The sequence below is a fragment of the Erythrolamprus reginae genome, chromosome 12 (genome assembly GCF_031021105.1).
Source record: "Erythrolamprus reginae isolate rEryReg1 chromosome 12, rEryReg1.hap1, whole genome shotgun sequence".
Classification (NCBI taxonomy): Eukaryota; Metazoa; Chordata; class Lepidosauria; order Squamata; family Dipsadidae; genus Erythrolamprus; species Erythrolamprus reginae.
The window spans coordinates 7,363,684-7,435,772 of NC_091961.1; the positions used below are offsets into that span (position 1 = coordinate 7,363,684).

General features: G+C 42.6%; 1 protein-coding gene across 1 annotated transcript; it reads right to left on the bottom strand.

Annotated features, from left to right (window-relative positions):
• Positions 1–12,319: 12,319 nt before the first annotated feature.
• Positions 12,320–51,099, bottom strand: STC1 (stanniocalcin 1). The gene is made up of 4 exons (XM_070765053.1): positions 50,728–51,099; positions 43,475–43,617; positions 23,851–24,062; positions 12,320–13,314 (listed from the first exon to the last, which is right to left on the bottom strand). The coding sequence occupies exons 1-4, from the start codon at positions 50,852–50,854 to the stop codon at positions 13,044–13,046; spliced, it is 753 nt and encodes a 250-aa protein (XP_070621154.1). The 5' UTR covers positions 50,855–51,099; the 3' UTR covers positions 12,320–13,043.
• Between the last annotated feature and the right edge of the window lie 20,990 nt (positions 51,100–72,089).

Genomic DNA, 72,089 nt, shown 5'->3' on the forward strand with positions numbered 1-72,089 from the left:
AACAATTAGTAGTGTAGAACCACATAAAAGACATGGATGGACCATAAATTATAATGAAGTAGATAAGGAAGCACTGGTTCGTTTTACCCAGTTTTGCCCACCCCAATTTCTCAACTGTCTGGTGCCGTCCAGATGCAAAATTTCTCCAAATTTCTAGTAGACCAAGCACATTCAAGAGGGTCTTTGTGGAAAAGCTCTTTCATCATGTCTGAGCAAGGTTGTCCAAAGTTTCAAACAAGATCCTTTTCTAGTTCTATTTGAAGAGGTGAAAGATTGAATTTGGAAACTGTACATTTCTATTTCTATTTATTAGATTTGTATGCCGCCCCTCTCTGTAGACTCGGGGCGGCTCACAGCAATAATAAACAATATATAACAAATCTAATAATTTAAAAGAAACACTAAAAACCCCATTATTAAAAGCAAACATACATACAAGCATACCATACATAACTATATAGGCCCGGGGGAGATGTTTCAATTCCTCCATGCCTGATGGCAAAGGTGGGTTTTAAGGAGTTTACGAAAGGCGAGGAGGGTGGGGGCAGTTCTAATCTCTGGAGGGAGCTGGTTCCAGAGGGTTGGGGCCGCCGCAGAGAAGGCTCTTCCCCTGGGTCCCACCAAACGACATTGTTTAGTTGATGGGACCCGGAGAAGGCCAACTCTGTGGGACCTAATCGGTCGCTAGGATTCGTGCGGCAGAAGGCGGTCCTGGAGATATTCTGGCCCGATGCCATGAAGGGCTTTATAGGTCATAACCAACACTTTGAATTGTGACCGGAAACTGATCGGCAACCAATGCAGACTGCGGAGTGTTGGTGTAACATGGGCATACCTAGGGAAGCCCATGATTGCTTGACTTTTGAGCTATGTCCCACTGAGCTAAGACCCTATTATTGAAATAGTCACCTCTGAAAATCTGGACTTTGGGAAAAGGTGTTTTGTTTGTTTAAATGGTTACCTTTTTTGTTCTTCTGTCCTAGGTAAAACCCCTCTCACCTGTGATTACTGTATTTAAATTCAGTTTGCTATCTTTGTTGTTTGTTCCCCTCTCTTCTCTTTCTTATTTCACATTCACGATGGCGCATTATATGCCCACTTGTTTAGAATGTTTTTATTGTTAGGAAAGGAGCCCTTTTCTTTGCATAGTTACTTTGGTGTTGTACCAGAAAGGAAATGTATATTTGTGGGTTTGCTTCTGATTAAAAACCTGTTTCGTAGAAACAGAGAAACAGAGAAGATTGACGGCAGAAAAAGACCTCATGGTCCATCTAGTCTGCCCTTATACTATTTCTTCTATTCTATTCTATTCTATTCTGAGCTCCTTATCTCATGTTATCCCATGATATTCCTGGAGGCGTCTGTAATATGGTAAATGATTTAGCTTTTCTAGATAAATGGTCAAAGCAATGGAAACTGCAGTTTAATGTTTCCAAATGTAAAATAATGCATTTGGGGAAAAGGAATCCTCAATCTGAGTATTTGTATTGGCAGTTCTGTGTTAGCAAAAACTTCAGAAGAAAAGGATTTAGGGGTAGTGATTTCTGACAGTCTCAAAATGGGTGAACAGTGCAGTCAGGCGGTAGGGAAAGCAAGTAGGATGCTTGGCTGCATAGCTAGAGGTATAACAAGCAGGAAGAGGGGGGTTATGATCCCGCTATATAGAGTGCTGGTGAGACCACATTTGGAGTACTGTGTTCAGTTCTGGAGACCTCACCTACAAAAAGATATTGACAAAATTGAACGGGTCCAAAGACGGGCTACAAGAATGGTGGAAGGTCTGAAGCATAAAACGTATCAGGAAAGACTTCATGAACTCAATCTGTATAGTCTGGAGGACAGAAGGAAAAGGGAGAACATGATCGAAACATTTAAATATGTTAAAGGGTTAAATAAGGTCCAGGAGGGAAGTGTTTTTAATAGGAAAGTGAACACAAGAACAAGGGGACACAATCTGAAGTTAGTTGGGGGAAAGATCAAAAACAACCTGAGAAAATATTATTTTACTGAAAGAGTAGTGGATCCTTGGAACAAACTTCCAGTAGACGTGGTGGGTAAATCCACAGTAACTGAATTTAAACATGCCTGGGATAAACATATATCCATTGTAAGATAAAATACAGGAAATAGTATAAGGGCAGACTAGATGGACCAGGAGGTCTTTTTATGCCGTCAGACTTCTATGTTTCTATTGTATTCTACTGTATTCTATTCTATTCTATTCTATTCTACTCTATTCTGCTCTGCTCTGCTCTGGTCTACTCTACTCTACTCTATTCTATTCTAGAAGAGCTCCTGATCTCATGTCACCGTTTTCTCTAACTCGGTTATCAACGAGACTCAGTGCCAAGTTTAATACTCTTTTTTTCAGTGAAAAAGTTCTCAAGATTTGTAATGGTTTCATAATGTCTCAAAGGATGTCCCACGGTTAGACTTTTCATTTGTTTTGGATGGTGGGTGGTTTCTAGCCACTGACCACACCTACCGTCCAAATACAGGCTCAGAATAAATCTGTGCATGTCTTTTGGGTGAGAAAAAGGAAGTCAAAGGAACAGCCAGGACAAAGAGAGAGGAAACAGCAGCTGTAGAGAGACAGATGCCTTTCCAGGTGTTGGAATGGATTCCAGAACAGGGGTCTCCATCCTTGCCAACTTTAAGATTTGTGGACTTAACAACTCCCTGGATGAGGAACTCTGAGAGCTGAAGTCCCACAAGTTGCCAAAGTTGGAGACCCATGTTCTAGAGTAGGACCTCCTGGCCTCTCTGGAAATTGCAGGAATCTTAAATGATACCTGTATTTTTTGGAGTATGTGCCCGTGCCTGGAGGCTGTTGGGGCCTGGATGGGGGTCAACAGACTCAAACTCAACCCGGATAAGATGGAGTGGCTGTGGGTTCTGCCTCCCAAGGACAACTCCATCTGTCCGTCCATTACCCTTGGGGGGGGAATTATTGACCCCCTCAGTGGGGGTCCACAACTTGGGCATCCTCCTCGATCCACAGCTCACATTAGAGAACCATCTTTCAGCTGTGGCGAGGGGGAGGTTTGCCCAGGTTCACCTGGTGCACCAGTTGCGGCCCTATCTGGACCGGGACTCACTGCTCAGTCACTCATGCCCTCATCACCTCGAGATTCGACTACTGTAATGCTCTCTACATGGGGCTACCTTTGAAAAGTGTTCAGAAACTTCAGATCATGCAGAATGCAGCTGCGAGAGCAATCATGGGCTTTCCTAGATATGCCCATGTTACACCAACACTCCGCAGTCTGCATTGGTTGCCGATCAGTTTCCGGTCAAAATTCAAAGTGTTGGTTATCACCTATAAAGCCCTTCATGGCATTGGGCCAGAATATCTCCTGGACCGCCTTCTGCCGCACGAATCCCAGCGACCGATTATGTCCCACAGAGTTGGCCTTCTCCGGGTCCCGTCAACTAAACAATGTCGTTCGGCGGGGCCCAGGGGAAGAGCCTTCTCTGTGGTGGCCCCGACCCTCTGGAACCAGATTCCCCCAGAGATTAGAACTGCCCCCACCCTCCTTGCCTTTCATAAACTCCTAAAAACCCACCTTTGCTGTCAGACATGGGGGAATTGAAACATCTCCCCCGGGCCTATACAGTTTATGTGTGGTATGTTTGTGTGTATGTTTGCTTTTAATAATGGGGTTTTTAGTGTTTCTCTTAAATTATTAGATTTGTTATATATTGTTTATTATTGCTGTGAGCCGCCCCGAGTTTACGGAGAGGGGTGGCATACAAATCTAATAAATAAATAAATAAAATAAATAAAGATGCACCTTTTTCCTCCCTAAAAGAGGATGAAAATTTGGGTGCATTACCACACCCTGGGTGTGGCGTATACAGGATGCCCTGCATTTTCTTTCAACATCTTTCTGGGGTGACAATTCAGTTTCATTATCCAAATTTATCCTTTTATCCATCTTTTCAAATTGAAACAACTGATGGGACAAAGTAAGAAGATATATGAGGAGTAGAATCCGAGACCAAGCTACAAGAAATAAATTGGAATCCCTCTATAATTTGTAATTGCTCTTGGCTTATAGTGGTTTATATAAGGAACACCCCCGATATAGTGGTGGGGTATGTGTGTGTATACTGCACGAGTCAAAAAGAGGGCGGGTAAAATATTTACTGACCCCTCGCATCCTGGACACAAATTGTTTCAACTCCTGCCCTCAAAACGTCGCTACAGAGCACTGCACACCAAGACAACTAGACACAAGAACAGTTTTTTCCCGAACGCCATCACTCTACTAAACAAATAATTCCCTCAAAAGTGTCAGACTTTCTACTAAATCTGCACTTCTATTCTACTAGTTTTTCTCATCATTCCTATCACCCATTTCCTCCCATGTTGACTGTATGACTGTAACTTGTTGCGTATATCCTAAGATTTTTATTAATATTGCTTCTTCATGGCTTATTTGACCCCTATGACAATCATTAAGTGTTGTATCACATGATTCTTGACAAATGTATATTTTATTTTATGTACGTTGAGAGCATATGCACCAAGACAAATTCCTTGTGTGTCCAATCACACTTGGCCAATAAAAATTCTATTCTATTCTATTCTATTCTATTCTATGCTATTCTATATAGGACCTAGAGCAGTTTTCTTTACCTTTTAAATATCTTTTGTGGTTACAGACCCCCAAGACTTAAGATTTAAATAACATTTCTTCAAAACTTTGTGTTGTGTAGCATACTTGTGTACCCCCAGAGGTCCGCAGACCCCAAGTTGAGAACCCAGAGTAGAGAGATCACTTCTCAAGTGAATTTTTAGCTGTCATCCAATGATTCAAACCCTGCACGTCAGCTTCAACCGATCAAATGGAAAGGATATATACAGCAGCAGAAAATAACTCTAGTTCCCAACAATTCAAAAGAGACATTTTGTTCTTTTGCAATTTTTCAAAGGACAATCAGTGCTGCAGTTTAGGAAAAGGATTATTATAATTTTTTTTTTAGTAAAAAAAGAAGGCAGACACTTAACATGGGGCCAGATTTTTTTTTTTATTCGCTCTCACAAGGAATCCACCACAGGCTTTATCACGTTATGCATTTTTTTTTCTTACTTATAAAAATAAGCAGAGAAAATAACTTGCATCTTTTTCTCAAGGCTGCAATAACTTTTTAAATAATCTTTATAAGAACAATGGTGGCTATTTTCTTTCTTTAAAAAACAAATTGCAATTTAATAAATAAATAATGACATATACCAGATATGCGCACTGTTTATTCCAGCATTTGGCCAAAAAGGAAAAAAAAATTAAATTATAAATACATACTTTATATATATATGTATCTGTATAGAAATGGCACAAAATATCTAAAGTGCGGGAAAAAAATCACAATTAAATCATGCATTTTTTCTTTATTATTTTTAAGATAAGCCACAGCCCTCAATTTCAAGTGGGATCCATCGGTATTATAAGGCCAGATGTTTTTAAGAAGGGGTACACTTTGATCTAGCATCACACTGAGTTGCAATCACTCTATTGCACAGACCGAGGGCACACAGAATTCTGCTATTCATCTACCTTAAGCTTAGAAAAATTGCTTAGATTTATACCAGTTACTTACTTTAGGCTTTTGACAGATATTAAAAGGAGAGCATGAAAACTCCTCTTCCATTCAAAGGGGAAATTAAGCTTCCTCGTCATATTTGGATGAGGAGGAAGGAGGATTTGGCTGTTTCTTTAATAGTGTGCAAAACTTTTCATATTTGGACCATCTAGAACAGTGATGGCGCACCTGTTGCAGGTGGAGCCATATTGAAGGGCATGCGAGGCGTTGCCCTAGGTCAACTCCAGCATGCATGTGCTGGCCAGATGATTTCAGGCCTTGGGAAGGTCCGTTTTGTCCGCCAGAGGCTTCAGGGAAGCGAAAAACCACCAAACGGGTGAACCGGAAGTTCAGAAAAACAGACTTCCTGTTTGCCCGTTGTGCTGTTTGTCGCACTTTGGAGTTTCAGGAAACTTCCCTGAAACCTCTGGAGTGTAAAAATCAGCTCAACAGCCAAGCTGGAAGTCTGTTTTTTGCAATCACTCTATTGCACGGACTGAGGGCACACGGAGTTCTGCTATTCATCCACCTTAAGCTTAGAAAAATTGCTTAGATTTATACCAGTTACTTACTTTAGGCTTTTGACAGGTATTAAATGGAGAGCATGCAAGCTCCTCTTCCATTCAAAGTCATATTTGGATGAGGAGGAAGGAGGATTTGGCTGTTTCTTTAATAATGTGCAAAACATTTCATATTTGGACCATCTGGAACAGAGATGGCAAGCTGGAAGTCTGTTTTTTGAACTTCTGGTTTGCCCATTTTTTCGTCCCAGGCTTCAGTGAGACGTCTATGCGCAGGGGCAGTCTGGGGGGGTGCGCATGCATAGGGGTAGGGAATAAGGGTAAGCATATGCGCACGCTAGTGTATGCACATATCCCTTTGGACAGGCGAACTAAAAATGTTTGCCATCGCTGATCTAGAAACTGAAACGCTCTCTTCTCAACTTGGAAACACCTTCCCAAAAGCAAAATGGGCTGTTTCGAACACTTCCGAAGTGCAAAACCTCTGAAATGCTTGAAAAGACCTATTTTGAACCGGAGCCCATTAATTTAGAGTTCAGAATGGTTCAAATGACAACATTTTTGCACACTCTCCCTTTAAAAAATAAAACCTCTCTCCTTCCTTTACAGATATATATATATTTCCCCAATAGCAACTTTGTTCCTTACGAATGGCTAGTTCTGTTTATACAAGTCACGTTCAAGGCATGAAGAAGGGTTATAATCAAGAAAAAGGGGAAGAGGAGGAAAGGAAGGCAGGAATATCCGGAGGATGGGTAGACAACCTGTTACTCTCCATGGTTTTTTTAGATGTTAAGCACACAAGATACAGGTCTTCGGTCCCAGACCAGCATGGTTGGAGAGGTAATTCAGTAGAATCTGGAGAGCTACATTTTATTATACTTTAGACCACAAGCTATAAACTCCCTACAATCCCTGGCCACATTTCGATGAGATGAAGATCTACAACAGGGGTCTTCAAACTTGGCAACTTTAAGACTTGAGGAGTTGAAGTCCACAAGTCTTAAAGTTGCTAAGTTTGAAGACCTCTACAACATCTTCAGAGCTCTAAGGAGATTGAGGTGGGGATGAATTTTGCATTCCTTAAGACAATTTTATGGATTAGTCCCCAAGGCCCATTCAGTTTGGCTATCTTAGGGATGTACACTTGTTTCATGAACAAGTTTAGGTCTGGTCTATAGTACAACGGCATCCATAGGAAGAGATCAAGAGAAGCAAGATGGTGGGTAGGGCCTTTCATTGAGATACCACATCTACTATCTGGCCTCTTTTGACCCCTTTGTTGTTACAGTGGTCATTATTCGGTGCACAAGTTGCTTGTGAGGGTACCCTATTCTACTACAAAATTAAATATCCATTTCAGTGCAGTGAAAATTACTTTTGTGAATCAACCCATGGGATTTAAGGAATTACTATATCTGTCAATGTAAAGCAACATCCTCTTGTGCAGGGATCTCTAAAGTTGTCAACTTTTAAGAGTTGTGGACTTCAACTCCCAGAATTCCCCAACCAGCATCAAAGTCCACAAAGTCTTAAGGTTTGGAGATCTCTGCTCTCATGCGATATCATCTATTTGCCAAATAGATTTTCTTTCTTCCATATGCATTCTCTCCCCACCCCGTCTAAACTTCCAACATGTCATTAATACTCAAGCAATTTAACGTGGAATATCAACGCTCCACACTCACAAATCAAGAAACACGCTTCACTCCCCAATCAACCTTCGTTTTAAAGCATCGTTGAAAAGACACAATCTTGAAAACAAGCAAAGGAGAATCGAATTTACCCGAAAAGTGTTAAGTTTCTATTCCACAGCATCACAGCTAGACTGAGCTTGACTGCATAATATGGAATATAAAAATCTTGCTTCAGGAAATTCTTTCCTTCTTCCTTTGCTGCTTATAATTCTATATCCACATTATTTTTTCTCAAGCTACAAGGATTTAAATGAAGACAGCAAAGGCTGAAGTACTGCCTCGGGGTGAGAAATGTATTTTTAGCAGCAAGTTAATGCTTAAAGGCGTTGTGGTAAACTTTCTATTGCTTTTTAAATAGTTTTTCCATGAGAAGCATATTTTCAGTATATGTTCATTGTGATTAGTGATGGGCAAACCCAACGGTGTTCAGGTTTGGAAAGTTCGGACAAACTTTACGCAAAATTCAGCCGAACCCGAACCGAACCCAAACTTGAACCCGAATGGGGAATCCCTCCCATGAAGAGATTTCAGGGGCGGAGCTTTGACGTCACCGGCAGGTTGCTAAGGACGCCAAGGTGATCAGTTCCTGGATTCCATGGAATCCAGGAAGTGATCACCTTGGCGTCCTTAGCAACCTGCCTGTGACGTCAAAGCTACGAACGCCGAACACGACCCCGAACTTTGCCCAAAGTTTGAAAAAATTTCGGATTCGTGTTCGGTTCGCCCATCACTAATTGTGATTATTCACTTCTCGACAGCAAGGTAATGGTCACCTGTGGTTGCCACTTCCCTTACTGGAGAGGTTTGTGTGTGGGGGGGGTATCCACAGAAAGGGCAGAAAAGGCAAGAGACAGAGGTGGATACGTCATTGATGCCACCACCTTTTGACACTTTTGCCACGATGGATGACCGTGCAAATTTGGAATGTACATGGATCAAGTCTCTGTGGAACCTGACGGCAGTCAAAAAGATTTCTCGTTAGCAAATGAACTTTACACACGATGGGCAAGGTTTATTCCGACTTGGAAAGTGCAATAGGTAAAGTGCCCGTTTAAATCCTTCCAGCAAAGTTTCGAAGCCAGTGCATTAGGAAAAAGCTAATTTTTTCAGGGGAGCAGCAAAGCCTAGGTGGAAACAGCCCTCTTTTAAATTCAAGCTGCTCCTAAAATAGCTCTTCTCAAACTGGAGAATCAGAGAAGCGCCCGACAGAATATATATCTCATCTTCATAAATGACTTGCAAATAGAAAACTAGGGAATCAGAAAGTGTGGTAGCGTAATGTTCTTCCTGATGTGCTAGCTTTCTAGATGTGCTCCCAGCTTCCCAGCAGAAGGGATATATTCCAGGAACAATTTCTCCAAGATTAATTTTGGCATAGTCAAGCATATTGCCAAAATCCCACAAAACCCTCCAATAAAAATTATCTACCTTCCGTGGGCTCTGCCAGCTTGGATTTTTTTTTTTTTTTGCAATGCTTCAGAAATCTGGGTGCTTTTGCCCATCAAAACATGCAAGAAAAGAGAAGAGCTATCTCAGGAGAATTCATCAAACCTACTTTGCCAACCTCTCCTCTTAAACTAGAAGCTGACCCTGAGTTTTACGATTCATCTGAAAGGCTGTTTGAGTGGGACATTAACTTTGACAGTTCAAAGGGTGCAAATCAATGGGTTCTTTACAACAAACTAAGTTAGCTGAATTTGGTCCCTTCCTTTGAGATTTATCCACCATCCTGACCATGAATCTGGAGGGGACTTGGGTTGAACTACTTAGCCTTGCTCCAACCCAATGCATTGAGAGTTAAGGCAAGCCCTCACTCGATCGTTAAGCTATGTGTAGGCACGTCATGTAGAGTCCAGTTTTGTGAAGTTAATTTTTTTAAAGCAGCGCCCAAGAATCTCGCTTTAATGTCGGCAGGGGTTAAAAAAAGGCATCTGACAATAAACCAAAGTAATTTTCTTGCCTAACCCTTTTTCTTGATTCAACTGGCATTCCTAAGCAGAATAATTTAACAGTATAGTGCCTTTAAAATTGAGTCATACTTTTGAACTGATGCTCTCCAACAGAGGGGGCGTTCTACAAATAAAGTTGTCCCGAAATCAATGCAAAATTATCAAATGGAACTATGAGTCGCAAAGCTATTTGATATCATAAAAAAAAAAATATCACTGGAGCTTTTGTCTCACACGATTTGTTCAGTTTCTATCAGAGAGTAAGGCTCAAGGCTCTATTCTTAAGACAGTGGTCACCAGATTCCTTTAAAGTGACCCAAGAAAAGTAATAGTTTGTTATGTTAGATGGTTTCATCTGTTCTTTGAGAGACCATGCAAGAGGTATTAGCATCCCAAGAAATTATAGATGTGTCTTAAGACTTTCTGTCCATTATCATGCAAGGGTCCTTCTAGTGAAGACCTTCTTCTTCAAACTATAAGAGGCTACTCTTAAAATAAAAGAACTGCCCTTCCGGACAAATAACATAAGACTTTCTTCTAACAAGGTAGCATGTCCACTAGGATGTAACCAAACCTTTTCCTACACAGATCAATTTCTGCGTGCAAACACTTGGTTTTGAGCAAGCTACATTCTATCACAAAGTCCTCAACTTACAGCCTCAACAAGTGCAATCCAAGACAATTTCACCATCCTGGTGAGAACCAGGCCAAGGTTCTAGGGTGTCTTCTCCCATCCGGCATTCTTATGATGTGTTGGAATATGTCTACAATCGTTCTATAGCAGGGGACTGCAACCTTGGCAATTTTATGACTTGCACATGTGCTACTCAATTGTAAACTATACTCCTCAGTAAGACCTCAGTATTTACAGCCCCTACTTGACAAAATCATACACTGGGACTGTAATAAACAATTATCATATTTTCTTCAGGGTACAAATATATATGTAGTTTCTAGAACCACTAAGTTTTTAGTCAGGGCTGTTCAGATGAGAATACGTTTTATAGAACATATTGGGGTGGCATGCAAAGGAGATGAACTTACTTAAGAATATTTTATATCAGTATCTTAGATTTGTTTAATATAATCCTTTGCACGAGTTATATTCTCATGTTTTACTACTCAATTTTAGCTTATTATACTGCATTTTAACTTATTATTTATTCAAATTCCCTCTATTTTAGCCAATTTTATTGTATTTTAACCAATCACAGTTTTATGACGACCGATGTGGTCCTTTTTCTCGCTTTGATATGGTCGATTGACTAATCAAATAAAGTTGATATAGATACTTAGGTGACATGACTTGTGGACTTCAACTCCCAGAATTCCTCAGCCAGCATGCACTGGCTGAGGAATGCTGGGAGTTGAAGTCCACAATTCATAAAGGTGCCAAGGTTGCAGACCTCTATTCTATAGCAAGCATGCTACTGGAGAGTAATGACCCATAGATAAACCCAGGGGTGCCAAAACTTGTGGCCCACAGGCCAGATGTGTCATGTTGGCCGCGCCCCCACCTGGTTTAGTGGTGGAAAAGGTCACATACATCACACGAAGCCGCCATAACACTGAGTTTGAACACCCCTGGATTAACACATCAGGAGAACCATGAGATGAGGAAGACAGACCTTGAACATAATTTTTCATGCTGCCAATGACAATTCTAGGGTTGAGCTCTTGCCGAATGTTAAAATGGAAAGTGGTGGTGGGCAGAGGTGGGCTCCCACCAGTTCTAACTGGATCCTTCAGAACTATTAGTAACTCGGTGATGGCGTCACCGAGCCAGTTCTCTGTGGACACCGCCATCTTGGATTTTGCTCCTGCGCATGAGCAGAAACTAATTTTTGATTGCTGCAGGTGCAAATCTGAGCAAACCAGCAGCAAAAGGATCCAGAACCCGCCCCTGGTCCACAGGAAGTGAATGCAAAGACATCAGCACATTTCATACACGTTGTTGAAGTATCAAGGTGGAAGTTACTTTACAGTGTCATCTTACCCCATCTGCTTACAACCTCTAGAGCAGTGTTTCCCAACCTTGGCATCTTGAAGATATCTGGACTTCAACTCCCAGAATTCCCCAGCCAGCATTTGCTGGCTGGGGAATTCTGGGAGTTGAAGTCCAAATATCTTCAAGTTGCCAAGGTTGGGAAACACTGCTCTAGACATTGTAGGGTAGTATAAGGAGAGAAAAAAAAAGATAAATAGCTAATCTTTGGCAAAGTGCCTATTTGTTAAGGAAGACCTGAAGGGGAGGACCTAGCTGTTAAGGAAAGTTCAAGACTTAGTTGTTTGTTGGTTCAGTTCTCAGGCTACCAATAATGTTTCTTCACTTAATTGGAAAGGCTCGGACAACATTCCAAGTGATCCAAGATGAACTGCTCATTTGCCGTAAGATCCTCTTTTATGATCAGAGTTTCAAGAGGTCAATGTTGATTAAAAGCAGCCATCTCGGAAACTCTCCAAAGTGAGAAAATAAAACCGTGCAGCACTGAGATAGGACACTGATATTTGCCTATGAAGCAGTACCCTTCATATCAATGGTCCCATGAGACCTACAGAAAACATATTTGTTTTAAATTTCTTCGTTTGTCTTGTCTTCCACTTAGGATAAAGCAGAACTACAGTATATCTACGTTTTCTGACTGCCAAGTCGCTTTGAGCTACAATACAAGGACAGTTTGGTGTTTGCTCTTACAATCACTTTCGAGAAAAGCTTATATTCATTCGATCTGTTGGGGCAGATCAAGGGATCCACCCTTCCATGAGGAAATGGAGCTTTTATACAGTCCTATGTTCATACAATTTGTCTGAAGGGTGAAGCGGGACCCAGGGATGAGAAGTTAAATACACTCTAGAGCTGATGACCAATCTATACTTCCATAAAAAAACACGGAGAGCCAGTTATTCCTGACTGTACCACTCCAGAATATATTAGGATTAATGGCAGAGGAGAAGTAGTAGATGCTTTCTATTTGTTCCCAATTAAAGGAGGTCCTCGTGAAATATTTTAGACTGTTGAAAGAACTATTTAAGCAAGAGTACATTTGCAATATTAAGCTTTAAACAGGCAGTTTCCTCCATCTCAACCCTTAAGTGGTACAATCCCAGGAAAACAATGCCATCTCCTTTTTTAAATTTCTTTGTTTGAATGAATGAATGAATGAATGTATAGAGTGGTTCAATGTCCTTAGAGGTCAGTTACAGTACATTTCTGGTGTATTGTGAATGCAAAAGAAAAATAAAAGAGCAATTTCTTAGTTTGGTACAACTGGGATTCTCTACTCATTCAGTTACACACTCTCTGAAGAGTCACGCTTCACGTGAGCTGGTGAAGTCTCCTCGCCCCGGAGATTCCTCAAATAGATTTTTAACTTTTGAGGCTCCGCGATGCGTCTCCGGTTGAAGTCTGCTCTCGGGTGAATCTGTCCGCAGCGATCTGTCTGCAGGAGATGGAACAGGCTGGCCATGTTTGGTCCAATTTTGGCCATCAAACTGTCTTTAATGGTCCCGACGGTCTCTTCCCCACATTCCAGCAAACTTCTCACAAGTTTGCTGTAATACCTGCATAAAGACAATATCAGTTAGTATGCCGTAAAGATTGTCCCAGGCTCAACAGAGTTCATAGCATTCAGAAGACAAATCACAGTGATACCTCTACTTACGAACTTAATTCGTTCCGTGACCAGGTTATTAAGTAGAAAGGGGTGTAAGAAGAAGCAATTTTTCCCATAGGAATCAATGTAAAAACAAATAATGTGCGCGATTGGGGAAACCACAGGGAGGGTGAAGGCCCTGTTTCCTCCCAGGAGATTCCTAGAGAGGCCCCACGGAGGCTTCTCCCTGCCTTTTCTGGCCCTGTTTCCTCCCAGGAGATTCCTAGAGAGGCCCCACGGAGGCTTCTCCCTGCCTTTTCCGGCCCCGTTTCCTCCCAGGAGATTCCTAGAGAGGCCCCACAGAGGCTTCTCCCTGCCTTTTCCGGTTACAGTTTCGGAGGCTCACGTTTGTAAGTGGAAAATGGTTCTTGAGAAGAGGTAAAAAAATCTTGAACGCCTGGTTCTTATCTAGAAAAGTTCGTAAGTAGAGGCCTTTGTAGGTCGAGGTACCACTGTATTCGTAATGTCAGTGGAGATTCTCAATCATCGAGGTCCTGGTTGTCATAGAGGTGCTTTTTCAAAAAGGCAACTGGACTTTGTTTTCTTTTCCTTTGAAGGAAAAGAATCTTGCATGAGAAGTGAAACATTTCAAAGGGAAACAAAAACCATCACGAAAATCCAGTTGTCAAAATAGAATAGAATAGAATAGAATTTTATTGGCCAAGTGTGATTGGACACACAAGGAATTTGTCTTGGTGCATATGCTCTCAACGTACATAAAATAAAAGAATCATGTGGTACAACACTTAATGGTTGTCATAGGGGTCAAATAAGCAATTAAGAAGCAATATTAATAAAAATCTTAGGATATGGAGGAGTTACAGCAAAGGGAAAAGGAAGGGAAGAGGGGAGTTAGAAGAAAGAAAAGAGAGAGAGAGAGGAAGAGGAAAGGGAAGAGACGAGAAGAGAGTAAGGAGAAGGAAGAAAGGTCTGTATGAGATAGAGAGGGAGGAAGGTAAAAAAGCAACCTTGAACTAATAAAGCAATAAGATAGAATATATTTGTAAAGATTTTGTTTTTGGTTCTGCAACCTAACAAGCCCGACACAGACTTAAGAGGATAATAGAACTGCAGGAAAAACAATTGCTGCCAACCTGCCTTCCATTGAGGACTTGTATACTGCATGAGTCAAAAAGAGGGCCGTGAAAATATTTACTGAGCCTTCGCATCCTGGACATAAACTGTTTCAACCAAAACAAGAAAACCCAGTTGCCTTTGGTAAGAAATCACCTTCGGGCCTTCTAATGGGACCTGCACGTTGGTTCATTAAAAAGCACAAATATATCACACCCTCCCTGCCAGAGGTGGGCCACTAAGGTGGATCGGTGACGTGTGTTCCCCCACTGTGGCTCTGAGTGCTAGCGGAGTCCAGCGCAATTATGCTACTGTACCTGGGCAGGTAGCGAAATTATAATAATAATAATAATTTATTAGATTTGTATGCCGCCCCTCTCCGAAGACTCGGGGCAGCTCACAACAACAATAATAACAATGTTACAATAGAATGTTACAATAGAAACATTAGATTTGTTTCTATTGTAACAAATAGCTATTAAAAAACAGCTAAAAAACCCATAATTTAAAAACCATGCAACACACACATACCATACATAAAATGTAAATTCCTGGGGAATGTTTCTCTGTTCCCCCATGCCTGGCGATACAGGTGGGTCTTAAGTAATTTGCGAAAGACAAGGAGGGTGGGGGCAGTTCTAATCTCTGGGGGAAGTTGATTTCAGAGGGCTGGGGCCGCTACAGAGAAGGCTCTTCCCCTGGGGCCCGCCAAATTGTGCGCGGACACACAGGTGTGCCACCTGCCCAGGTGCAGTAGCATACTCCACTAGCGCTCAGAGCCACAGGGGCAAGCACACATCACTGTTCCACCTTAGCAGTCCACCTCTGCTCCCTGCCAACTTATCAGGTCAAGTCCATGTGTCTGACCAGAATGCAGCATCTCCTGAACTAACTAACCAATGGCATCTTTTAAAAAGCCCTTCCCAACTTGAAAGCAGCTGCGCAGCCCTTTCTGTGACAAAGGAAGTGTTTTAATCAAGTGGAGGCCCTTTTCCTACCCAGCAACTGTCTGAAGTCACATTAGAGTGACATAGCAACACGAGGAAGGCTAAATCTCAGGCATTGTTCCCATAGATTTGCCTCCGAGGCCTCGGGAAGTCAGCTCCTCCAATGATCCAGACACTGGCGTCTTAAAAATCTGAAATATTTTTCCAGCCCTATAATAACCGCTCCAGACATGCAAGTCATATTTTCATATACGGAGGGGGAAATTTTCACAAGCAGGGGCTAAGAACCTGTTTTTAGTGTGCCACATGTCAATTTTTGATGGGGAAAGCGAAAGGAGGCAAGTTTAAATCCCATTGGATTATGGGTCCTCTTTGCTGTTTCGCTCAGGGACTAGCGAAAGGAGCACCTTTATTAAATTGGTCAAAGTCAAGAATGCTTTCTGTGTCATTTTAACCTAAGGGCAACAAAAGACTTCCAGACTCTGCTCATCCGGAGTCAATTAACTCGAAATGGCAAATAGCGTTTAAGAGATGGAGCTAAAGCTTAGGAAATTGCTTGGCCTCCACTGCAAAATCTTCCTCTTTCAATTCCTCTGAAGTACAGGAAGGAAAGGCAGGAGAGACCCAGTATGTTGTCATCATTATGGGGGACCTACACTTCAAATCCATTCTTGGCCAGGAAAGTACGCCGAGTGCCATAGGCAGATAAAATGGAATTGAAATCTTGGGAGAAAAGGAGATCCGAATTTAGATCATAGCCATAGGCAAATTCTCTGAGCATTCAAGAGGGCTAAACAAATGCGAAAAATATAAAGGACTGATCATAATAATATAATACAGTGATACCTTGTCTTACAAGCTAAATTGGTTCCAGGACGAGGTTCTTAAGGTGAAAAGTTTGAAGACGAAACAATGTTTCCCATAGGAATCAATGGAAAATCGATTAATGTGTGCAAGCCCAAAATTCACCCCTTTTGCCAGCCAAAGTGCCCGTTATTGCACTGCTGGGATTCCCCTGAGGCTCCCCTCCATGGGAAACCCCACCTCCGGACTTCTGTGTTTTTGCGATGCTGCAGGGGAATCCCAGCATGAGAATCCCAGCATTGCAAAAACGAGCGCTTCACTGACAACGGAAGTCCGGAGGTGAAGCTTCCCAGCAAAGGGAGCATCAGTGAAATTGCAGCATCACAAAAACACCGAAGTCCTCGAAACCCCACCTCTGGACTTCTGTGTTTTTGCGATGCTGTGATTTCACTGAGGCTCAGTTAATGCTCTCATTAGTGAGACGTCAGAGTCAAAGGAGGATCCACTTGTGGATTGCCGTATGCACAGGCTTGTGACAAGAAAGGAGCAGCTGCGCAGACGTCTATGCAGATAAGGGAAAACACCTGTGTCAGAGGCAATTATGTTAATGTGTTTGGGGATAAATTACAGGCATTGGGGAATGTGCATGTGGGCATTTATCCATTGGAGAAAGACCATTGCTACTGTTTGGATTGTTCCAGGACTTCTATTGACTTTTGTACACTTCACAGTTAAATAACTCTTGTGGACTCATTGAACGGGGTGGCTGTGAAGATTCACAGCTGCCTTATATTGATTGTTTTGTATTTTGCTGCATTCCAGGACTGTTATCTGGGTGAGAGAAATTTGGCTCTTTTTTAGAGTGTGTGCTCACACAACTGTTTGGATAAACTACTTTCATTTTTTCTCTGACGGTGTATGTGTGTTTGAATATGCATTCTTAACTCACTGGAGGCTTTTAGTAAAGGTCCTGGCATAACAAATATATATGAGAAACCCACATCATATATGTTGTGGTTAGCTCTGGCCCAGCTCCTGCCCCAAGGACTGTGGATGTGGGGGAGACATCCACATGCTGCAGGCCTGTTTTGCCCCCGGTGGAATCTGCTGATGAAGGCTCCTCTGACTAAGAAGACATGAGTTACAGGGAGGAGGAGATTGCGGCAGACATCTCAGAAGGAGATCAATTATCTAGCTCCTCCTTGGATTCAGAACAAGAGTTAATGATACAGCCACACATGCGGAGAGCGATGCATAGGCAGCAACAACTGAGAGATTATTATCAAAGAAAATGAGGCCACCTGTGGTTGGGTGGGGCTGTGGTAATTAGTCAGGCTGCTATAAATAGCAGCCTGTGGGTTTGGCCATTGTGGAGGATTATCTGATCGTTGTGTTTCGTGACTGCTTTACTGACTTTGACCTTTTGTGTGCTGATTTTCCCCCGCTTTGAAACTAAACCAGAGCAAAGTGTGTTTCACTTTGTGAAAGAAGAAGGACTGTGAATTGCCTCACAGCTGCAAGCTAAGTATCACAGAACTGATAAGGGACTTGTACAAATTACCAGTTTGTTTGGAGACGAGTGCTCTTTGCTATCCCAAAAGAGGGCTTGGTTTAAGTGAATTTTCATTATAAAGAACATTGGTTTGAATTTTCAAACGTGTGTGTGTCTGCAATTTGTACCTGTGAATTTTTGGGAGGATTCTACCAGAGAGCCCGACAGAACACATATATATATATGAGAAACCCACTATTGGAATCGGTTCTATTCCATCTATAGTTCTGAATCATTCACTTCCAGTTGCACCCTCTCAAAATGCTGTCAGCTCCAGTAATCTTCCCAAAGGAGACATGAAAGAGCACGGAGAATCCAGGATATGATTTTCCCTTCCCTCCGGGGTTGAGCGGAAAATCTTTTACTTCACTGCGGATTTACCCAATTCGAACTTCCTGAATAGTCTGACCTCATAGAATCTGAACATTTCCTATATCTAGCCTACGTTTCTGGGTCATTAAAGGAACTTAGTCTTGGCTGTAGTATGATTTAAATTCAGAAAAGCCGCCATCCAGATCAAGTGTGAAGATTATCTTTTGATTTTGCTTTTTTTTTGTTTTTAAATAAAACTGCCCTGAGAACGGCAGAATTTCAGGATAAAATTCACTATACGAAGCAAATATCGGTTTCCGGTCACAATTCGAAGTGTTGGTTATGACCTATAAAGCCCTTCAAGGCATTGGACCAGAATACCTCCGGGACCGCCTTCTACCGCACGAATCCCAGCGGCCGATAAGGTCCCACAGAGTTGGCCTTCTCCGGGTCCCGTAGAACAAACAATGTTGTTTGGCGCGCCCCAGGGAAAGAGCCTTCTCTGTGGCGGCCCCAGCCCTCTGGAATCAACTCCCCCCGGAGATTAGAACGGCCCCCACCCTCCTTGTCTTTCGCAAGTTACTCAAGACCCACCTATATCGCCAGGCATGGGGGAATTAAGACATCTCCCCCAGGCTTTCTTATATTTTATGTTTGGTATGTATGTGTTGTATGGTTTTTAAATTGTTGGGGTTTTTTAATGTAATTTTATTATTAGATTTGTTCCATTGGTATACTGTTTTTATTATTGTTGTGAGCCGCCCCGAGTCTTCGGAGAGGGGTGGCATACAAATCTAATAAATTGAATTGAATTGAAATATGTTAAATGGCTAAATAAGGTTCAGGAGGGAAGTGTTTTTAATAGGAAAGTGGACACAAGAACAAGGGGGCACAATCTGAGGCTAATTGGGGGAAAGATCAGAAGCAACGTGAGAAAATATTATTTTACTGAAAGAGTAGTAGATGCTTAGAACAAACGTCCAGCAGACGTGGTTGGTAAATCCACAGTAACTGAAATTAAACATGCCTGGGATAAACATATATCCATCCCTCCACTCGAAACAGAATATCCTACGAAAATAGACTAACAATCCTGGGTCTTGAAAGCCTAGAACTACGGCGCCTAAAACACGATTTGAGTATTACCCACAAGATCATATGCTGCAACGTCCTACCAGCCAATGACTACTTCAGCTTCAACCGCAATAACACAAGAGCACGCAACAGATTCAAACTTAATACGAACCGCGCCAAACTTGACTGTAAAAAATATGATTTCAAACAATCGAGTTATCGAAGCGTGGAACTCATTACCAGACTCAATTGTGTCAACCCCTAACCCCCAATACTTCTCCCTTAGACTCTCCACGATTGACCTCTCCAGGTTCCTAAGAGGCCAGTAAGGGGCGTACATAAGTGCACTGGAGTGCCTTTCGTCCCCTGTCCAACTATCTTTCCTTTCCTTCACCTATCTTATATATTCTCTTCCTTTCATATAACCTCTCCTCTAAGTTCACTTTCACCCTCTTTTATATTATCACATGTCTATTTTTCTTCCTATGTATTTGTATATTGGACAAATAAAATCCTAAGATAAAATACAGGAAATAGTATGAGGGCAGACTAGATGGATCATGGGGTCTTTTTCTGCCGTAAATCTTCTATGTTTCTATGTTTCTTAAACCTTCCTTCCTGTATCACAAATGTCACTTCAGGGTAAAACACAGGAAGATGTGCTGACTTTTTAATGACATCCTGCTCGACTCTATCACCAACTTAGCCATTCTTAGTTTCTTTAAAGGGGGTGTGGGAAGTGTCAACTTACTGACTAGGAAATCCTGTTGGGTTTATTTCTAGCTGTAGTATTAGCCTTTTATTTCAGTCACTCAACCCCCCCTGCCATAAATAAACAAATAAACCCCAAACCCCACACGTTTTAAGAACACCCTGTGACTCCGTGATGGCCGTTCTTTCGATAATGTTTTCAGGAAAAATAGAACAAGTCAAATGTTTCATTTGCAAATCAGTTTCATTAATTGAATTCATCCTTTTATCCATCGAAGAGATGTAATATTAGAAACATAGAAACATAGAAGTCTGACGGCAGAAAAAGACCTCATGGTCTATCTAGTCTGCCCTTATACTATTTTCTGTATTTTATCTTAGGATGGATATATGTTTATCCCAGGCATGTTTAAATTCAGTTACTGTGGATTTACCAACCACGTCTGCTGGAGGTTTGTTCCAAGGATCTACTACTCTTTCAGTGAAATAATATTTTCTCACGTTGCTTTTGATCTTTCCCCCAACTAACTTCAGATTGTGTCCCCTTGTTCTTGTGTTCACTTTCCTATTAAAAACACTTCCCTCCTGGACCTTATTTAACTCTTTAATGTATTTAAATGTTTTGATCATGTCCCCCCTTTTCCTTCTGTCCTCCAGACTATACAGATTGAGTTCATTAAGTCTTTCCTGATACGTTTTATGCTTAAGACCTTCCACCATTCTTGTAGCCCGTCTTTGGACCCGTTCAATTTTGTCAATATCTTTTTGTAGGTGAGGTCTCCAGAACTGAATACAGTACAGTGGTCCCTCGATTTTCACGGGTTCGAACTTCACGAAACGGCTATACCACGGTTTTTCAAAAATATTAATTAAAAAATACTTTGCTGTTTTTTTCCCTATACCACGTTTTTCCCCGCCCGATGACATCATCTGTCATCGCCAAACTTTCATCCGCCTTTAATAAATATTTTTTAATAAACTTTAATAAATAAACATGGTGAGTAATGATCTAAATGGTTGTTAAGGGAATGGGAAATGGTAATTTAGGGATTTAAAGTGTTAAGGGAAGGCTTGTGATACTGTTCATAGCCAAAAATAGTGTATTTACTTCCGCATCTCTACTTCGCGGAAATTCGACTTTCGCGGGCGGTCTCGGAAGGCATCCTCCACGAAAATCAAGGGAACACTGTATTCCAAATGTGGTCTCACCAGCGCTCTATATAGCGGGATCCTAATCTCCCTCTTCCTGCTTGTTATACCTCTAGCTATGTAGCCAAGCATCCTACTCGCTTTCCCTACCGCCTGACTGCCCTGTTCACCCATTTTGAGACTGTAAGAAATCACTACCCCTAAATCCTTCTCTTCTGAAGTTTTTGCTAACACAGAACTGCCAATACAATACTCAGATATTGAGGTACAATGAGCTCCCCCAACCTGCCACACTGTAGACCAGTGATGGCGAACCTATGACACGCGTGTCAGCACTGACACGCGTAGCCATTTTCAGTGACACGCGGCCACCGGAGAAACTGACTAGACGGAGCCAGAGAACGGGAGTGAGAACAGGCGAGAGAGGCAGGCAAAAGCTGCGTCTTCTTCGGGGCGGGAACCTTTTCTACCTGGAACCTTGTTGCTTCTCCTGCACTACCGGGCGGAAACGGTGACTTGGCAGTATAGGCGGCGCACAAGCAGTGAAGAGGGTGGGTAATAAGGGGCGGAGCTGCCGGGGCAGGACAAGACTATGGCGGAGACCATTGTAAGTTCGGCTCATTGAGGGGACGAAGCCTGGAAGGGGGGCTCCTTACTCTCTTCTCTCAGCCCGCCCCGGGGGGGGGTTCCTCCCTCCTGTCTTTTGTCATTGTGAGGCGGGGGGAGTGGGGTAAGGAAGGCTCCGTGCTCAGGTCTATCCCTTGGCTTCCCCCCCCCGGCGCCTACTCGGCTGGGGGCTGACAGCTCTGCCTTTGAAGGTGATGGGAGGCACCAGCCCGTGGTGGGGTTTGTTTTCCTGTACCGTCTCCCTTGCCAGGTTTGTGGAAGAGCAGGGGGATTGCGGGGACACCCTCCCCCCCCACTGAACGAGGAGGGGGGGCTGCTGCAACTGAAGAGAAGGGGCCCTCCCACCTTCATTGAAATATCAGAGCTTTAAAGCCAGTTTCGTAATATTTCCCCCCCCCCTCCAAAACAAAAAAGTGTAACTGGGCAAGATGGACCAGAAATGGAAGAATTTTTCAAAAGCAAAATTCCTCTCATGATACATAGAACAAGAATCTCTATCTAAAGGGTTTTTTTTTGTATTTTTAAATTTAATTTAATTTAATATGCCACACAACTCCCGGAGGACTCTTGAAATATCGGGCTACTTTTCCTATAATCCCAAAATGATATGTTCATAGGAGTTGTAGTCTAATACATTTAGAAGGCAACAAAAACTTGAAAAAGCTGACAAAGTTTCTGTGACTTCGAATTTCTTTTCTTTTCGCACCCTAATTATTTTGGATCTAGGTTCAATATCAACATTACTTGCAATAAATTAAGATAGAAGCATCCATAGGATATATGACTTCCTGCCCATGTTCCCTTAATTATTATATTACTTTGTGTGCCAGACAGAGTAAATCATGTGTGTGTCCTGGTGGATCACTTGTTTGGGGTTTTGAAAGTAGGAAACTATTCAGTAAATAAGTGAAGCTTTGACTGTGTTAGAAATATCACAAAATTATGGGGTTTTTTCTCAAGGTGACACACCACCCGAGTTATGCTCGGTTTTTTGGCGAATTTTGACACACCAAGCTCAAAAGGTTGTCCATCACTGCTGTAGACGTTGCTTAACCTCACTAATAGTAGCTGTGGCTATCCTCAGAGCTTCCCATGGGTTGTTTCATTAAGTGAAAGAGGAATAACACTTGGCAAGTACAGAGCTCTGCCTTCTCTTTGACCGCCAAGTGACAAGAGAAACTAGTCACGAAAAGCAGTTTATATACACTGTTGAAAAACCTAAAGGGAACACTTAAAAAACAGAATATAACTTCAAGTAAATCAAACTTCTGTGAAATCAAACTGTCCACTTAGGAAGCAACACTGATTGACAGTCAATTTCACATGCTGTTGTGCAAATGGAATAGTTGTGCAAATGAAATATTCAATGAGAATATTTCATTCATTCAGATCTAGGTTGTGTTATTTGAGTGTTCCCTTTATTTTTTTGAGCAGTGTATTTAAGTACACTAGAATAAATAAACACATTATATATTAACTTGTAGAGATGATCTGCCTTTCACACAAGGAACTCCAGTTTGCTCTAATGGTTAAGACCCCAAGCTAGAAAGGAGGAGACCATGGGTTCAAGTCCTACCTTAGTCATGAAAAGCCAGCTGGGTGATTTGAGCCAATCCCTCTCTCTCAGCCCAACCCACCTCACAGGGTGGTTGTTGTTGTTGTGAAACTATGAAGTGTGTTGGATATGTTTGCCACTGTGAGTTATTTGTAAAAAAGCTAAAAATAAAGGTGGGTTACAAACCAACTAACAAATAAAATCTATGGTACTGGTACATGGTGGACCACATCCACTTCGAAATTATGGAAATAAGATTAAATAACTTTGATGAAAATAAATTGGAGAAGCTGATGGCACGATGGAATAAGGTGAAAAATTATATCTTAAGTAGAATTTATGACGACAACGTGAAAAATAAATTCCAATCACTTTTTGTAGGTAAAGAAATGTAAACCGGAGCTAAGGAAGAAATTGAAACGTATTGCAAATAATTTAACCCCCTAAATGGTGGTGGGGTTTATTGGTGTTGGGCACTTTTTCTTAAAAAAAATTTTTTTTTGTTTATTTGTTGCAATAAAAATTTAATAAAAATATATTTAAAAAAAAACAAAAACCAACAAATAAAGTCTTCTTGGCCAGGGACTTGAACATTCCTCAGTCAATTTAACTGTTCATTTAAAGGAGAATCAAACCTACCTGTTTGAGAATTGGTTTGGGAGTTGGACCACTTCCGTGATGGCTTCTGGATTCCTTTTTGCAACGCCGCAGATGTCCAGCTTGCTATAACATTCTTCCTGCACTTCAGAAATCATACGCTGGAATGTAGAACATCGGCGAATGGCCAGAAAGACCTTGGAGGTGACGCCATTGGCAATGCATTTCAGACTCTCCTTTACAAAGGCCTTCCCCTGCAGCAAGGAAGACAGGAGCATGTAAGGAACTAGGCTAAAACCCATGGGGCAGCAACTGCGTTGAGGATGTTACCTAGTGAATACAATGGAGAGTGTCCAGAAATATTTCACAAGAAGAGTCCTGCACTCCTCCGCTCGCAACATAATACCTTATAGAAACATAGAAACATAGAAGACTGACGGCAGAAAAAGACCTCATGGTCCATCTAGTCTGCCCTTATACTATTTCCTGTATTTTATCTTACAATGGATCTATGTTTATCCCAGGCATGTTTAAATTCAGTTACTGTAGATTTACCAACCACGTCTGCTGGAAGTTTGTTCCAAGGATCTACTACTCTTTCAGTAAAATAATATTTTCTTATGTTGCCTTTAATCTTTCCCCCAACTAACTTCAGATTATGTCCCCTTGTTCTTGTGTTCACTTTCTTATTAAAAACACTTCCCTCCTGAACCTTATTTAACCCTTTAACATATTTAAATGTTTTGATCATGTCTCCCCTTTTCCTTCTGTCCTCCAGACTTAATATTTTAATTAATTGGATTATGTATTGGATTGTTTTTTCACTTGTTGTGAGCCGCCCCGAGTCTTCGGAGAGGGGCGGCATACAAATCCAAATAAATGAATGAAATGAAATGTAATACAGATTGAGTTCATTAAGTCTTTCCTGGTAGGTTTTATGCTTAAGACCTTCCACCATTCTTGTAGCCCGTCTTTGGACCCGTTCAATTTTGTCAATATCTTTTTGTAGGTGAGGTCTCCAGAACTGAACACAGTATTCCAAATGTGGTCTCACCAGCACTCTATATAGCGGGATCATAATCTCCCTAGTTGTTCATAAAATGTAGTTCATAAAATCATATACCAATCATATCCTTCCTGCTAATGACTACATCACCTTCAACCACAGCAATACACGAGCACGTAATAGATTCAAACTAAATGTAAACTGCTCTAAACTCGACTGCAGAAAATATGACTTCAGCAATAGAGTGATCAACACCTGGAATGCACTACCTGACTCTGTGGTTTCTTCTCCAAACCCCAAAACTTCAACCTTAGATTGTCTACAGTTGACCTCTCCCCATTTATAAGAGGTCTGTAGGGCATATATAAGGGCACCATTGTGCCTACTGTCCCTGTCCTACTGTTTTATTGTCTTTTAAAAAAATATTACTTTTTACTTATGTTATGCTATGTTATGTTATTTATTTATTTATTGGATTTGTATGCCGCCCCTCTCTGGAGACTCGGGGCGGCTAACAGAAATAATAAAACAGCATATAATAATCCGATACTAAAAAGAGTTAAAAACCCATTATTATAAAAACCAAACATACATACAGACATACCATGCATAAAATTGTAAAGGCCTAGGGGGAAAGAGTATCTCAATTCCCCCATGCCTGGTGGCAGAGATGGGTTTTAAGCAGCTTACGAAAGGCAAGGAGGGTGGGGGCAATTCTAATCTCTGGGGGGAGTTGGTTCCAGAGGGCCGGGGCCGCCACAGAGAAGGCTCTTCCCCTGGGTCCCACCAAGCGACATTGTTTATACAAACTACTATCCTATGCATGTTTGACAAATAAATAAGATAAAATAAATAAAATAGCTTGGATGATGAAACATCTGTAGGAAAACAATCAACCTCAGAGAGCACCACGGACTCCTCACATCAATTTTTGTTATGAGTTTCAAACTCCCATCATTATTCCTCAGAGTTGTTCCTGGATTGTTCTGCATTGTTCCAAGGGGCAATCAAAAAAATAGTTGGACTACAAGAGCCTCGGTAGTGCAGTACTGCAAGCTACTTCTGCTGATCACCAGCTGCCAGCAGTTTGGCAGATCAAATCCCACCAGGCTCAAGGTTGACTCATCCTTCCAAGGTCAGTGAAATGAAGACCCAGAATGTTGGGGGCAAGATGCTTCCCCTGTAAACCACTTAGAGAGGACTGTAAAGCACTGTGAAGTGGTTTATAAGGCTAAATGCTATTGCTATTATTAAAATTCAATGTGTCTTAAAAGTTGTTTAACAATGGAGCAGGTAGAATCGGGAGCTGCCCCTTTAGCTGAGAAATGATGATCTGTTCAGAATGCCTGCAGGCAGGAATCTAAACTGTGATTCCCAAAGACCATTTTCTGAGCTTATATTCTTTTCTTTCTTTCTTTCTTTCTTTCTTTCTTTCTTTCTTTCTTTCTTTCTTTCTTTCTTTCTTTCTTTCTTTCTTCCTTCCTTCCTTCCTTCCTTCCTTCCTTCCATGCCGCCCAGTGATAGGCTACCAAAATTTTTACTACCACACTGTGGGCGTGGCTTATGCATTTTGTTTCAACATCTTTCAGTGCAAATTGGGTGCTCTGTGGTGGAGCTCCAAATTTTGCTACCGGAACTGCGTTCCTGACCGTTCCCATAGGAGCCCATCACTGATGCCGCCCCCTCGGCTTACTACATTTTGATAAAAAAGATACAATATATAAAGCATTTCTAAGCCAATTAATAGAATAGTTAATTTAAAAATTATCTTAAAAACTAAACATTTAAAATCAAACAGTCACATGCATACTATCACATCAAATACATTCATTGGGCAGAAGCTAGGGTCTAATGACCCCAAGCCTGATGACATAAGTGTGTTTTCAAATTCTTACAGAAGGCAAGTGCAAATCTCTGGGGGGAGTTGATTCCAGAGGGCTGGGCCCCCCACAGAGAAGACTCTTCCTCTGGGCCCTGCCAGCCGACATTGCCTATTTATATATTAGAGTATATATACTATATACATATACACATATATACACACTATATTATATGTTGAGTCTTCGGAGAGGGATTGCATAGAAATCCAATCAATCAATCAATCAATCCACATAGACACACATCGTGGTGCAGGAGGCCAACTAGGCCACGCCCATCATGGCCACTTGACCTAGCACCTGGGCAGAGAACCCCTTGCTAAAATTTTTGAAACCCCCCCCCCTGCACCATTCACCGAAATCAGATAAGCTCTCCTTACCAAAATACACCAAGCTAACAGTAGCAAATAAGTTTGCCACAGCTGTTACTCAAACAAGGGAAAGAGAAACAGGGCTTTGGCGTTCGATAAACATGATGTACCAAGCATCTCATGTCTATTTCGGTATCCGAAAGCCCTATGCTGAGGAATGACAGTTATTCTGAAGGCTGGGGAGTTAATGTTCTATTTTTCATTAACATCAATTGTTTGCAGCCTCCCACACCTCAAGTCACAAGGGAAGGAACCTCAGTCCAGTTCCAAAATCCGGTGCAGCCAGGGACACTGCAGAGGGAGTGAAAAAAAACCCCTCCCTTTGCCAACACACAACCCTAAAGCCAGCCGAACACACCCTTCCCTCGCCAACAAATTCGGAAGCATTCTGGGAATGAGGCAGAAAAATGAAAGCCCCTTTTGAGATGTTTCGGCAGAATGGAATGGACATTGCTGGAATTCTCCAGATGAAGAACGGTGCTTCCGAATAGCATTCAAGAACTTCTTCCAAGCTTGTGTTGCTGGAAGAATCTAAAGAGTGCTTAGATTAGCCCAAAGAAATGCAGTGAAATAGTTATACAGTGGTACCTCTACGAACTTAATTCGTTCCGTGGCCAGGTTTTTAAGTAGAAAAGTTTGTAAGAAGAAGCAATTTTCTCCATAGGAATCAATGTAAAAGCAAATAATGTGTGCGATTGGGGAAACCACAGGGAGGGTGGAGGCCCTGTTTCCTCCCAGGAGATTCCTAGAGAGGCCCCACGGAGGCTTCTCCCCACCTTTTCCGGCCCTGTTTCCTCCCAGGAGATTCCTAGAGAGGCCCCACAGAGGCTCCTCCTGCATTTTCTGGCCCTGTTTCCTCCCAGGAGATTCCTTGAGAGGCCCCTCGGAGGCTTCTCTCCACCTTTTCCGGCCCTGTTTCCTCCCAGAAGATTCCTAGAGAGGCCCCACAGAGGCTTCTCCTGCATTTTCTGGCCCTGTTTCCTCCCAGGAGATTCCTAGAGAGGCCCCACAGAGGCTTCTCCTGCATTTTCTGGCCCTGTTTCCTCCCAGGAGATTCCTTGAGAGGCCCCTCGGAGGCTTCTCTCCACCTTTTCCGGCCCTGTTTCCTCCCAGAAGATTCCTAGAGAGGCCCCACAGAGGCTTCTCCTGCCTTTTCTGGCCCTGTTTCCTCGCAGGAGATTCCTAGAGAGGCCCCACGGAGGCTTCTCCCCACCTTTCCCGGCCCTGTTTCCTCCCAGGAGATTCCTAAAGAGGCCCCACAGAGGCTTCTCCCCGCTTTTTCTGGCCCTGTTTCCTCCCAGAAGATTCCTAGAGAGGCCCCACAGAGGCTTCTGCCTTTTCTGGCCCTGTTTCCTCGCAGGAGATTCCTAGAGAGGCCCCACGGAGGCTTCTCCCCACCTTTTCCGGCCCTGTTTCCTCCCAGGAGATTCCTAAAGAGGCCCCACAGAGGCTTCTGCCTTTTCTGGCCCTGTTTCCTCGCAGGAGATTCCTAGAGAGGCCCCACAGAGGCTTCTCCCTTCCTTTTCTGCTACAGTTTCGGAGGCTCGGGTTTGTAAGTGGAAAATGGTTCTTGAGAAGAGGCAAAAAAAATCTTGAACACCTAAGTCTTATCTAGAAAAGTTCGTAAGTGGAGGCATTTGTAGGTAGAGGTACCACTGTAGTATGGAATTCTTTATTGCAATGTCCAGCCTACTTCTCAACATACAACCATGGACAACCAATGATCAGCGACCTAGATTTTCAACAGCAGAACAAACATTGCAATGGGGAAGTTGGAAATACCTCTCATGTCTTTTATGGCACTTCAACGTCTAGACGAAGAGGTCTTCAAACTTGGCAACTTTAAGACTTGTGGACTTCAACTCTCAGAATTCTCCAGCCAGCTGGCTGAAGAATTTTGGGAGTTGAAGTCCACAAGTCTTAAAGCTGCCAAGTTTGAAGGCCTCTGGTCTAGAGGGCCATCAGATCAATGTACATTCTCCCTCTATAAGAAAGATTTCTGGGGAGTTCAGGTCATTTTTATGTGAACCATTTTTTCCAGGATTCAAATTTTGTTTTGATGCAGTGATAATAAGGAAAAATTGATTAAAGAACGACAGATCTTTATTTCTAATCATCATTTTCCTCAGTTATTTTCCAATAATTTTTAGAGGTCACCTACACACTGCTCCAAAAAATGAAGGGAATACTTAAACAACACAATCTAACTCCAAGTAAATCAAACTTCTGTGAAATCAAACTGTCCACTTGGGAAGCAGCACTGACTGACAATCAATTTCACCTGCTGTTGTGTACATTCAACATTGTGCAGAACAAAGTATTCAATGAGAGTATTTCATTCATTCAGATCTAGGATTTGTTCTTTGAGTGTTCCTTTTATTTTTTTTGAGCAGTGTATTTTATTTCTAGTTTTATTATATGTGATTAATTAGTATTAGATAAATGTAGTAGTGTTGCAGTGGGAGTGTTTAGCAGCCTGCACTGGCTGCTGATCGGTTTCCGGTCACAATTCAAAGTGTTGGTAGTGACCTTTAAAGCCCTACATGGCATTGGGCCAGAATACATCCGGAATCGCCTTCTACCGCACGAATCCCAGCGGCCGATAAGGTCCCACAGAGTTGGCCTTCTCCGGGTCCCGTCGACCAAACAATGTCATTTGGCGGGCCCCAGGGGAAGAGCCTTCTCTGTGGCAGCCCTGGCCCTCTGGAACCAACTCCCCCCAGAGATTAGAACGGCCCCCACCCTCCTTGTCTTTTGCAAATTACTTAAGACCCACCTTTGTCACCAGGCATGGGGGAGTTAAGTTATCCTTTCCCCCTAGGCTATTACAAGTTATGCATGGTATGTTTGTGTGTATGTTTGGTTTTTTTATAATAAGGTTTTTTTAGTTGTTTTTATTAATTGGATTGTTCATGTTGTTTTACCACTGTTGTTAGCTGCCCTGAGTCTGCGGAGAGGGGCGGCATACAAATCCAATAAATAATAATAATAATAAAATAATGTACCATATTTAATTTTATTTTACAGTTGCCGATGTAAAATTCTCTCTGTGGATCCTGATTGTAATTGCTGTCTTTTATCTCTCTCTTTTATTACTTTTGGCCATTGACCAAATAAATAAGTTTCAATTTCAGTGGGCCAAGTTGTCTCCTGGAGAAGGCAAGGTCCAGATTATTCAAAAACTTCGAGTCACCTGCATGAAGAGGACTCGTATCAGGCACAGCTGGAACATATATAGCTTTCTAACTTGGGAACAATTCAGTCTCCTTGCCAACTCCCAAGAATGGGGAAAACACATTTGTTTCCTCTTGAAAAAGAAAACTTCCTTTTCCACTCTACGAGGCGTCTTCTGCCAAAGTTTGACACAGAAGCCTGTGGGAAAAAAGTATATTGACATCCAGAGATGCTTGTCCTAGCTTGCTATCTGTAGAGCATCATTGCTTGGAACTGAAGGGCGCTGTGGGCTTTCCCAGATAGAATAGAATAGAATAGAATAGAATAGAATTTTTATTGGCCAAGTGTGATTGGACACACAAGGAATTTGTCTTGGTGCAGATGCTCTCAGAGTACATAAAATAAAATATACATTTGTCAAGAATCATGTGGTACGACACTTAATGATTGTCATAGGGGTCAAATAAGCAATGAAGAAGCAACATTAATAAAAATGTTAGGATATACGCAACAAGTTACAGTCATACAGTCAACATGGGAGGAAATGGGTGAAAGGAATGATGAGAAAAACTAGTAGAATAGAAGTGCAGATTTAGTAGAAAGTCTGACAGTGTTGAGGGAATTATTTGTTTAGTAGAGTGATGGCGTTCGGAAAAAAACTGTTCTTGTGTCTAGTTGTCTTGGTGTGCAGGGCTCTGTAGTGACGTTTTGAGGGTAGGAGTTGAAACAATTTGTGTCTAGGATGTGAGGGGTCAGTAAATATTTTACCCGCCCTCTTTTTGACTCGTGCAGTATACAGGTCCTCAATGGAAGCCAGGTTGGTAGCAATTGTTTTTTCTGCACTTCTGATTCTCCTCTGAAGTCTGTGTCGGTCCTGTTGGGTTGCAGCACCAAACCAGACAGTTATAGAGGTGCAGATGACAGACTCAATGATTGCTCTGTAGAACTGAATCAGCAGCTCCTTGGGCAGTTTGAGCTTCCTGAGCTGGCGCAGAAAGAACATTCTTTGTTGTGCTTTTTTGATGATGTTTTTGATGTTAGGTGACCATTTTAGGTCTTGAGATATGATAGAACCTAGAAATTTGAAGGTCTCTACTGTTGATACTATGTTGTCTAGTATTGTGAGAGGTGGAAGGGTTTCTCCTAAAGTCTACCACCATTTTCTACGGTTTTGAGTGTTTATTTATTTATTTATTTATTACTTGGATTTGTATGCCGCCCCTCTCCGAAGACTCGGGGCGGCTCACAACATGTAAAAGACAAATCATAAGTAATCAACAATTTAAAATTTTAAAGATTAAAAAAAAAAAAAAAAAAAAAAACCCACAAACTAACAGACTCACACACAAGCATACCATATATAAATTCAACGTGCCCAGGGGGGGGGGGGATGTTTCAATTCCCCCATGCCTGACGGCAAAGGTGGGTTTTAAGAAGTTTGCGGAAGGCAGGAAGAGTAGGGGCAGTTCTAATCTCCGGGGGGAGTTGGTTCCAGAGGGCCGGTGCCGCCACAGAGAAGGCTCTTCCCCTGGGGCCCGCCAACCGACATTGCTTAGTTGACGGGACCCGGAGAAGGCCCACTCTGTGGGACCTAATTGGTCGCTGGGATTCGTGCGGCAGGAGGCGGTCTCGGAGATATTCTGGTCCAGTGCCATGAAGGGCTTTAAAGGTCATAACCAACACTTTGAATTGTGACCGGAAACTGATCGGCAGCCAGTGCAGACTGCGGAGTGATGGTGAAACATGGGCATACCTGGGTAAGCCCATGACTGCTCTCGCAGCTGCATTCTGCACGATCTGGAGTTTCCGAACACTTTTCAAAGGTAGCCCCATGTAGAGAGCATTACAGTAGTCGAACCTCGAGGTGATGAGGGCATGAGTGACTGTGAGCAGTGAGTCCCGGTCCAGATAGGGCCGCAACTGGTGCACCAGGCGAACCTGGGCAAACGTCCCCCTCGCCACAGCTGCGAGATGTTGTTCTAATGTGAGCTGTGGATCGAGGAGGACGCCCAAGTTGCGGACCCTCTCTGAGGGGGTCAATAATTCCCCCCCCAGGGTAATGGACGGACAGATGGAGTTGTCCTTGGGAGGCAAAACCCACAGCCACTCCGTCTTATCCGGGTTGAGTTTGAGTCTGTTGACACCCATCCAGGCCCCAACAGCCTCCAGGCACCGGCACATCACTTCCACCGCTTCGTTGACTGGGCATGGGGTGGAGATGTAAAGCTGGGTATCATCGGCATATTGATGATACCTCACCCCATGTCCTTGGATGATCTCACCCAGCGGTTTCATGTAGATGTTAAATAGCAGGGGGGAGAGGACCGACCCCTGAGGCACCCCACAAGGGAGAGACCTCGGAGCCGACCTCTGACCCCCCACTAACACCGACTGCAACCGGCCAGAGAGGTAGGAGGAGAACCACTGAAGAACAGTGCCTCCCACTCCCAACCCCTCCAGCCGGCGCAGAAGGATACCATGGTCGATGGTATCGAAAGCCGCTGAGAGGTCAAGGAGCACCAGGACAGAGGATAAACCCCTGTCCCGGGCCCGCCAGAGATCATCCATCAACGCGACCAAAGCGGTTTCCGTGCTGTAACCGGGCCTGAAACCCGACTGCTGGGGACCTAGATAATCGGCTTCTTCCAAGGACCGCTGGAGCTGGAGTGCCACCACCTTCTCAACAACCTTCCCCATAAAGGGAAGGTTGGAGACTGGACGGTAGTTATTAAGCACAGCTGGGTCCAGGGAGGGCTTCTTGAGGAGGGGGCGCACAAGCGCTTCTTTATAGAGTGATGGAAAAACTCCCCTCCCCAAGGAAGCGTTGGTAATCTCCTGGGCCCAGCTCCGTGTCACCTCCCTGCTGGCCGAGACCAACCAGGAGGGACACGGATCCAGTAAACAGGTGGCGGAACTCACAGCTCCAATGGCCTTGTCCACTTCATCAGGTGTCACCAGATCAAACTCTTCCCAGACAGGTGGGCAAGTACGTGCCCCAGTCACCTCGACTGACTCGTTGTCAGTCGACTCTGCTATACAATTGGAGTCGAGGTCGGCCCGAATCCGAGCGACTTTATCAGCGAAAAACGAGTTAAAGTCCTCGGCACTACTCTGCAAGGGCTCCCCAACTCCCCCCTGATTAAGAAGGGAGCGGGTCACCCTAAACAGAGCGGCCGGGCGGGATTCCGCTGATGCAATCAAGGCGGCATGGTACGCGCATCTTGCCGCCTTGAGCGCCACTTTGTAAGTCTTAATAAAAGCTCTTACAAGTGTTCGATCAGATTCAGACCTACTCTTCCTCCATCGCTTCTCTAGACGTCTCTTCTGGCGTTTCAACTCCCGGAGCTCCTCGTTGAACCATGGAGCTCTACGGGGTCTAGCGCCACGGAGAGGTCGCAAAGGCGCAATCCGGTCAAGGGCCTCTGCTGCAGCCTCGTTCCAGGCTTTCGCAAGAGACTCTGCCGAACTGTGGACAAGTGCCTCTGGTATAACCCCAAGCGCCGTCTGAAAGCCCTCTGGGTCCATCAGGCGTCTGGGGCGGAACATCTTAATTGGTTCCGCCTCCCTGCGGGGAAGGATTGGAGCCAGGAAGTCAAGCCGTAGTAGAAAATGGTCTGACCATGACAAAGGCACTGCTTCTAAGCCCCTTAGTCTCAGACCATTACTCAGTTGCTCGGAAAGGAATACCATGTCGGGTGCGTGCCCCCCCTCATGAGTCGGACCCCGTACTACTTGAGTCAGGTCCATGGCTGTCATGGTGGCCATGAACTCCTGTGCCAACCCAGAGGTTTCGCCGAGTGACGGCAGGTTGAAGTCCCCCAAGACAATAAGTCTGGGGAACTCCACCGCCAACCCGGCTACCTCCTCGAGTAGCACAGGCAGGGCTTTTGACACGCAGCTGGGAGGCAGGTACGTGAGAAATAAGCCCACCTGAACCCCTAGGTCCAACTTCATCAAGAGTGACTCGCAACCCGCAATTTCCGGAGCAATGAGTCCACGTAGGCAAAGGCTCTCCCTGGCTATAATAGCCACTCCTCCCCCCCTTCCCTGGGGTCGAGGTTGATGCCATATCTGAAACCCAGCTGGGCAAATTTCAGAGAGAGGAACACCTCCCTCCGGGCCCAGCCAGGTTTCAGTAATACATGCCAGGTCGGCCTCCTCATCCAGGATCAGATCCCGGATGAGGAGAGCTTTGTTTACCACCGACCTGGCATTAAGCAGCAGCAACCTGAGTCCAGGGCCAGAGTTACACTCATCACCAGTACCCAAGATTGGGCTCACGGAGCCAGAACAAGGGATCGTTATTAAGCAACGGTCCCTCGTTCCCCTGGAACGGCTAACTCCGCGGCCCCCGCCATATCTGCCTCTCCCCAGCAACACAGGAATATTCCGACCCTCTGCCACCCCAGAGATCGATGCCCCATCCCCTCCCGCCTCTTGAGCGTCAGGTGGGCCAAATCTACCATTCATACTCCCACCATTCATCTCATCCATACCGTAACCCCACCCACCCCAGTCATCCCAATCATCCCGGCCATTCAGCCCATGCACACAAGTAATTCTGTCCCAGTCATCCATTTAAATTTGAACCCCCAATACTAAAAATAGATTAAATTTATAACAGTTAAAACAGTAAAAACGCTAATAAATATATAAAAAATGCAGTTTCCAGTAATTAATTAGTTAAATATTAAACAAATAAAAATATAAAAATATAAAAATAGCTAAGAATAGAATGTATTAAGATGTATTAAAAATATAGAAAAATATAGAAGAAAAAGGAGCCAGTCAGTGGTTCTTAAATAGTCAATAGCAAGGTGGTACCAAAGTCTAGGTAAATGGCTTAAGATTTTATATAATTGTCCACTTAGCAATTTTCCAGGTTTCTGGGGAAAAAAGATCACCAAAGTGCTGGCCCTGACCACTGACCAGCATCCCCAGTCCAAGTCCATATGGTTTAATTATTGTTTCCCCCAACTTCCTCAACCTTATGTTCTTCTTTTTTCTTGTCCTTTGTTTCAATTGCCTTCCACTGCTCGCTGTTTTTTCTGGGTGGCATCTCCCCTCGCAATAGGGGAGATAGTCTCTCTGGCTCCAGGCCTGCACCATGGCCCCCGTTTCAGTAGTCCCCCCGACGACGGGCGCCCCCACCATTTGGCACCACAGCGTCCCGGGACTAGATTTAACGCTGAAGGGTCCAGCCTTGTTCAATCTTGGTGCTCAGACCCGGTAGTATTTTCCAACAACAACCACCCGAAAGACACTCCAGAGCTACAGGTATCAAGGTCTTATTGGGGGTGCTCTCTCTCCAGCCTCCAAATCTCCCCATCCTATCGAGCACGGCAACAGAAGAAGGCAACATACAGTGGGGGGGGGGGCGGCTGAGTTCTAATTAGCCGCCGCCATTCCCGCTTCCCAGCTGATCGGTCTGACAGTCTTTATAGCAAAGGAGACAGCGAAGAAGACAGAAGACACACAGAAGACACGCAGCAAATGATCACCCTCCAAGCCACCGGGCTGCAAACGAGCTGTAAATGGGCTGTCCGGCGCCTCCGACTCCCTCCCGACAGCACAACACAGCTCAGCTGTAAACAGCAGCCGCCATTCCGCCGCGTCTCTGTCAATCCGGCTCCGGGCGTGTTCGCGGCCAAACAGCTCACCCCTGCCGCGAACAACGCTGAATTCAGGTCTTCGGAAGCAGGGACACCTCACCTCCAAGCAGGTTGCTCATTTGATGTGGGGGTTTCTTTCTATATTCTCTATATTTCTGATGTTTTAGCCGTAGTCCGGTGGAGCTATGATTCCACCCTCCTTCCCCCACCGGAACCGGAGTGTGTTCAGTTCTAGATTGTTCTGGTCACACCACAAGGATAGTTGTTCAACTTCCGGTCTGTATGCAGATGTTAGCAGTACAAACATTTAGCTAGGCCAGTATTATGCCAGTAACTGGAAGACCAGCCCCCCAGTGGTCAGAGAGGGGCTGCCCACTGCTGGCGCTACCGGTCTGCACCTGGTGGCATGTACTCGCGGCACGAGATACAGCTCATCTGTTTGGAACCCATATCGCATCTCAGACATTAACACCCTTGAAAATGTCCAGAGATACTTCACCAGAAGAGCCCTTCATTCCTCCACTCAAAACAGAACACCCTACGAGACTAGACTTACAATCCTGGGTCTTGAAAACTTAGAACTACGACGCCTTAAACATGATCTAAGTATTGCCCACAAGATCATGTGCTGCAATGTCCTGCCTTTCAAAGACTACTTCAGCTTCAACCACAATAACACAAGAGCACACAACAGATTCAAGCTTAACATTAACCGCTGCAAACTTGACTGTAAAAAATATGACTTTAGTAATCGGGTTGTTGAAGTGTGGAACTCATTACCGGACTCCGTAGTATCATCCCCTAACCCCCAACTCTTTACCCTTAGACTATCCACGGTTGACCTCTCCAGATTCCTAAGAGGTCAGTAAGGGGCGTACATAAGCGCACTAGAGTGCCTTCCGTCCCCTGTCCTATAGTCTCTCCTACATCTCGTATTTCTTCTCTACTATATCTTCTATAACCTTCATTGTGTATTATTGTGTATTGGACAAAATAAATAAATAAATAAATAGAAACATAGAAGACTGACGGCAGAAAAAGACCTCATGGTCCATCTAGTCTGCCCTTATACAATTTTCTGTATTTTATCTTAGGATGGATAAATGTTTATCCCAGGCATGTTTAAATTCAGTTACTGTGGGTTTACCAACCACGTCTGCTGGAAGTTTGTTCCAAGGATCTACTACTCTTTCAGTAAAATAATATTTTCTCATGTTGCTTTTGATCTTTCCCCCAACTAACTTCAGATTGTGTCCCCTTGTTCTTGTGTTCACTTTCCTATTAAAAACACTTCCCTCCTGGACCTTATTTAACCCTTTAATAAAAATAAATAAAACATCTGCGCAGAAGCAAAACTCTCCATTCGCTCAGGACTGCCAAAGCCTCCTTAAGCGCAACCGAAAGGCTCCTCTGGCAGCCCAGAAAAGCCTGAGATGGCTGGGATTAAAGGAGGAATGGCAGGAAACTGGCCGGGCCTTCGTGCCGCTCTCAAATTGCCTGGGAATTTTTTCCAGGCTCAGGTTCTCAAGTAGAAAATGAACCAAAAAAATCTTGAGCACCCGGTTCTTATGTGTACAGAACTCTTTCTTTTAACAGAATGGAATTGTAGAACTGGACCAAACGCAAAAGATAATCTGCAGAAGTCTAACTTTCGACGATACATAGGGAAGACCATTTAAAGCATTTATGGGAGGACAACATCTTTAAAAAGTTTAGAATGAACCCACAATTCCCATAGATAGGACTAGTCTATCATTATACAGCTCTTACAGCTCTCTACATCGGGCTACCTTTGAAAAGTGTTCGGAAACTTCAGATCGTGCAGAATGCAGCTGCAAGAGCAATTATGGGCTTCCCAAGTTATGCCCATATTACTCCAACACTCCGCAGTCTGCATTGGTGGCCGATCAATTTCCGGTCACAATTCAAAGTGTTGGTTATGACCTATAAAGCCCTTCATGGCATCGGACCAGAATATCTCTGGGACCGCCTTCTGCCGCATGAATCCCAGCGACCGATTAGGTCCCACAGAGTTGGCCTTCTCCGGGTCCCATCGCCTAAACAATGTCGTTTTGCGGGACCCGGGGGACGAGCCTTCTCTGTGGTGGCCCCGACCCTCTGGAACCAGCTCCCCCCTGAGATTAGAACTGCCCCCACCCTCCTTGCCTTTCGTAAACTCCTTAAAACCCACCTCTGCTGTCAGGCATGGGGGAACTGAGATAACTTCCCCAGGCCTATATTGTTTATGTATGGTATGTTGTGTGCATGTTTTTTAAATTATGGGTTTTTAGTTTTGTATTGTACATTGTTTTTCTATTACTGTTGTGAGCCACCCCAAGTCTATGGAGAGGGGCAGCATACAAATTTAATAAATAATTATAATTATTGCTAGAAATGGTTAACTGTCACTTCCTTCCATGAATAAGGAATGATTCAGTCATTCTGAATACCCATTAACAGAACATTCTGGCTTGGAGACCTGGGGTTGCCTGGCCTATAACCAAAGAAATGTTCACATCTGACCATGTCACAGGGAGATGCGTTCTGTTTCACCCCACATCACCCATTGTTTGCATTCAACAAACTCTTCAGTCAGTACCAATTGCTGCAGCTATTAAAACGGAAAGTCAGCTAGATTAGATTTAGATTAGATTTATTGGATTTACATGCCACCCCTCTCCGCAAACTCGGGGCGGCTCACATCAAGGTAAAAACAATACATAACAACAAATCCAATACCCACCAATCCAATTACAATTTAAGCTAAAAAATTCATAAAAAACAACCCCAGAATATTAAAAAACAAGCACACAATCAATCTAACACCAAAACAACATGGGCAAGGGGGAGATGTTTCAGTTCCCCCATGCCTGACGGCAGAGGTGGGTTTTAAGGAGTTTGCGAAAGGCAAGGAGGGTGGGGGCAATCCTAATCTCAGGGGGGAGCTGGTTCCAGAGGGTCGGAGCCACCACAGAGAAGGCTCTTCCCCTGGGTCCCGCCAGACGGCATTGTTTAATCGATGGGGCCCGGAGAAGGCCAACTCTGTGGGACCGAACCGGTCGCTGGGATTCGTGCGGCAGAAGGCGGTCCCGGAGATATTCTGGTCCGGTGAAATGATCCCACAGAAACAGCAATAGAACTTATGTATACACTGCTCAAAAATAAATAAATAAAGGGGACACTTAAACAACAGAATATAACTCCAAGTAAATCAAACTTCTGTGAAATCAAACTGCCCACTTAGGAAGCAACGCTGATTTTCAATCAATTTTACCTGCTGTTGTGCACATTCAACTTTGTACAGAACAAAGCATTCAATGAGAATATTTCATTCATTCAGATCACATACAGATAGAATTGTCAGCTATCAATAAAATTAACTGCCTTGGAAATGGCCCTGTGTTGGGCCGAGAGGCAAATAAGGAGCTGTGATGTTCCTTCAATACACCAGGGTGATTCGACACAAAAATATGTAACCCTTCCCTGGTGCAGAGCTGAAGGGATTGGATACTGTAGCCTAGAGGATAATTCTCTGCCTTACAAGGCAAAGGTTGCAGGTTCAAGTCCCAGTGGGTATGGCTAGCTGATGAGGCCAAAATAAGGCCGAAATAGATCTATCCTAGTCTCCCTTAATTTTCAAATTCAGCAAAAAAACATGTGATATATATGTATATATTAGCACTGATAATACCACTCCACAGTGCCTTACAACCCTCCATAAGTGGTTTAGAGGGTCAGGATATTTCCCCAACAATCCATGTCCTCATTAATAACTTGGCTTCACTCCCCCCTCCCCCCAAAAGAAAGATTGTCAAGGCAAATTAATATAGGCCTTAAAACAACATTTTCTCTTCCCCTCTGAATTTTGATCTCATGAGCACCAGATGTATTAACTAGAGGTCTGGCTGTTTTAACACCAGAGAGAGCACCAGTACTAGAGAAGGAAGGACAATAAAAAAACTATTAAGTATTCAATAAATAGTGCATAAACTTACTATCCCCACAAATCAGCCCATTACTGGTTTGATGGTTTCACAGCCCATCAATGGACCTAGCTCACGAGGAGATGATCTCAAACAGGACCTTCAAAAAAAAAACAAAAAACCCCAAAACCCCCAAAGGAATTTCCTAATACAGCTGAAGGCATGCTAGTTCACACAAAAATATGTAGATAGGACTAAACTTTCCTATAGGTTATTACTGAATGTTGCAAGATTCCTATTCTCTTATATAATGACCAACAATTTCATTGATTATGCTGTTTATTTTTTCCCTCTTTTTATATTTTTTAAAAAATTTGGTTATTTACATTAAAAAAGACATACAAACAGTGAACAAGATAAAACAATACAACGACAGCTATACATCTACACCTCTAGGGTTATCAATTGCTAATTTATATCAAAAGATATCTATTTATGCTTATACAATTCCTAAGATTAACATAATTGATTCTTTAACATAATTGATTTATGCTGTTGATTCTTCAGATGCAAAAGAGAGATAAGTTTACAAGTGCTACTATTATTGCTCAATCAAATCCTTTTTAAAAAATGTAAAATTTATTTATTTATTTATTTGTTTGTTTATTTATTTATTAGATTTTTATGACGCCCCTCATAAACTCAGGGCGGCTAACAACAATAATGAACAGCATATAACAAATCTAATGTTAAAATAATTAAAAACCCTTATTTAAAAGCAAACATACACACAAACATACCATGCATAAATAAAATGCAATCAAGGAAAGACCATAGACTTAAATATAAGAATCACAGTTACCAGTTACCTCTATCTTAACCAGTGAAGAGCTTCAATTTTTTTTTACTACCATACTGTGGGTGTGGCCTATTTTGTGGGTGTGGCTTGCCGCCCATGTGGCCAGGTGGGAGTTCCTTGACGATCATGTGACCGGGGCGGCTTAAAAGTTATGTGACTGGATTAAAGGTGGTCAACTTGATGTCACTCACGTCCAGGGTAGGGTGCCTGGCCTTTCCTCGCCTCAAAGTTTCCCCATTTATTTCCTATTACTGAACATGCAAAATATACTATTTAATTCTATGTATATATGTCATATGTGTACCTACATATTACACACAGGCACAGAAAAATATACATTGTCTCCTATATAAACTGTATGTGTATGTATACACACATGTACACAACCACAGCTCTTCTAAAATAATACACATTCAACTTCATTTACTGTGATAGGAAAAACATACCCAGAGTTTAGGAAGGGAAAAAAAGAAAAAAAAAAATCAAAATTTTTCAACTGGTTCTGCATAACTGACCAACATTTTTCTACCAGTTCTGCGAACCTGACTGTACCTGTAGGAGCCCATCACTATCTTAACCATAGAAACATAGAAGACTGACGGCAGAAAAAGACCTCCTGGTCCATCTAGTCTGCCCTTATACTATTTTCTGTATTTTATCTTAGGATGGATCTATGTTTATCCCATGTTTGTGTGTATGTTTGCTTTTAAGTAAGGGTTTAAATTCAGTTCCTGTGGATTTACCAACCACGTCTGCTGGAAGTTTGTTCCAAGGATCTACTACTCTTTCAGTGAAATAATATTTTCTCATGTTGCTTTTGATCTTTCCCCCAACTAACTTCAGATTGCGTCCCCTTGTTCTTGTGTTCACTTTCCTATTAAAAACACTTCCCTCCTGGACCTTATTTAACCCTTTAAGATATTTAAATGTTTTGATCATGTCCCCCCTTTTCCTTCTGTCCTCCAGACTATACAGATGGAGTTCATTAAGTCCTTCCTGATACGTTTTATGCTTAAGACCTTCCACCATTCTTGTAGCCCGTCTTTGGACCCGTTCAATTTTGTCAATATCTTTTTGTAGGTGAGGTCTCCAGAACTGAACCATATCATGTGAATTCATATCATTTGAATTCTAGTTATAACAATGGCTATACTCAAAGGTGTCTACACCTGCAAGCGAACTCAAAAATCTTTACAGGTCGCCTTCAACTTACAACCATTTGTTTAATGACCAAAATTAGGACAGCGCTGAAAAAAAAAAAGTGACTTGTAAAAAGTTCTTGAATTTAGGATTGCGACTGAAGGTCACATGATACATATTCATGGATTTACAATAGTTGGAGCATCCCAGGGTCATGTAACCATCATCCCTTGAAACCTTCCTGCCAGCTCCTGACAAGCAAAATCAACGAGGAAAATTTGATTCACTTAACAACCAAACGTTCCACTTAACTTAAGTGTGATTGGACACACAAGGAATTTGTTTTGGTGCAGATGGCCTCAGTGTACATCAAAGAAAAAAGATACATTTGTCAAGACTCATGAGGTACAACACTTAATGATTGTCATGGGGCACAAATAAGCAACAAGAAACAATCAATATTAATTAAAATCGTAAGGGTACAAGCATCATGTTACAGTCACATTCGAGAGCATTTCACTGTCGGTGCCACTTGGCAACCATTTCATTTAGCAACAGATGTTCTGGTTCCGATTGGGGTTGTAAATGAAGGACTACATAACCATTACAGAGGTACCTCTACTTACAAACTTAATTCGTTCCGTGACCAGGTTCTTAAGTAGAAAAGTTTGTAAGAAGTAGCAATTTTTCCCATAGGAATCATTGTAAAAGCAAATAATGTGTGCGATTGGGAAACCATAGGGAGGGTGGAGGCCCTGTAGATTCCTAGAGAGGCCCCACGGATTATTCTCCCCACCTTTTCCGGCCCTGTTTCCTCCCAGGAGATTCCTAGAGAGGTCCCAGAGGCTTCTTCCACCCGTTTCTGGCCATGTTTCCTTCCAGGAGATTCCTAGAGAGACCCCACAGATGCTTCTCCCCACCTTTTCTGGCCCTGTTTCCTCCCAGGAGACTCCTAGAGAGGCCCCACAGATGCTTCTCCCCACCTTTACCGGCCCTGTTTCCTCCCAGGAGATTCCTAAAGAGGCCCCACAGATGCTTCTCCCCACCTTTCCCATCCCTATTTCCTCCCAGGAGATTCCTAGATAGGCCCCACGGAGGCTTCTCCCTGCCTTTTCCGGCCCTGTTTCCTCCCAGGAGATTCCTAAAGAGGCCCCACAGATGCTTCTCCCCACCTTTTCCATCCCTATTTCCTCCCAGGAGATTCCTAAAGAGGCCCCACAGATGCTTCTCCCCACCTTTTCCATCCCTATTTCCTCCCAGGAGATTCCTAAAGAGGCCCCGCAGAGGCTTCTCCCCACCTTTTCCAGCCCTGTTTCCTCCCAGGAGATTCCTAAAAAGGCCCCACAGAGGCTTCTCCCTGCCTTTTCTGGTTACACTTTCCAAGGCTGGGGTTTGTAAGTGGAAAATGGTTCTTGAGAAGAGGCAAAAAAATCTTGAACACCCGCTTCTTATTTAGAAAATTAGTAAGTAGAGGTGTATATAGGTAGAGGTACCACTGTATATTGTTCCTCACATCTAAATCCTCCTCAATCCCCAGAGGAGATGCTAGGGATGAAGTTTGAGGTCTTTTGCATACAAAAAAAGAGATGCTCTATTTTATATGCAATTGAATTTTATATCTTCACGAGCCAAAGCTGCTTCCCGGCCTATCAGAAAGCCTGCTGCGCATTAAAAAAAAGGATATTATTCAAATCTCTACTGTACCTGAGTGTCAAATTTAGCAGCACTGTACAGGAACGACTTGCAGATGTCATACATGCCACCAGTGTCACATGTAGAGTTTTCCAGACAGGCAAAAGCCCCACATCCCACTTGGAGGGCACTGTTTAGGCACCGAACCACATCAGCTGCAAAGAAAAGGGGGAACAAGAAACATTTACAATATAAAGATAAACTCCTTCTTTCCTCTTTTACCATTTCTCTTTTTTCCCCCTTCATAGTTCATTTTAAGTTATAATCTTAAAATTTCTATATATTTTTAAATGTTTTAGATGCGTTTTTACTTATTATCTTACAATTGATATCTCTAAGTTTTTTATAAACAATGATGGAGTTAGTTTTTTTTTCTTATTTACTTATTACAAATATAAAGATGACTTCTACTTTGAGAGGAGTGATTGTTTACATCATAGCACAAGGTTCTATCACACTTGGTTCAACTTGAGCCGCTTTCGGCTCAACTGGTGGCTATGGGTATCTGGCACATTTGCTGATGGCTCTCCTGGACAGATTTGATTTATTACTTATTAATTTGACTTCTATGTCGTCCAATCCCAATGGGACTCAGGGCGGCTTACAACAATAAGGGGAAGAGCCTTCTCTGTGGTGGCCCCGGCCCTCTGGAACCAACTCCCCCCAAAGATTAGAATTGCCCCCACCCTCCTTGCCTTTCGTAAGCTGCTTAAAACCCACCTCTGCCGTCAGGCATGGGGGAACTGAGATCCTCTTCCCCCTAGGCCTTTACAATTCTATGCATGGTATGTATGTATGTATGTTTGGGTTTTTATATTAATGGGCTTTTAATTGTTTCTAACATCAGACTACTATTGTACACTGCTTTATTGTTGCTGTTAGCCGCCCCGAGTCTCCAGAGAGGGGCGGCATACAAATCCAATAAATAGATAGATAGATAGATAGATAGATAGATAGATAGATAGATAAATAAATATAAAAATGCATTACAATAATTTTAAAAAATCAATATTAAATATTAAAACAATAAGAACCCCAATTATAAAACTCACAGAGCAAGCAATCCATCCAGTTTAAAGTAACTGAATTTAAACATGCCTGGGATAAACATAGAGAGTGGGGCAAATTCATTTCCAATGGTAGGATGAAGAAAATGTCCAACTCTAAACTCAGCTAAGCATCAGAACTGAGCATTATTTTCCAAATCGAACAAGATGCTAAAGCTATTTGGCGATCTAGCAAAAGTGGTGCAATTCTATCAGACCATAACCAACTTGTACCATTTTTCTATACGCCTACCCACTCAGAGAATATTTTTATATATTACTTCTCTGAAGGAAATAATTCTCTCAAGGTCCTCTACAAAATCAGTACAATCTGATTGAGGTCAATTTGACCATAACATGACAACCCAAGTAATTTCAAATCTCATTCAGAATCGCAGCAGCTTACAAAAAGCAGCGTCGGATATATGAAACGTTGAAATATCTGCCTAACACAATTACTCCTATGGGATTGGGCGGCATAGAAATCAATTGAATTAAATTAAATTAAATAATCTACTGTCCACCTTGGCGAACCATAATATAAAAAACATACCACCGCTTTATTAATATGGACCAATTTTATAAAGGGACACTTTTGAAAATGACCACGTTGGATTGTGAATATGGGATGGGAACATAGCGGAGGCAAAGTATCTTCACTTTTGTTGGTTTGACTGATGGGCGAACCGAACTCGCACTATTCGGGTCCGTACCTAATTTTGCGGTGTTCGGTATGCCGAACATGAACATGAATTTTTTTGAAACTTCAGGCAAAGTTCGGAGTCGAGTTCCATGGAATCCAGGAAGTGATCACCTTGGCGTCCTTAGCAACCTGCCGGTATACGTGATGTCAAAGCTCCACCCCCGGAATCTCTTAGTGGGAGGCATTCCCGAGCTCCTTTAAAGGGAGGTCTTTTCACGTAAAAATAAACATTGTTATTTTTATGAAAAAGGACGCCGCAGCGGTGCTGCAAGCAAAGGGCGGTCTTTCACGTAAAATAAACATGTTTATTTTTACGTGAAAGGACCTCCCTTTGCTTGCAGCGCCGCTGCGGCGTCCTTTTTCGTAAAAATAAAAATAAATAAAAATAAAAAATCCGTAAAAATAAAAAACGATGGGATTCCAGGGACGGAGCTTTGACGTCACGTAGCGTTCAGAGTTCGAGTTTGGTTTGGGTTCGGTCGAACTTTAGAAACATAGAAGTCTGACGGCATAAAAAGACCTCATGGTCCATCTTGTCTGCCCTTATACTATTTCCTGTATTTTATCTTACAATGGATATATGTTTATCCCAGGCATGTTTAAATTCAGTTACTGTGGATTTATCAACCACGTCTGCTGGAAGTTTGTTCCAAGGATCTACTACTCTTTCAGTCAAATAATATTTTCTCATGTTGCTTTTGATCTTTCCCCCAACTAACTTCATATTGTGTCCCCTTGTTCTTGTGTTCAGTTTCCTATTAAAAACACTTCCTTCCTGAACCTTATTTAACCCTTTAATGTATTTAAATGTTTCGATCATGTCCCCCCTTTACATTCTGTCCTCCAGACTATACAGATTGAGTTCATGAAGTCTTTCCTGATACATTTTATACACGTTTGGGTTCGCCCATCACTAATACCGATCATTCAACACGCGACCTCACATCTCCCCTCCTTCCCCCTCTCCCTTTATGCAATTTTCTTATGAATTAGCTATAGCATTTAGACTTATATACCGCTTCGCAGTGCTTTACAGCCCTCTCTAAGCAGCTTACAGAGAGTAAGCCTATTGCCCCCAACAACCTGGGTCCTCTTTTTAAATTAATCTTGGAAGGATGGAACTAAGAGTCCACATTGAGCCTACTGAGATTCAATCTATCAAACTACTGGCAGCTGGTGATCAGCGGAAGTAACTTGCAGTACTGCATTCTAACCACTGCATTTGAGCTCTATATTGAATTGAAGCTAGTACTGTATCCGCTACAGATTATGAAATGAGCATTTTATCATATAGCTCTACTCCATAGTTCCAGATGAAGGCCATCTATGAGCAAATGTGTCCTAATAATTAATAATAATAATAATAATAATAATAATAATAATAATAATAATAATAATAAGGCTCGGGGTGGCTCACAAGACAATAAATTAGAAAGCCATTCCTAAAGATGAGTTTTAGAAAGTGAAGTACAGATGGAAAGATTTTTGTGTAAAGGCAATGGAAAGTCCCGGTTAAATTTTATTTATTTATTATTTTTAATAGGAAAGTGAACACAGGAACAAGGGGGCACAATCGGAGGTTAGTTGGGGGAAAGATCAGAAGCAATGTGAGAAAATATTATTTGGCTGAAAGAATAGTAGATGCTGGGAACAAACTTCCAGCAGACGTGGTTGATAAATCCACAGTAACTGAATTTAAACATGCCTGGGATAAACATAGATCCATCCTAAGATAAAATACAGGAAATAGTATAAGGGCAGACTAGATGGACCATGAGGTCTTTTTCAACAGTATGCTTCTATTTATTAATTGGATTAATATCCCACCCTTTCCAAGGACTAAATGTTGCACTAGGGCCACGGAGACCCAGATTTAAATCGGTTCTTGATCTTCGAAAGCAACCAAGATCTTTTGGTCCAATTTGAAAGGAAGTTGTAAAATTGAGGAAAGGGAAAAGATCAGGAACTTCCATCTTGAGTCAGAGCTGGGATATACAGCATTTTGTAAGACATCATATTAAAGAAATGACATTATTTATCGCAAATGAACACTTGAATGAAGTAAAACTAACAATTTGAAGTTAAAATGGCCCTGAACCAGCGGCTTATGACCATTGCAGCATCCCCCAAGGTCATGTGATCAAAATCTAGATGATTGGCAACTCTATGCATTTGATAATGGTTGCAGCATTCTGGAGTTACGTGATCACCACTTGCGACTTTCTTAACCAGCTTCTGACAAGCAAAGTCAATGGGGTGGACACTCTCTTAATGACTTTGCAATGCACGAAACTCTGCAGGGGTTTGCTTAACAACCTTGGCAAAAGAAGGTCATGAAATCAGTCTCAGTTAACAACTTTGCTCGGCAACGGAAATTCTGGTCCCAACTGTAGCCATAAACTGAGGACTAGCTGTATGCAGACATTTTGTTCCAGCAGCTTTGGTATATATATAAAATATGCTAATATTGCCTTTTAAAATTATTTTCCCCCCACACTGCAAGCTGAATTGATTGATTGATTGGATTTATATGTCGTCCCTCTCCAAAGACTTGGTATGGCTCATAACATATTGGCGGAACCCAGAGGAAGATCCTTCTCTGTGGTGGCTCCGACCCTCTGGAATCAGCTCCCTCCAGAGATTAGAACTGCCCCCACCCTCCTTGCCTTTCGTAGACTCCTTAAAACCCACCTCTGTCATCAAGCATGAACTGAACATCTCCCCCTGCCTATGTAGTTTTCTGTGTATGATATGACTGTATGTATGGTTTTTATATATTGGGGTTCCTTGCTTTTTAGACTTTTGAAATGTACTATTGTTATTTTAGATTCTAACTATTAGATTTGTCATTATATATTGTTTTTATCATTGCTGTAAGCCGCCCCGAGTCTACGGAGAGGGGTGGCATACAAATCTAATTAATAATAATAATAATAATAATAATAATAATAATAATAATAATAATAATATACTTAACTACATACCACCTTTGAATCACACACCAGGGGTCCCTAAACTTGGCAACTTTAAGACTTGTGGACTTCACCTCCCAGAATTCTCTAGTCAATTTAGCATAGCTGTGGCTGGAGAATTCTGGGAGTTGAAGTCCACAAGTCTTAAAGTTGCCAAGTTTGAAGACCTCTGCCTTGCGTCTTCTTTTCTACCCAATCACCTTTTAGGCATCAGGAATATCCTCAAGTTCCCTTTTCTTCTTTCTTTAAAAAAGAAACACTTTACTAAGGTACGTTGCAGGAGATCAAGGAATGTTGGAGGGCAATAGCAGTAATTTTTTAAATATATATATATATATTAACCTTTACTTGTATTCTAGACCCTTGCAAGTGGAGTCTTTAAACCAGAAGCATTCTCTTCCAATGCTATTAGAGGTGCCAAGTGAAAGAGAGAGAGAGAGAGACAGAAATATTGAAATCAGGAGGTATCCTGGACATCCGCTTTCTCTTATGATGTTTCCATGGATTCAACTTAGAACTTTGCAATCTGCAGGTTTAATAAGCATTGGGGCTCTCATTGTTTTAGACACCCTGGAAGAACGGAGACCCTAGGTTTCTATAGTAACCAAGTACAAAAGGAAATTGAGCAAATACTCCAGCATCAGTGCTGCAGAGCCCTGCGGATCTGAAATAAAAACCATTCCCCTGGCAAGTGTCAGATTAGGGGAGTGGAGTTTCCTTGGGTTGAAAATTAAGATGCAAGTGATATCTTGCCATAATTGGAAAGCGGAGAACCTCCCGGTGTTAAAAGTCTTCCGTTTTAAAAGGAAGCTCGTTGGGGGCACTAGGATACACACCTATGGAAAACCCAAGCTCTGCGTGACAGGTAAGGCGAGGCAAAAATGTTGCTGAAAGAAATGTGAAAAGTTAAAAGCCTCCTGGAACCGGCATTTATGCTCCTTACTTAAGCATGGATGGTGGTTGCTTTCTTTCTCTCTCTCTCTCTCTCTTTTAAGGGCATCTTTTCCAGTCCTGGAATTTTCTGTCTTTGGAGAAGAAGCCAACTAACAGAATAACGTTGGAGAGTGGGGTGGGCGGATTTAACATTAATTTTGCAAATAAGGAGTGGTGGCAACCTGCTTCGGTTAACTTCTGCAAAGGGCAGGGCTTAAAGAGGGAATGCCCAGAGGATGAAGCGCAGCGAATCTAACTCCAAAACCATCCAGGATTTCGGAAGCCGGGCTGTCATTTGCAAAGGATGGGATTCTTAGTTAATAAAGTGGTATGACAAAGGCTTGCTTTTGTGCCCCTCTGAAGACCCTCCCCGCCATCACAAGGGAGCGCTTGACTGCTCCCTCTCATGCCCCAAGCAGCCAAGCCTAACCAGTGGGCAGAGACCTCCCCCCCCATTTCACCCCCCCCCCCACTAGAAAGTTGTGCAAGCTTCCCCCTTGCAAGCTTGACTCAGTCTTTTATCCTTCCAAGGTGGATAAAATGAGGACCCGGATTGTTGGGGGCAAGAGGCTGATTCTGTAAATCGCTGAGAGAGGGCTGTAAAAGCTCTATGAAGCGGTATATAAGTCTAAAGGTTATTGCTATTCCCTCCCTCCCTCCTTCCTTCCTTCTTTCCTTCCATCCTTCCTCCTTTCCTTCCAAGGTGGGTAAAATGAGAACCCAGATTGTTAAGGGCAAGAGGCTGATTCTGTAAATCGCTGAGAGAGGGCTGTAAAAGCAGGATGAAGTGGTATATACGTCTAAAGGTTATTCCTTCCTTCCTTCCTTCCTTCCTTCCTTCCTTCCTTCCTTCCTTCCTTCCTTCCTTCCTTCCTAGGTGGATAAAATGGGGACCCAGATTGTTGGGAGAAAGAGGCTGATTCTTTAAACCGCTGAGAAAGGGCTGTAAAAGCACTATGAAGCGGTATATAAGTCTAAAGGTTATTGCTATTCCTCCCTCCCTTCCTTCCTTCCTTCGTGGATAAAATGAGGACCCAGATTGTTGCGGGAAAGAGGCTGATTCTGTAAACCGCTGAGAAAGGGCTGTAAAAGCACTATGAAGCGGTATATAAGTCTAAAGGTTATTGCCCTTCCTTCCTTCCTTCCTTCCTTCCTTCCTTCCTTCCTTCCTGGATAAAATGAGGACCCAGATTGTTGGGGGCAAGAGGCTGATTCTGTAAACTGCTGAGAGAGGGCTGTAAAAGCTCTATGAAGCAGTATATACATCTAAAGGTTATTACTATTCCTTCCTTCCTTCCGAGGTGGATAAAATGAGGACCCAGAATGTTGTGAGAAAGAGCCTGACTCTGTAAACCACTGAGAGAGGGCTGCGAAAGCACCACGAAGCGGTAGATAAGTCTAAGTGCTACTGCCATCGCACCCGGCTTCTTGGGTTTCAAGCAGAGGGACTTGCGCAGGAGAACCCCCCCACCCCACCCCAGCGCTGGTAATCGGAGCGAGCGCGCTTTAGCGCGGCCACAGCTGCTTGGCCACTCGGGTTCCCTCTCTGCTTCTCCCGCCTCCCCCTCTCCTCTCCCCCCCACCCTAAGGAAAAGGATCTGGAGAAGTTACCTGAGTTTTGGGCTGCCAGCCTGACCTTCCTGGGGCTGACGGAGGAGTCATTCTGCTCGAGTTCATAGGATGCCGAAGCAGCAGCGGCCACCGCCAGCAGCAGCAGAAGCGTGGGCTTTTGGCGCATTCTCTTAAGTTTCCGCCAAGTTCGCGCGGCGTGCTCGCTCGACTCCTCTCTCTCTCTCTCTTTCTTTCTCTCTGCCTCTCTCTCTCTCTCTCTCTGCCCACTTCTGCCGGCTTGAGCAAAGACACGGTTCTGGCTGTTGGAGAAAAGGAGAGGAGAAGGAAGAAGAGGAGGAGGAGGAGAAGACTCGCCGAATCAGCTCAACCAAAGACAGCTGCCCGTCTCTTTCTTCTTCTCTTCTGGCTCCTACTCGCTGCAGGTGACCAACCTGGAGCTTTTATAGCTTCTCTTATCTCCCCCCACCCCACCCCTCAAAGTCCTTCCCCGACCGGGAACCAATCGGGGGACGCGGTGGGCGGCCAATGAGAAGCGATGCTCATTCAAGCACAGGACGCCAGGAAAGTTCAGGGGAAGAATATTTTCCAACCTATTAAAAGGACCTCCGGACGGAATCTGAAGAAGAAGAAAAAAACCACCATAAAAACCCACGCGGGCACCGGGACCCACGCGTGGTTCATTTCCCTTAACACGTTTAAAGTGAGGTTGAGGGTCCTAGGCTTGGAACGGGGTCCCAAAAGGATGGTTTTGAGACTTGCATCCGTGTGGATTCGCTCCGACGCAGCGGGGAAGGAAAGGTGAAATCTTTTGTCAAGAACATTTGTCTTCCGAAGACCTGAAAAGGGGTAGAGGTTTAATAATAAGCACTCCCTGCAATATGAATGGAATTGGATAATAAAAGCAGTTGCATTGGAAGGCCCAGATGAAGGCAGCCCATGATAAAGTCCTCGGAGAGGGGCGGCGTAGAAATCCAACGAATAAATAAAAAAATAAATCTTTAGGATCAGCGTTACCCTGCTGTCTTCCTTACAGTCCACACAACTTATGTGTATGTGTGTATAATTTATATGTACGCTTATATATACAGTACATCTATATCCAGTGATGGGCTACCAAATTTTTTACTACCACACTGTGGGCGTGGCTTATGCATTTTGTTTCAACATCTTTCAGTGCAAATTGGGGGCTCTGGGGTGGAGCTCCAAATTTTGCTACCGGTACTGCGTTCCTGGCCGTTCCCGTAGGAGCCCATCCCTGTCTATATCTCTGTCTGTCTGACTGTCTGTCTCTGTGTCTGTCTGTCTGTCTGTCTGTCTGTCTGTCTATCTATCATCTACCTACCTGCCTGCCTACCTACCTACCTACCTACCTACCTACCTACCTACGTACCTATCTATCACCTACCTACCTACCTATCATCTATCTATCTATCTATTTATTTATTTATTTATTATTTATTATTTAGATTTGTATGCCGCCCCTCTCCGAGGACTCTATCTATCTATCATCTACCTACCTACCTACCTACCTACCTATCTATCTACTTACTTACCTACGTATGTATGTATGTATGTATGTATGTATGTATGTATGTATGCGGAGAGGGGCGGCATACAAATCTGATTAAAGTAAAGTATGTATGTATGTACCGGTATGTATGTATGTATGTATGTATGTATGTATGTATGTATGTGTGCACGCAGGCGTATGTGTATGGATATGTATATGCATATGTGTACATTAATATATTAATATATAAATATAAATGTATATACATGTGTGTTTATGTGTGTGTATAAACATATTATGTATGTGTGTTATATATTTTTCCCGTCTTGTTTCTAAAACCTATGATTTTTTAATAGATTTTGGAGTTGAGTGACAGGATTCTTACTATCGATAGTTGCCTTTGAGATGGGAGAAACAGAAGTAGTTTGTGGAGTCCTTGGTGTTCCCTGAGCTTGGTTGTTTTTCTTGGTTCAATTTCATCACCCAAACTAGGTAACATCATCAATGCTAGAACAAACCCCATTCCTTACTAGCCCTGATCATACCTAATCTAGGTAAGCAAACATCTGTAGGAAAATCAACCAAGCTCAAAGACCCCCTCCTTCAACCATGAACTACAATAGACTAGACTAGAATAGACTAGAATAGACTAGAATAGACTAGACTAGACTAGAATAGAATAGAATAGAATAGAATTGAATAGAAAAGAATTCTTTATTGGCCAAATGTGATTGGACACACAAGGAATTTGTCAACCAAGCTCAAAGACCCTTCCTTCAACCATGAGCTACAATAGACTAGACTAGACTAGACTAGACTAGACTAGACTAGACTAGAATAGAATTCTTTATTGGTCAAGTGTGATTGGACACACAAGGAATTTGTCAACCAAGCTCAAAGACCCCTTCTTCAACCATGAACTACAATAGACTAGACTAGACTAGACTAGAATAGAATAGAATAGAATAGAATAGAATAGAATTCTTTATTGGCCATGTGTGATTGGACATACAAGGAATTTGTCTTGGTGCATATGCTCTCAGTGTACATAAAAGAAAATATACATCCCAGTACAGTATTTCTGACAGTTAGAACAATTAACCAGTGGAACAGCTTGCCTTCAGAAGTTGTGAATGCTCCAATAGTATAGTAATAGTAATGCAACCTTAGTGAATAGTTTGACAGTGGTGAGGGAATTATTTGTTTAGCAGAGTGATGATGTTTGGGGGAAAAACTGTTATTGTGTCTAGTTGTCTTGGTGTGCAGTGTTCTATAGCATTTATTTTGAGGGTAGGAGTTTAAACAATTTATTTCCAGGTTGCAAGGGGTCAGTAAATACTTTCCTTTGTTGAGACATAAGGAGTTTAGCAGTGAAAATTTTAGGTTGCAGGATTCTGCAGAACTTCAGAGATTTTCATTTGGTGAACATTAGCCTGGTAAATAAATGCGCAATATCCAATGACTGCTAAGTGATAGGGTAGATGACAGAGTCAGGCCTTTTAAAATCTTGTATTAAACAAGTCCTAGAATCATTTGTCATTGTCCATGCTGGCTGGGGTTGATGGGACTTGAGGTCCAAACCATTAGGAAGGCATGGTGTTGATTTTCTCTGTTGTGGGCAGTTCCCCATTGATATTCAACCTATGATAGCCATTCATTTCTCTTAAATTATTTCTTCATATTGCAGTGATCTGCCAATCAGCCTGTGTATGTGAGTCTACAGCACCGGGAACTTAACAGTGGAATGGGAGGACAGAATCCATCAAGATGTATTTTTTTCCCCAATAAGATATACAGAGGTACCGCTACTTAGAAACTTAATTCGTTCTGTGACCAGTTTGTTAAGTACAAAAGTTTGTAAGAAGAAACAATTTTTCCCATAGGAATCAATGTAAAAGCAAATAATATGTGTGATTGGGGAAACCACAGGGAGGGTGGAGGCCCTGTTTCCTCCCAGGAGATTCCTAGAGAGGCCTCATGGAGGCTTCTCCCTGCCCTTTCCAGCCCTGTTTCCTCCCAGGAGACTCCTAGAGAGGCCCATGGAGGTTTCTCTCTGATTTTCTGGGCCTGTTTCCTCGCAGAGATTCCTAGAGAGGCCCCACAGAGGCTTCTCACTGTCTTTTCCGGTTACAGTTTCGGAGGCTCGGGTTTGTAAGTGGAAAATGGCTCTTGAGAAGAAAAATCTTGAACACCCGGTACTTATCTAGAAAAGTTTGTAAGTAGAGGCACTCTTAGGTAGAGGTACCACTGTACTTCTATAATATTCTCCACAGTTCCTCTACAAGATAATTATGTAAAGCAATGATATTCAAATGGGGAAAAACCTAACATTTATTACTGTCCTTCTCCCTCTTTCACTGATTAGCTCCAAAAATCTTTAGCAAATTTCATTTGTAGCAGCAGGCTTTTAAAAATATGGACATGCTATATCTAATAGATGACTTGTGTTCTTTACAATTGCAACATTCATGTGATTGTTCTAACCCAAGAGTGGAAAAGAGAGTCATAAATGAAAAGTAGAAAAGTTTGTAAGAAGAAGCAATTGTTCCCATAGGAATCAATGTAAAAGTAAATAATGCGTGCGATTGGGGAAACCACAAGGAGGGTGGAGACCCTGTTTCCTCCCAGGAGATTCCTAGGGAGGCCCCACGGAGGCTTCTCCCTACCTTTTCCGGTTACAGTTTACGAGGCTAAGGTTTGTAAGTGGAAAATGGCTCTTGAGAAGAGGCAAAAAATCTTGAACACCCGGTTCTTATGTAGAAAAGTTTGTAAGTAGAGGCGCTCTTAGGTAGAGGTACCACTCTACTTCTATAATATTCTTCACAGTTCCTCTACAAGATAATTACGTAAAGCAACGATCTCTCTTTATTGTTGGGTAGATTATAGCATTTAGGAGCAATGAACCAACTGTAGGGACAATGCAAGCCCAGTTGCTGAAGACCTCTTTTCTTGGTGATGGAAAGAATGATCTCAGGGGACCCTGAGGGAGACAAGGGAGAGAGTCTAAGGAGAAGGGTGGTATAAAAATCGAATGAATGAATGGATGGATGGATGGATGGATGGATGGATAGGTAGGTAGGTAGGTAAATAGAGATAGATAGATAGATAGATAGATAGATAGACAGACAGAGATAGAGAGAGAGAGAGAGAGAGAGAGAGACAGATAGACAGACAGACAGACAGAGAGAGAGAGAGAGAGAGAGAGAGAGAGAGAAATAGACACAGAGAGAGAGAGAGAGAGAGAGAGAGAGAGAGAGAGAGAGAGAGAGAGAGAGAGAGAGAGAGAGATAGCACAATCTGGCAGCCCACTACTGCACTGGTCTTCAGAGTTTTACAAAAGACCAGGAGGAAGGAGGCGGTATGTATCTCTGAAGGGAGTTCGTTCCAGACGGCCAGGGCCACCACAGAGAAGGCTCTTCCCCTAGGCCCCAGACGACATAGTCTGGCTGATGGGACCTGGAGAAGGCCAACTCTGTGGGACCTAATCGGCCACTGGGGTGCATGGGACATTTGTAGGGGCCATTACGGGCCATTTGTAACCACAATGACAGCAAAATGGCAAAAGGGTATTTATTGCAGAGTCATCTAATGCCCACTCCTTTGTGGTGGCATGCTGTTCCCAACTAGATAAAAGGTAGATTTTCTTTCTGAAGCCATATGACATATTTTATCATTTACCTTCGCCTTGTCCTTTCTCCAGCAGATCTTAATGGCATGACATTAATGAAGAGACTTCTTGTAAAATTGCAAAGTTGACTCCGCTGTCTCTTTCTTAACTCCATATCTGATCTGCAGTCAAGCCATATCTTCTTACGGGCCCTTTTTAACAAATAAAAAAGAAATGAGACGATCAGATTAAAAAGCATAAAATTAGATACCTCGGAACAAAGAAGCCAGCAAATTAATGTGGAGATTTCTCCCTCTCCCTATTTACCGGAGCCCTGGAGTTCTGGATGGATAATTTCCACATGCCATTAACAGCTGTGAAATTGGTGTCATTCTTAAAGGTTAAAATAAAAACCTCACTTCTCAGCTGAGCTGCCAGACATTTCTTTGTCAGATCCCCATCTAAGTCCTGAATCAATATTCTTTTATCCTTTTACGTAAGTGTATTATTTTGAGATGATGGTAGCACAGACTCCACTTTCTGCATACTTTTCCCAAAACTATTTTTTCTCAATTGGTGGGGGGACTAATGGATGTTGTAATTTGTCCCCTTACTTTTCTTTTACTCTATAGAAAACTAGGGAGGATCTCTTCTGAAATATTTCCTGGTGGTCCCCTCATTCTGTAGAATGAAATATCCATATAATATGTTGGTTTTCAAGTGTCCACCTTCTTCTTCTATCCCCCAAGGTCATTCTCCCATATACCACACTTTGGATATAATGGTCTTATTTGGGGGCCTTTGGTTGTCTAGTTCAGTGATTTTCAACCTTTTTTGAGCCGCGGCACATTTTTTACATTTAGGTTTAGGTTTAGGTTTAGGTTTATTGGATTTATATGCCGCCCCTCTCCGCAAACTCGGGGCGGCTCACAACAATAATAAAAAACAGTACAGTACACAATACCAAATCCAATGCCCACCCATCCAGATTCCAATTGAAATTAATAATCTCATAAAAAAACAGTATATATAAAAAAACAGGCACACAGTCAGTCAATCAACAAAACAACATGGGCAAGGGGGAGGTGTTTTAGTTCCCCCATGCTTGACGGCAAAGGTGGGTCTTAAGGAGTTTACGAAAGGCAGGGAGGGTGGGGGCAATCCTAATCTCAGGGGGGAGCTGGTTCCAGAGGGTCGGGGCCCCCACAGAGAAGGCTCTTCCCCTGGGTCCCGCCAGACGACATTGTTTAGTCGACGGGACCCGGAGAAGGCCAACTCTGTGGGACCTAACCGGTCGCTGGGATTCGTGCGGCAGGAGGCGGTCCCGAAGATATTCTGGTCCGGTGCCATGAAGGGCTTTATAGGTCATAACCAACACTTTGAATTGTGACCGGAAACTGATCGGCAGCCAATGCAGACTGCGGAGTGTTGGAGTGATATGGGCATACTTGGAGAAGCCCATAATTGCTCTCGCAGCTGCATTCTGCACGATCTGAAGTTTCCGAACACTTTTCAAAGGTAGCCCCATGTAGAGAGCGTTACAGTAGTCGAGCCTCGAGGTGATGAGGGCATGAGTGACTGTGAGCAATGACTCCCGGTCCAAATAGGGCCGCAACTGGCGCACCAGGCGAACCTGGGCAAACGCCCCCCTCGCCACAGCTGAAAGGTGTTTTTCTAATGTGAGCTGTGGATCGAGGAGGACGCCCAAGTTGCGGACCCTCTCTGAGGGGGTCAATAATTCCCCCCCCAGGGTAATGGACGGACAGATAGAATTGTCCTTGGGAGGCAAGACCTTGGGCACATTGAGCGGGGGGAGGGTGGGGGCTAAAAAAAGTTTGGACAAAAAAATTCTCTCTCTCCCTTCCTCCCTTTCTCTCTATTTCTCTCTCCCTCCCTCTTTCTCTCCCTTCCTTTTTTCTCTCTCCATCCCTCTTTCTTTCTCTTCCTTCCTTCCTTCCTCTTTTTCGCTCTTTCTCTCTCCCTCCCTCCCTCTATGTCTTTCTCTCTCTCTCTCCTTCCCTCCCTCTCTTTCTCTCTCTCTCTCTCTTGTTCTCTTTCTCTCTCTTGCTTTCTTTCTCTCTCTCTTGCTTTCTTTCTCTCTTGCTTTTTTTCTCTCTCTGAGCTTCGCGGCACACTTGACCATGTCTCACGGCACACTAGTGTGCCGCGGCACACTGGTTGAAAAACACTGGTCTAGTTTAATGAAAAGAAGGACTAGGGAAGATATGATAGCTATGTTCCAATATCTCAGGGGTTGCCGCAAAGAAGAGGGAGTCAAGCTATTCTCTAAAGCAACCTTTTTTGAGCCGCGACACATTTTTTACATTTACGAAACCCTGGGGCACATTGAGCGGGGGGGGGGGGGTTTGGCTAAAAAAAGTTTGGACAAAAAAATTATCTCTCTCTTTCTTCCTCCCTTTCGCTCTATTTCTCTCCCCCTCCCTCTTTCTCTCCCTTCTTCTTTCTTTCTCTCTCTCTCCATCCCTCTTTCTTTCTCTTCCTTCTTCTCTTTTTTGCTCTCTTTCTCTCTCCCTCCCTACCTCTAGGTCTTTCTCTCTCTCTCCTTCCCTCCCTCTCTTTCTCTCTCTCTTGCTTTATTTTTCTTGTTCTCTTTCTCTCTCTCTTGCTTTCTCTCTCTCTCTCTTTCTTGCTTCCTTTCTCTCTCTCTCTCTTCCTTCCTTTCTCTCTCTGAGCTTCGCTGCACACCTGACCATGTCTTGTGGCACACTAGTGTGCCGCGGCACACCGATTGAAAAACACTGCTCTAAAGCACCCGAGGGTAGGACAAGAAGCAATGGGTGGAAACTAAACAAGGAAAGAAGTAGCTCAGAATTAAAGAGAAAATTCCTAATAATAATACTTTCCTAATTTAAAATTAATTTAATTTAAAATTCAAATTAAAAATTTCTTAGGAATGGGATTATAGGTATACAGGAAAAGGCAAAATATCCAAATTCAATCCAGGGTCAGGTTGTCACTAAATCAAAAACATCACATTTTGTCCATGAGAATTTTACTGAACTTCTGCTTAGAAAGAAACTCAGAAATCAAAATACTTTTTCATTCAGGTAAAATGAGAATTAATTTTTTTTTAAAAAAATAAGCATTTTTCTGCATGGTATTTGTCACATCCCGCAGGACCACAGGATGATGGAGGCATCTCTTGATTGGTTATACTCTGACTCCTGCAAAAGTGGGAGATTGCCGGCCTGGGTTTGGTTGAGATGTTGACAGCTGGAGTGTAAAAGAGCTGTCACATTGAAGGTTGCTGCTGGCTCTCACAGATGGTTAGCAAGGAGCAAGTCACTTATTAGCTTGGGTGGAAGCCCTGAATACAAGAGTCAAAATATAGAAACATAGAAACATAGAAGACTGACGGCAGAAAAAGACCTCATGGTCCATCTAGTCTGCCCTTATACTATTTCCTGTATTTTATCTTACAATGGATCTATGTTTATCCCAGGCATGTTTAAATTCGGTTACTGTGGATTTACCAACCACATCTGCTGGAAGTTTGTTCCAAGGATCTACTACTCTTTCAGTAAAATAATATTTTCTCATGTTGCCTTTGATCTTTCCCCCAACTAACTTCAGATTGTGTCCCCTTGTTCTTGTGTTCACTTTCCTATTAAAAACACTTCCCTCCTGAACCCTATTTAACCCTTTAAGATATTTAAATGTTTCGATCATGTCCCCCCTTTTCCTTCTGTCCTCCAGACTATACAGATTGAGTTCATTAAGTCTTTCCTGATACATTTTATACTTAAGACCTTCCACCATTCTTGTAGCTCGTCTTTGGACCCGTTCAATTTTGTCAATATCTTTTTGTAGGTGAGGTCTCCAGAACTGAACACAATACTCCAAATGTGGTCTCACCAGCGCTCTATATAAGGGGATCACAATCTCCCTCTTCCTGCTTGTTATACCTCTAGCTATGCAGCCAAGCATCCTACTTGCCTTTCCTACCGCCCGACCACACTGCTCACCCATTTTGAGACTGTCAGAAATCACTACCCCTAAATCCTTCTCTTATGAAGTTTTTGCTAACACAGAACTGCCAATGCAATACTCAGATTGAGGATTCCTTTTCCCCAAGTGCATTATTTTACATTTGGAAACATTAAACTGCAGTTTCCATTGCTTTGACCATTTATCTAGTAAAGCTAAATCATTTACCATATTACAGACCCCTCCAGGAATATCAACCCTATTGCACACTTTAGAGTCATCGGCAAATAGGCAAACCTTCCCTACCAGACCTTTCCCTATGTCACTCACAAACATATTAAAAAGAATAGGACCCAGAACAGACCCTTGTGGCACACCACTTGTAACCTGACTCTGCTCAGAATACTCGCCATTAACAATAACTCTATAAATAAAATATGATACTATACAAGGGCTGTGCAAAAATGACAGCCAACAGAACAATTGACCTTCTCTTCTTTTTTCTTTCTTTTCTTTGTTTTCTTTCTTTTCTTTCTGGACTTCAGAAAAGCCTTTGATACGGTTCCACATAAAGAGCTGATAGATAAATTAGTGAAGATTGGACTTAATCCCTGGATAGTTCAATGGATTTGCAGCTGTCTGAAGCGTAGACATCACAGGGTTGTTGTTAATGGCGAGTATTCTGAGCAGAGCCTGATTACAAGTGGTATGCCGCCCCGAGTCTTCGGAGAGGGGCGGCATACAAATCCAAATAATAAATAAATAAATAAATAAACAAACAAACAAACAAACAAACAAACAAACAAACAAATAAATAAATAAATAAATAAATAAATAAATAAATGCCACAAGGGTCTGTTCTGGGTCCTATTCTTTTTAATATGTTTATGAGTGACATAGGGGAAGGTTTAGTAGGGAAGTTTTGCCTATTTGCCGATCACTCTAAAGTGTGCAATAGGGTTGATATTCCTGGAGGCGTCTGTAATATGGCAAATGATTTAGCTTTACTAGATAAGTGTTCAAAGCAATGGAAACTGCAGTTTAACGTTTCCAAATGTAAAATAATGCACTTGGGCAAAAGGAATCCTCAATCTGAGTATTGTATTGGCAGTTCTGTGCTAGCAAAAACTTTTAAGGGTAGTGATTTCTGACAGTCTCAAAATGGGTGAAGAGTGCAGTCAGGCAGTAGGGAAAGCAAGTAGAATGCTTGGCTGCATAGCTAGAGGTATAACAAGCAGGAAGAGGGAGATTGTGACCCCGCTGTATAGAGTGCTGGTGAGACCCCATTTGGAATACTGTATTCGGTTTTGGAGACCTCACCTACAAAAAGATATTGACAAAATTGAACGGGTCCAAAGACGGACTACAAGAATGGTGGGAGGTCTTAAGCATAAAACGTATCAGGAAAGACTTAATGAACAAGCTGTATAGTCTGGAGGACAGAAGGGGAAGGGCGGGGGCATGATTGAAACATTTAAATATGTTAAAGGGTTAAATAAGGTTCAGGAGAGAAGTGTTTTTAATAGGAAAGTGAACACAAAAACAAGGGGGCACAATCTGAGGTTAGTTGGGGGGAAGATTAGAAGTAACGTGAGAAAATATTATTTTACTGAACGAGTAGTAGATGCTGGGAACAAACTTCCAGCAGACATGGTTGGTAAGTCCACAGTAACTGAATTTAAACATGCCTGGGATAAAGATATATCCATCCTAAGATAAAATACAAGAAATAGTATAAGGGCAGACTAGATGGACCATGAGGTCTTTTTCTGCTGTCAATCTTCTATATTTCTATGTTTTCTTTCTTTTCTTTTCGTTAAACGTTCATTTATGAGAAGTTGGATATATATATATATGTCACATGTTTTTTTGCTGAATTTTGAAAATTATATATATATTACTCTTCCTATACGATCATTTTATATGTGTGTGTGTTGGTTTATTTTCTTTGTTTCATATTTAAATAACCAATAAAGGCAATTTTTAATAATAATAATAATAATAATAATAATAATAATAATAATAATAATAATAATAATAATATTTTTTTCAAAAAAGAGCCAAACTGTTCCCGAGCATTCCGTCTTTCCCCTAAGGTCATTCTCACATGCCATTGTACCCAGGAGCAGAGGATAAGCCATGCAGAACCAAAACAGCCAATTTTTAAGTGAACAGGTTACATAATAACACATAGCCAGGAGTGGGCTTCAAACATTTTAGCAAGGGCTTCTCCACCCAGTTGCTGGGTGGGTGTAGCCATGATGGGCATGGCCTAGTCGGACTCCTGCACCATGGCTCGGGGAGTTGTTTTTGCGTCGCAGGTCTCGAAGCTTTCCTAGAGCCTCTGGGAGGGCAAAAATGGTCTCCCGAGGCTCCGGAGGGCCTCTGGAGGCCCGTTTTCTGCTTCCTAAACTTCTGATAGGCCCATTTTTTACCGTCCCTAAGCCTCTGCACATTATCTCAGTAGTGGGTTCCTACCGGTATGTATAAGAGTATATGACGTACCCTAACTATCAGTCTCTTTTAGGGAGGAAAAAAGTGTGTCTTATACTCAAAAAAATATTTTATTTTTTTGCTGTAAGAAGGGCGGCATAGAAATTGAATTAAACAAACAAACAAATAACATGGGTGTTAAGTGAATCTGGCTTCTTTGTGGACTTTGCTTACAAAAGGGGATGAAGTGACCCCAAAACACTGCAACTAAATACGAGCATTCAAATGTGAGTCCCCTGACACTAGCGATGCTGCGATGGTTATAAGGGTGAAAAATTGTTATGTCACTATTTTCAGTGCTCTTGTAACTTTGTGTGGTCACTAAATGAATGGTCGCAAGACGGCAACCACCTGTATTGCCCAGTGCAAAATGGCAAGTCAGTTGCAACTGGAATAATAAAACATCGAAATGTAATTGTGTTTTTAAAAGTGTTGTTTGAATTCAAAAGGAAAAAAAAGGGGGGTGTTGTGGTTAGCTCTGGCCCAGCTTCTGCCCCAAGGACTGTGGATGTGGAGGAGACATCCACATGCTGCAGGCCTGTTTTGCCCCCGGTGGAATCTGATGATGAAGGCTCCTCTGACCAAGAAGACATGAGTGACAGGGAGGAGGAGAGTGTGGCAGACAGCTCAGAAGGAGATCAATTATCTAGCTCCTCCTTGGATTCAGAACAAGAGTTAATGATACAGCCACGCATGCGGAGAGCAATGCATAGGCAGCAACAACTGAGAGATTATTATCAAAGAAAATGAGGCCACCTGTGGTTGGGGGGGGCTGTGGTAATTAGTAAGGCTGCTGTAAAGAGCAGCCTGTGGGTTTGGCCATTGTGGAGGATTAGCTGATCATTGTGTTTCATGACTGCTTTACTGACTTGGACCTTTTGTGTGCTGATTTTCCCCCGCTTTGAAACTAAACCAGAGCAAAGTGTGTTTCACTTTGTGAAAGAAGAAGGACTGTGAATTGCCTCACAGCTGCAAGCTAAGTATCACAGAACTGATAAGGGACTTGTACAAACTACCAGTTTGTTTGGAGACGAGTGCTCTTTGCTATCCCAAAAGAGGGCTTGGTTTAAGTGAATTTTCATTATAAAGAACATTGTTTTGAATTTTCAAACGTGTGTGTGTCTGAAATTGTATCTGTGCATTTTTGGGAGGATTCTACCAGAGAGCCCGACAGAACAGGGGGGAGATAATAAAATCCCAGAGATGCAACCACAATTTGCCTTCCTGAAAATACATTAGTGTCCAACAACTTTCATAAGCATTTTTTTGAGCTGAAAATAAAAGACCACACAAAAAATGGAAAGTTATTTTGGTGCAGGAAATCCTTTGGATTTATTCACAAAGAAGCCTTGACACACACATGTGGAGGTTTCAGATTCCATTAGGAGAGTCCCAGGCCAAGATTTGATCAGGTGTTTTGATGGGATCGTAACCCTAAGGATTAAATCGAATTGGGTCACTCTTTCGAAGCCATGGCGTTGAATGGAATGGGAAATTCCAAACCTTTTGACCATATTTGGACTGACAAGTGCTGTGAAGAATATCGGAGGCCATTTCTTTATATTTTCTTCCTTCCTTTTCTCTTTTTGTTCACAAATATTGTTTTTTCCCTAACTCGATTCAACCATTCAAAGAAACCAGATTAAACTTTGCGATGCGGCGTTTCAAGACAATGCTTGGCCAAATCAACATCTAAATCCTCTGGCTCCTCTTTCTCAGGGTTCAAAATTTTTTAAGACAGGGTCTTATTTTCAGGGAAATATAGTATTGCCCAGGTTCGCCTGGTGCACCAGTTGCGGCCCTATTTGGACAGGGAGTCACTGCTCACAGTCACTCATGCCCTCATCACCTTGAGGTTCGATTATTGCAATACATGGGGCTACCTTTGAAAAGTGTTCGGAAACTTCAGATCGTGCAGAATGCGGCCGCGAGAACCATCGCGGGGCTCCCTAGATTCGCCCACATTTCTTCAACACTCCATAGCCTGCACTGGCTGCCGATCGGTTTCCGGTCACAATTCAAAGTGTTGGTAATGACCTTTAAAGCCCTACATGGCATTGGGCCAGAATACATCCGGAACCGCCTTCGACCGCACGAATCCCAGCGGCCAATAAGGTCCCACAGAGTTGGCCTCCTCCGGGTCCTGTCGACCAAACAATGTCGTTTGGCGGGCCCCAGGGGAAGAGCCTTCTCTGTGGTGGCCCTCGCCCTCTGGAATCAACTCCCCCCAGAGATTAGAACAGCCCCCACCCTCCTTGTCTTTCGCAAATTACTCAAGACCCACCTTTATCGCCAGGCATGGGGGTGTTAGGATATTCCTTCCCCCGAGGCCATTACAAGTTATGCATGGTATGTATGTGTGTATGTTTGGTTTTTATTTAGTTATTTATTTGATTTGATTTGATTTGATTTTTATGCCGCCCTTCTCCTTAGACTCAGGGCGGCTTACAACATGTTAGCAATAGCACTTTTTAAACACAGCCAGCCTATTGCCCCCACAATCCGGGTCCTCATTTTACCCACCTCGGAAGGATGGAAGGCTGAGTCAACCTTGAGCTGGTGATGAGATTTGAACCGCTGACCTGCAGATCTACAGTCAGCTTTAGTGGCCTGCAGTACAGCACCCTACCTGCTGCGCCACCCTAGCTCATTTTTATAATAAGGGTCTTTAGTTGTCTTATTAATTGGATTGTACATGCTGTTTTTATCGTTGTTAGCCGCCCCGAGTCTGCAGAGAGGGGCAGCATACAAATCCAATAAATAATAATAATATTATATTGGACAATGAGTTCTGCCCAGGTTCTCATCTAGTCCTTCAAACATTCCAATTGTGTAAAACCTTTTCCAGGCTATTTAACTTTTGGATCTGAGGTTGCATCTATTTTCTCTCTTCATTTTCAATTAAGAACTAGCCTGCAGGCTACTGGGCTGCTGATTCATTCCTCTATAGTTATACAGCCAGTGGCTCATGAAGAGCTTGTATTAATCTGATTCCCTAAATAGCTCTCAGCAACATCACAGCCACGGGAGTGATTTTGCTTCCAGAAATCAAAAAAGTTGATTCCTTTGAGCCTCCAAAAAGTCACTTGGAGCCTCATCAGAGGAACTTCATCAAGAGTTCAAAAGGAAGAAGACACACACACAAAAAAGCTGGATGGTTACGTCTTGAAAATGGGCAGAAGTCCCGAAAGAAAACCCACGGAAGGCAACAGGATCCTTGCTAATATTAAGGATTTGGGATTCAAAGTGCAAAAATTGCTTTCGGACTGAAAGTAAGCAGGGAAAGACACATGCCGGTGCTTGAGTTACAAGGAGAGAGTAGGGCCTGTTATGAAATCTCATCTTTTGGCTGCACCATGGAAGCAAAACACGGCCTTCACAATAACCGAGACAGCAGTCCAGTCAACGAAGCAGTGGAAGTGATGTGCCGGTGCCTGGAGGCTGTTGGGGCCTGGATGGGTGTCAACAAACTCAAACTCAACCCAGACAAGACGGAGTGGCTGTGGGTTTTGCCTCCCAAGAAGGACAATTCCATCTGTCCGTCCATCACCCTGGGGGGTGGAGGGGTTATTGGTGTTGGGCACTTTTTCTTTTAATTTTTTTGGTTTTTTTCGTTTGTTTGTTGTGATAAAATTTAATAAAAAAACTTTAATTAAAAAAAAAACCATCACCCTGGGGGGGAATTATTGACCCCCTCGGAGAGGGTCCACAACTTGGGTGTCCTCCTCGATCCACAGCTCACATTAGAGAAACATCTTTCAGTTGTGGCGAGGGGGGCGTTCGCCCAGGTTCGCCTGGTGCACCAGTTGCGGCCCTATTTGGACCGGGAGTCACTGCTCACAGTCACTCATGCCCTCATCACCTCGAGGCTCGACTACTGTAACGCTCTCTACATGGGATACCTTTGAAAAGTGTTTGGAAACTTCAGATCGTGCAGAATGCAGTTGTGAGAGCAGTCATGGGCTTTCCCAAATATGCCCATGTTACACCAACATTCCTCAGTCTGCATTGGTTGTCGATCAATTTCCGGTCACAATTCAAAGTGTTGGTCATTACCTATAAAGCCCTTCATGGCACCGGACCGGATTATCTCAGGGACCACCTTCTGCTGCACGAATCCCAGCGACCAGTTAGGTCCCACAGAGTGGGCCTTCTCCGGGTCCCGTCAACTAAACAATGCTGCTTGGCGGGACCCAGGGGAAGAGCTTTCTCTGTGGCGGCCCCGGCCCTCTGGAACCAACTCCCCCCAGAAATTAGAATTGCCCCCACCCTCCTTGCCTTTCGTAAGCTACTTAAAACCCACCTCTGCCGCCAGGCATGGGGGAATTGAGATACTCTTATCCCCTAGGCCTTTACAATTTTATACATGGTATGTCTGTATGTATGTTTGGTTTTTATATTAATGGGTTTTTAATCATTTTTAGTATTGAATTATTATTGTACGCTGTTTTATTATTGCTGTTAGCCGCCCCGAGTCTCCGGAGAGGGGTGGCATACAAATCCAATAAATGAATGAATGAATGAATGAATGAATGAATGAATGAATGAATGAATGAATGCTAGGGGTACATTTGGACCCTTCAGCCTCAACGAAGAGTTACAATGAAATATAGAGTAGAGTAGAATGGAATGGAATGGAATAGAATAGAAAAGAAACAGTCTGAGCAAGTAGAGCAATGGAAAAAGCCCTGCAAAGACTTAGGGCTTGGAAAACATTCTTCTTTGCAGAGAGTAACAACGAAAGAGCTTGCAAGCAGGTAAGAGCTGGGAACATTATTAGCACCTGGTTAGGGCTGGAAAGAAACATTCAGAGCAAGTAAACAATGAAAAAAAAAACTACAAAGACTTAGGGCTTGGAAAAAATTCTTTACAGAGAGTAACAATGAAAGAGCTTGGGTACATTAATAGCACCTGGTTATGGCTGAAAAGAAATATCTGAGACAAGTAAAGCAATGAAACCCCCCCCCCCTACAAAAACAGGGTTTGGAATGCATTCTTGCCAGAGAGTAACAATGAAAGAGCTTGCAAGCCACTAAGAGCTGGGAACATCATCAGCACCTGATTAGGGGCTGGAAAGAAATTTGCATGTTAGAACAATGAAAAACCCCCTGCAACGACTTAGGGCTTGGAAAACATTCTTTGCAGAGAGAAACAATGAAAGAACCTGCATGTTAAGAACTGGGAAGATCGTTAGCAGCTAGTTAGGGCTGGGGAAAAAAAGCTACATTCAGAGTATAAGACGCACCCTAATTATCAGCCTCTTTTACGGAGGAAAAAAGTGTGTCTTATTATTTATTTTATTTATTATTTATTCTTTGTCCAATATACAATACATATGGAAGAGAATAGACATTAAGTAATATATATAAAGATAGAGAGTAAAAAAAGAAGAGAAGTAGATGGGAGGGAGAGAATATATATGATATATGAGATAAGGAAAGACAATTGGACAGCAGACGATAGGCACATCAGTGCACTTATGTACGTCCCTTACTGGCCTCTTAGGAACCTGGAGAGGTCAATCGTGGAGAGTCTAAGGGAGAAATGTTGGGGGTTGGGAGTTGACACTAATGAGTTCCACGCTTCGATAACTCGATTGTTAAAGTCATATTTTTTACAGTCAAGTTTGGAGCGGTTAATATTAAGTTTGAATCTGTTGCGTGCTCTTGTGTTGTTGCGGTTGAAGCTGAAGTAGTCGTTGACCGGAAGGACGTTGCAGCATATGATCTTGTGGGCAATACTTAAATCGTGTTTTAGGCGCCGCAGTTCTAAGCTTTCAAGACCCAGGATATACACTGTCTTATACGGTATGTTGATAGATTCAGATCGATATAGGCATCTCTGAATGATGTGACTGCAATTGAAAAACCCATTTTAGTAAAATAAGTAAGTATGCCATTGGGTTACAGACAAAGTGCTTTTTTGCTATGATGCAATCAACTTTGATTACATCAGCAAAGTAATAAACTTTGCTAATATATTCCAGATTAGATATTCTAATCTAATAGGCAGAGAAATTGCCTTCACTTCCCCAGCGTCTGACACACACACCCTCTTCCTTGTCCGATAGCCTTCCTGAGTATTTGGCCAATTGAAGGAGAGGAAATTGGAGCTTCCTTAGATATTGTCATCAACCTGAAACCAGTTGTTGCAAGCAAGGGAAACTTTTTCTCCGCTGGCTCACTGGTTAGAAAGTCATGGAAAAAAAGGTTGGGGTGGGCGGTCATATAATCCTCCCTTCCACCAGGCCAAGGCTGAGTGCTTCCTACGGCTTTGTCCAATCGGAGTATTAAATATCACCAGCAACGGAGCTTCAAAATGCTTTGTCGTTTTTGTTTAGACAAATCTTTTCGGGCAAAGTGCATTTCTCTGGCAAAGAATTTTTTTTTAATTTTTCACTCCAATCACATGTGAAAAATAATAGAAACATAGAAACATAGAAGTCTGACGGCAGAAAAAGACCTCATGGTCCATCTAGTCTGCCCTTATACTATTTCCTGTATTTTATCTTAGGATGGATATATGTTTATCCCAGGCATGTTTAAATTCAGTTGTACTGTGGATTTATCTACCACGTCTGCTGGAAGTTTGTTCCAAGGATCTACTACTCTTTCAGTAAAATAATGTTTTCTCGCGTAGCTTTTGATCTTTCCCCCAACTAACTTCAGATTGTGTCTCCTTGTTCTTGTGTTCACTTTCCTATTAAAAACACTTCCCTCCTGGACCTTATTTAACCCTTTAATGTATTTCAATGTTTCGGTCATGTCCCCCCTTTTCCTTCTGTCCTCCAGACTATACAGATTGAGTTCATTACGTCTTTCCTGATATGTTTTATGCTTAAGACCTTCCACCATTCTTGTAGCCCGTCTTTGGACCCGTTCAATTTTGTCAATATCTTTTTGTAGGTGAGGTCTCCAGAACTGAACACAGTTATATAATATACCATCAATCTTGAAATACATTACAATGATTAATTTTTTTAAAATTCAGTATTCACAATCCATCCAATGCTGCCTCCTTTGAGGCATTTGACATCTGGACAAAAATAATTACTCCAATTTCTTATATGTATTTAAAAAGCTGTTAACAAATACAGTTTTTAGGCTGCTTCTTTTCTAATCACATCTAATCATTTAGGTGTTAGTGCTTCAATCTTCTCCATATCTCCTTAATATCAATTTCATGTATTTTTTTTACCATTGCTTTATTGCAGTTAGAAACATAGAAACATAGAAGATTGATGGCAGAAAAAGACCTCTTGGTCCATCCAGTATGCCCTTCTCCTTCTCCTCCTTCTCTTCCTCCTCTTCTTCCTCCTCCTCCTCTCTTTCTCCTCCATCATCTAGATTTTTAGATTTTAAACTTTCAGAATGAAGCTACCTTCTTTGTTCTGTCGGGCTCTCTGGTAGAATCCTCCCAAAAATTCACAGGTACAAATTTCAGACACACACAAGTTTGAAAATTCAAATAAACTAAGCACTCTTTTTGTATAGCAAAGAGCACTCGTCTCCAAACAATCTGGTAATTTGTACAAATCCCTTATCAGGTCTGTGATACTTAGCTTGCAGCTGTGAGGCAATTCACAGTCCTTCTTGTTTCACAAAGTGAAACACACTTTGCCCTGGTTTAGTTTCAAAGCGGGGAAAACTCAGCACACAAAAGGTCAAAGTCAGTAAAGCAGTCATGAAACTGAATGATCAGATAATCCTCCACAATGGCCAAACCCACAGGCTGCTATTTATAGCAGCCTCACTAATTACCACAGCCCCACCCAACCACAGGTGGCCTCATTTTCTTTGATAATAATCTCTCAGTTGTTGTTGCCTATGCATCGCTCTCCGCATGCCTGGCTGTATCATTAATTCTTGTTCTGAATCCAAGGAGGAGCTAGATAATTGATCTCCTTCTGAGCTGTCTGCCACACTCTCCTCCCCCCTGTCACTCATGTCTTCTTGGTCAGAGGAGCCTTCATCAGCAGATTCCACCGGGAGCAAAACAGGCCTGCAGCATGTGGATGTCTCCCCCACATCCACAGTCTTTGGGGCAGGAGCTGGTCCAGAGCTAGCCACAACACTTCTTGGCTTTTGTTATTGGCCAAAAATAAGTTATTATCTGTACATGTTTCTGGTAGCAGACAACATACCAGCAGATGGATATCTTGACACATCCACACAGGTGTTATTATACACCAAGAGACTCCAACTGAATATCCTCTTTTAATATTTGCTCCAGATTAAATCCAGGTATTTCAGGATGTGCAGCCCAATATTTTCATCTCTTTTTAGGATGTTTTATTGGTTGGATTATTCTCACTGATATGATAAATCACAGTTTGGAATGAGCGTACATAAGGGGCGTACATAAGTGCACTGGTGTGCCTTTCGTCCCCTGTCCAATTGTCCTTCCTTTATCTCATATATCATCTATATTTTCTTCCTTTCATATAGCTTCTCCTCTATTTTTACATATTATCTTTATATATATTACTTCATGTCTATTCTCTTCCATATGTATTGTGTATAGGACAAATGAATAAATAAAATAAAATAAAATAAAATAAAATAAATAAATGATCTTGGGGTAAAGAATCATGTTAGGTATTTGAGAGAATACAGTGGAACCCCGACATAAGAGCTGCTCTACTTAAGAGCAACTCGAGATAAGAGCTGGGAGGGGAGAGATATTTTTGTTCTACTTACAAGCCCAAATTCGAGATACAAGCGCCAAGGAGCTGTCTCCTGAAGCCAAACGCTAACTTCCGCGTTCGGCTTCAGGAGACAGCTGCGAAGCGGTGCGTGTGTTTTAAAAGGTTGCAGCCGGCCTGGGGGGCTCGGGGGGGTGCTTGCAGCTTTCTTTCTTGCTCTTTTTCTTTCTCTCTTTTACCTTCCCTTCCTCTATTTCTTCTTTTCTTTCTCCTTCCCACCTTCTTCCCTCCCTCCCTCCCTTCACTCATTCCTCTCTTACTCTCCCCTTTCATAAGTTTCCTTGCTTCCTTCCTCTGTTCCTGTCCCTTCCCCCTTTCTTTCTTTCTTTCTTTCTTTCTTTCTTTCTTTCTTTCTTTCTTGCTCTTTTTCTTTCTCTCTTTTACCTTCCCTTCCTCTATTTCTTCTTTTCTTTCTCCTTCCCACCTTCTTCCCTCCCTCCCTTCACTCATTCCTCTCTTACTCTCCCCTTTCATAAGTTTCCTTGCTTCCTTCCTCTGTTCCTGTCCCTTCCCTCTTTCCTTCCTTCCTTCCCACCCTCCGTCCATTCATTCACCCATTCCTCTCTTGATCGCTTAAAGCCGGTCCCTGGTGCAAAAAGGGTTGGGGACCTCTGTCCTACAGGATTGGGTGGCAGAGAAGTTGAACATATGTAAATTTAAAAGTTTAAGAAAGTTTACAAGTTAAGTGAAAGAAACTTCATTATTCATTTATATGTACATGTACATTTCTTCATTAAAAACATGTCTTTCTGCATAATTTAGACTAACTTTGTGAGTTTTTTGAGGGCTGGAACCAATTAAAATTATTTACATTAATTCCTATGGGGAAAAGTCGTTCGAGATAAGAGCTGCTCGACTTAAGAGCCCAGGTCCGGAACGAATTAAACTCGTATCTCGAGGTACCACTGTATACTTAAATTTACAGCCTTTAAATTGGGTGGGATTGGGCTAAAAGTAGGCATGGCTCTATCAATAGTGAGCAAGGATTTTTTTTTAAATCCAAGCAACACCTTTTCTTATTGCTACATTTAAGTTATTTCAACTAGATTCCTCTTTATCCCATATTCTGTAGTCTTAACTAATAGTTCTCCATTCTTTTTTTGACTTCAACATACCGAATGCAGAGTTGATTTATGTAA

Excerpts from the sequence above, each read along its gene's own strand:
- STC1 (XM_070765053.1), bottom strand. The coding sequence starts at position 50,854 with ATGCGCCAAAAGCCCACGCTTCTGCTGCTGCTGGCGGTGGCCGCTGCT. Across the intron at positions 43,618-50,727 it reads GCTGGCAGCCCAAAACTCAG|CTGATGTGGTTCGGTGCCTA; the intron begins GTAACTTCTCCA and ends TTTTCTTTGCAG. Across the intron at positions 24,063-43,474 it reads CTGCTAAATTTGACACTCAG|GGGAAGGCCTTTGTAAAGGA; the intron begins GTACAGTAGAGA and ends TCCTTGCTGCAG.